The 60,948-nt window shown below is 45.2% G+C and overlaps 1 protein-coding gene and 1 long non-coding RNA gene across 5 annotated transcripts; one reads left to right on the top strand and one right to left on the bottom strand.

The window, feature by feature from the left end:
* Positions 1–15,355: 15,355 nt before the first annotated feature.
* On the bottom strand, positions 15,356–26,261 carry Dusp9 (dual specificity phosphatase 9). Of its 2 annotated transcripts, none has more exons than XM_052741685.1 (4): positions 24,155–26,261; positions 18,070–18,485; positions 17,088–17,543; positions 15,356–16,797 (listed from the first exon to the last, which is right to left on the bottom strand). In XM_052741685.1, the coding sequence occupies exons 2-4, from the start codon at positions 18,440–18,442 to the stop codon at positions 16,472–16,474; spliced, it is 1,155 nt and encodes a 384-aa protein (XP_052597645.1). In that variant the 5' UTR covers positions 18,443–18,485; positions 24,155–26,261; the 3' UTR covers positions 15,356–16,471. The 2 variants fall into 2 exon arrangements, with proteins under 2 accessions (XP_052597645.1, XP_052597654.1); XM_052741694.1 differs by lacking the exon at positions 24,155–26,261 and adding an exon at positions 19,024–19,260.
* LOC128112607 (uncharacterized) lies at positions 18,444–39,726 on the top strand. Of its 3 annotated transcripts, XR_008219046.1 has the most exons (5): positions 18,444–19,098; positions 19,737–19,881; positions 26,275–26,380; positions 31,013–31,159; positions 39,331–39,726. It is a non-coding gene; the product is annotated as an uncharacterized LOC128112607 (long non-coding RNA). The 3 variants fall into 3 exon arrangements; XR_008219045.1 differs by lacking the exon at positions 39,331–39,726 and having other exon boundaries at positions 31,013–38,387; XR_008219047.1 differs by lacking the exons at positions 31,013–31,159; positions 39,331–39,726 and adding an exon at positions 26,475–28,574.
* The last annotated feature ends 21,222 nt before the right edge of the window (positions 39,727–60,948 follow it).

The following is a 60,948-nucleotide window of genomic DNA, read 5'->3' as shown; positions in this document are numbered from 1 at the left end:
GTTGATAATATTGTTTGTTTTTTGTACTCTGAATATATCACTCCAGTGCCTTCTGACCTACACTGTTTCTGACTAGAAGTCAGATGTTAAATTGTCTTTGTGGGTCATTTTTCTCTTGCTACTTTCTCAATTTGTGTATTTTTGTCTTTAAATAGTGACTGTGAAGTATCTATGAGTAGCTTTCTTTGTATTTGCTATGATTTGGATAGAGTTTAATTGTATCTCTATCAAAGGTTTATGTGATGAAAGACTTGGACTCCAGAGTGGCAGGACTGGAAGGTGATGGAACCTTTAAGAGGTAGAGTCTGTGTGAGGTCCTTAGGTCATTTGGGATATGCTCCTGAGAAGTAGTTCTGTGTGACTCCTTGAGTTCCCCACAATCTCTCTGTTCTCGTCTTGGGATGTGATGGTTACTGGTTCCTGGGACTTGTGCGATTGCTACCTATGCTCTGAGCTGATGCAGCTAAGTGGTGGCCCTTGCCTCAGGGTCTTGTCTATGTTCTTTCTACTTTAAATTTCTAAAACTGTGACCTAAATTCACCTCTTTTCCTCATTAGTAGCCTATGTGAGGTATGTCTTTGTATCAAAACATCGATACAAGACCCAGGTTTTCTTAGTAGGGTTCATTGAATTTCTTGCATCTAATTAATTTTTTTTCATAAAACTTTGAAAGTATGTTTTTGAGACAGGGTTCCTCTGTGTAGCCCTGGCCATCCTGGAACTCTCTCTGTAGACCAGGCTGACCTCGAACTCACAGAGAACTGCCTGCCTCTGCCTCCCAAGTGTTAGGATCAAAGATTTATTTTGTTATTTTTATTTTATGTGTATGTTTGTGGGCCTGAGTGTATAAATGGGCACCATGTACATGAAGGTGCCATTGGGTCCCCTGGAACTGAAGTTACAGGTGGTTGTGAGCTGCCTGATGTGGGTGCTGGGAACTTAACCCAGGTTCTCTACAAGAGTTACCCACTGATGTCTCTCTAGCCTCAGCAGCAAACAGTATCTGAGGAGAGACTCTCCAGTAGGCTAAGGAGCCTGCAAGTTGTTCAGGGAGCTCCATCTCCCATGAGTTATTTACCCATGTTGAGATGGGCTTTTTGATGATGCAGCTGCCTTTGAGTCATCATGCTCTTAAGTAACCCCCCCCCAAAAAAAAACCTCATTGGCTCACTGTTGTTCAAATCTTAGATGGTCTTTTAATAAAAATCCCCAGAGTCAGATATCAGGATGAAAGCTGAAAAATCAGAGAAGCAGAACAGCCAGCCACTAGTTCTTACCTCTACAAAATCCTCAGCCTAAAGAGACTTAGTTCCTGTTTCCTCACAACTTATATACCTTTCTCTGCCCAGACACCACTTCCTAGGATTAAAGGCATGTGTGCTTCCCAGTACTGGGATTAAAGGTGTGTGCCACCACTGCCTGACTTCTATGTCTAATCTAGTGGCTGGCTCTGTCCTCTGATCCTCAGGCAAGTTTATTAGGGTATACAATATATCACCACATTACCCCTTTTTTGTCTAAAATAATAAAAGGTTATAACTAATATAAGAAAAACTATATACAATAAGTACAATAAGTATATATAATATATACAGTCAAGAATTACATTAACAATGTCCAGTTCATTAACATTTGACAGATTCAGAGAAAATACTTGGGCTGGAGAGATGGCTCAGTGGTTAAGAGTACTGGTTGCTCTTCCAGAGGTCCTGAGTTCAATTCCCAGCAACCACATGGTGGCTCTCAACCACCTGTAATGAGACCTGGTGCCCTCTTCTGGACTGCAGGGACACATGTAGGCAGAACACTGTATACATAATAAACAAATAAATCTTTAAAAAAAAAGAGAAAATACTCTATTATTTATCCTGTTATGGCGAGTCCAAAATGTTGTACCTAATTCACTTTCTATCCTAACTTGTATTACCAACAAAAACTATCTTTTGATGTCTTTCAAACTTATACACATTACACATTTCTTTTCTGAATTTGTTAACAAGGAAAACTATAACTATCTAATCTTCAACTCTGTGTTCTTAAAACACCTTAAATGCCATATTCTGTAGATCTCTGAAGTGTTTGAAGATGACCTGTCTATCTAAAATATATTTCTGTTTGTCCTCGAAAACATACCTAATCTGACTACAAGTTCTGATTGTAATAACTAACTACTAACTTTCACTTCTTTATATCCTAATTAGTTGGTAATAATAACTTTTAAGGACTAGCAATTTGCATTACATTGTTAAATGAGCTGTATAGGTACAATACCTTGAACAAGATTAGAAATATATGTGTAGTATTTTCTAACAAAATTAATCTCAAATTTGTATCAATATACATAATTTGTATACAATATACAAAAATCTAATCCAATGTAACATATTTAAAACTAGTAGTTACTTTCTAAAAGCACACTCAATAATCTACCTTTTTGTCTTATCATATATATATCCTCCCCTTTTTTCTTTTCAGAGTAGATTCAATCAACTACCCTTTATCCATCATTTCTATATCATTTTTTGAGAATAGATTCAATAATCTATTTTTTATTTTATAATATCTATATTCTCTTTCTTCTTTTTTTAAACAAGAACACCAAATCTAATTTCCTTTGCTTAGCTTTTTTCCTGACCATTAACAATTAACAGCTTGTAATCAACCATCCTAAACAATGACAATTTTCCATAACCCATTGAAGACCAAAAACCACCCACCCTACTTCTTGGGAATGTGGGCATTGTGTTCTTAAAATTACTTCCTGCTGTCTGGGGTGAAGGCATCTTTAGGGGATCCTGAAAAGAAAAATTTTGGGTTAATTTTCAAGTTCTGGGAGAGGTAGCTGTATCATTTGTTGTCCGGTCTCTGCATAATGCAAAAGTGCAGGGCTTATCTCAGGTCCTTTTTCCAGTAGTCTGTGAGGCTGAATCATCTCAGCTAGCCATCTTGAAATTGTCCTGAGCAGTTTGTAGTCCAAAGCCAATCTTTGGGTGGTTTTTGTCAGCTTAGTGGTATTATCCTGATGAAATCGTAGTTGTGGGGCCCCATCATCTTTTTGGAGATTTCAAAGTCACTGTTAGGTGTGGTCATGGTTCACTGCAGATAACTGATAGAGACTCAAACCTGAAATCATGTACAGGAAGCTAAATGAAACTTTTTTCTAGAGTTAGTCAATACTCTATATGACCATTAATATCATGACAAAATGTAATACATATTAATCTTATAAATTTTGATATGAAATTCATACTTTATGAAAAGTTTTAAAGAGTTAAAATAGAACAAAAGAATTATGAGATTAGTGGCAATAGAACAGTCCCTTAATTTTGTTTGTCTTCTATCCCATATCAGGTGGTTCTTCTGGCATGATACAGAGATTTTGCATTTTCCTTTTAACAACATGCTTGGGTTTAGAGAAGGAGAGAGCCATGTTCCAACTTCAAAGCCAGCTTTAATTTTAATTGGACTGGGACTACATAAAGACCATTTGTGTTGTGTGACTGTAGAGAAGAACAGAAACAAACATTTATGAAGACTTATGAAATTTTATATGTGATATACCAATAGGCCAATTTACTCTTTTTCTTGGGACATTTTTTTCTAGATGATTTGCGCATTTTCTTCAGATGTCTCATTTGTCCAGTGTTCTTCAGATTCCTTAGCCTTCATTCTCCTAAAAGACAAAAACAAAAACCTTTCCCCAAGCCTAACTTTGAGGAGGTTCTCGTTTGGCAAGTTATATCTGATTAAATGAAAAGCATTTGTTACTTGTATAAGTTAATTTAAATTGGATGGTCATGCTGGCTGATGAACTATCACCTCTTCTAATTAAGAGTTCTCTCTTGTTCAAATCGAACCTTTATCAATTTTGATGGTATCCACAGCTTATCTTTTCCTGTAGAAACAGAAGCAAAACCTCGTCCCCAACATAACACATACCCTGGTTTCCATTCTGAGGTCAGCACATCCTTAAAGTATATAGGCTGATTTACTTCTGTTGTTTTTTCTATTATCCAATGTCTCTCTGAAGCTGTTGTTCATTTCCCATTAACACTGAGAAAATTCAAAGTTAATAAAGCATTACATAATGTATTTCTGGAGGTTTTTGTTACCCCTTTCTGTTTATTTAGCATATCCTTTAGAATTTTATCTGATCATTCTATGACAGCTTGGCCTGTAGGTTTATGTGGTATACCTGTAATATGCTTTATATTGTAATAAACAAAAAAACTGCTTCATTTTACCAGAGACATATGCTGGAGCATTTTCAGTTTTAATTTGGATAGGTATACCCATGATGGCCATAACTTCTAGCAAATGAGTGATTACAGAATCAGCCTTTTCAGAACTCAGAGCTGTTGCCTATTGAACTTCTGAATAGTTATCAATGGTGTGGTGTACATATTTCAATTTTCCAAATTCTACAAATTGAAACACATCCATCTGCTTGCTAGATTTCATTCCTCTGAGTACCCTTTGGGTTACTTCCTGCTGGTAGTAGAGTCTGATTGTATAAAGAACAAGTAGGACATTTCCTTATAATTTCCTTGGCTTATTGCCAGGTTATGGAAAAATTCTTTTTTAAACCCTTACTATTGACATGATTTTTTTGTGAAATTCTGAGGCCTCCAGCACATTTCCTATTAATAGTTTATCAATCTCATCATTACCTTGTGCTAGAGGGCCTGGCAGACCCATATGGGATCAGATGTGAGTTATATATAAAGGATGACTCCTTTTCCTGATTGTATCTTGTAACTGAATAAATAGTGAAGTTGATTCTGACTCATCAGGAATAAATTCAGCAATTTCAATGTGTAAGACCACTCTCTTAGCATACCGAGAGTCAGTAACTATGTTAAGAGGTTCTTCTGTAAAGTCCATTAATATCATCAAAATGGCATATAATTATGATTTTTTGGACAGAATTATAAGGACTTTGTATCACTTTACTTAAAATTTCTGATTTGTAACCTGCCTTTCCTTTTTTGTTTGCATCTGTATAAACTGTAGGGGCTCTAGATATTGGTGTTTCCAGTACAATTTGATGCAGGATCCAGTTAGCTTTCTTTATAAGTTGAATTCTATCACTTTCAGGATATTTGTTATTAATCTCTCCCAAAAAAATTACTGAAGCTCTTTGCCAAGGTTCACTTTCTGCCCATAATTTGTCAATGTCCTCCTTAGTTAGAGGTACTACAATTTCTGCTGAGTCTATTCCTGCTAATTGAGGAAGCCTCAATTTTTCTTTTAAAATCAACTCAGAGATCTTTTCCACATAAGTTTTTAATTTTTTACTCTGATTATTTGGTAGAAATATCCATTCCAATAGAATATCTTCCCTCTACATTAAAATTCCTGTAGGAGAATGCTTAGAGGGTAAAATAACCAAAATGCAATCAAGCTTTGGATCCACATGATCCACATGTGCATCCTGTATTTTCTTTTCCACCAAGGCCCATTCTCTATCAGCTTCAGCTGATAATTCTCTTGGACTATTTAAGTCCTTGTCACCTTCTAAGGTTTTAAGCAGATTACTCAGTTCATCATTTTTTTTATCCCAATAGTAGTCCGTAGATTGGAAATGTCTCTGTATAATCTTTGAAAGTCATTAGAGTTCATAATCAAGCTCTCCTAATTTGTACCTTTTGGGGTCTGATTTTTTTTGTAGCCCTATCTTATATCCTAAATAATTAATAGAATCTCCTCTTTGTAGCTTTTCAGGAGCAATTTGTAATGCCCAACAAGGCAAACTTTTCTTTACTTCTTCAAACATTCTTTCTATAGTATCTACATTTGAATCAGCTAGTAAAACATCATCCATGTAATGGTAAACTATATATTGAGGAAATTGTTTACATATTACTTCCAATGGCTGTCATATAAAATATTGGCACAGGATTGGGTAATTTAACATCCCCTGTGGGAGAACCTTCCATTGATATCTCTTAGCAGGCTGAGAATTATTTTTTTGTTTTTGTTTTTCGAGACAGGGTTTCTCTGTGTAGCTTTGTGCCTTTCCTGGAACTCACTTGGTAGCCCAGGCTGGCCTCAAACTCACAGAGATCTGCCTGGCTCTGCCTCCCGAGTGCTGGGATTAAAGGCATGCACCACCACCACCTGGAGAATTATTATAAGTAGGCACCGTGAATGCAAATCTTTCTCTGTCCTTTTCTTGTAAGGGTATTGAAAAGAAACAGCCTTTTAAATTGATAACTATAAGAGCCCATCCTTTAGGTAACAGAGTAGGCAAAGGAATTCCAGATTGTAAAGAGCCCATTGGCTGAATTACTTTGTTAATTGCTCTAAGGTCTGTTACCATTCTCCATTTACCAGATTTCTTTTTAATAACAAATACAGGAGAATTCCAAGGGCTGGTTGATTCTTCAATATGCTGAGCATTTAACTGCTCTTGTACCAGCTCTTCTAAAGCCTGCAGTTTCTCTGTTGTTAAAGGCCATTGCTGAACCCATACAGGCTTGTCTGTTAACCATTTTAAAGATAGAGCTGTTGATGTCTTTGGAAGATCATCAGTTGTTGTGCCCTGTTCTTGTACAATCTGGATGGTCGGTGACTGTTCTTTATAAAACCTTCCAATATTTTTCCCAGAAATATATGTTAGTTTATAGTTTGTTTCTGAGATTGAAGGAATGTTAATCTGGGTATTTCATTGTTGTAATAAATCATGGCCCCATAGATTCATTGCTATATTAGCCACATATGGCTCTAATTTTCCTCTCTGTCCTTCTGGCCCTATACATTTGACCCATATTGCATTCTGTTTCACTTGAGATAATGTTCCAATCCCTAACAGCTGAACATTTACCTCCTGAAGAGGCCAATTTGGATGCCAAAATTCTGGTGCAATTATTGTTACATCTGCACCTGTGTCTACAAGAACTTCAATGATAATGTCATTTATTTGTATTTTTAATTTTGGTCTTTGTTCATTTTATAGAAGTTTGCCAAAAATTTGCTTTATGGTTTCTCTGGAATTTTTTGTTCTCTCTTTTCTAGCTGTTCTATCACCCTGAGCAGTATGGTTTTTTATAGTAGGCATTTGGTTATTTAATTGCTCTGAGAAGGAGTTTCTTCTACGATGGCAGGAAAGGCCTGAACTGAATTTGCCATGGTGGCCTGTGAGAGGCCCCTCAGGGAGTTTCCCGATGGCAAAGACAAAGGATTACCTTGTCTCTCTCTTGTTGATCTACATTCATTAGCACAATGTTTGCCTTTACCATACCTTCTGCATAATCCAGAAGAGAGGGGCATTCTGTTGGGATTGTTCCTTGAAGAAACATTGTTTCTAGGAATGTTCTGTTTACAGTCCCTTTTTAGGTGACCTTGTTTACTGCAATTGAAACATCTGGCATTACTATTTTTCTTCAAACCTCTGGAAATCACCTCTCCTATCCAAGTATCATCATGGTCATGAGATTCAATATTCATTGTATCTCAGATTCATTCCTCCAAGGGTGCTGATCTTGCCTTTAATGGCCTAATTATCTTTTTGCATTGTGTATTAGCATTTTCAAAAGCCATAGACTCAATTATTATCTGTCTAGCTTCTGAATTTGGTATCATTCTATTTACTGCTGAAGACAGCCTTTGTAAGAAATCTGTGAAAGTTTCTTTTGGGCTCTGTATAACTTTTGTAAATGACTCCATTTTCTTTCCTTCTTCTTCAATTCTGTCCCAAGCATTCAAGGCTTCCATTGGGCATAAAGCCTGGGTGTGGTCATCACATAGAGATTGCTTTTTTACATTAGCATAATCTCCCTTTCCAAGAAGTTGATCTTGGGAGATTTCCATACCTCCAGCCCTACTTCGTTGTTCAATGGTCTTTGCCTCATCTTTCCACCAGGTCCTCCATTGTAATTGAGGACCAGCTTCTAAGACAGCTGTAACCAAATCTCTCCAGTCTTGAGTGATAATTCTATTACAAGCTGACTATGAGTTTAACATTTGCTTCACAAATGGGGAATGCATACCATATGACACTATAGCTTCTCTGAATCTCCTCAAATCTAACATTTGCATAGAAGTCCAATCAGCTCATACACAGCCTTGAGCATACTGGATAGATTAAAGTTGGCTGTTTGAAATCCTTAGACTGTTTCTCTGTAACCGTATAATGCAATGATGAGATTAGTTCACCTTTAAATCCCTCTGTCTGGGTCTGAATTTCTCTATGATCTGTTTTAACAAGTTTTTCTAAATTTTTTTATCTTGGCACTCATATTAATCAACTTTTTAAATGATAAAACAAAAATGATCAAACAAATAATATTTATAAATGACATTACATAAATCCCATCTACATTAATTCTCCTCTTATTTAATTGTTCTGTTTTCAGATTGTCAATTGTATTATCAAATAGAGACCAAATTTTCTCCATTGTAAAAATGTTTCCCATTTTTTTTCATGCATAGGTGGGTTATCTTTTTTTTTTTTTTTTTTTTTTTTGCAATACAGTTCAGTTCTATATATCAGCCACGGATTCCCTTGTTCTCCCCCCTCCTGCCCCCCTCACCTTCCCCCCAGCCCACCCCCTATTCCCACCTCCTCCAGGGCAAAGCCTCCCCTGCGGACTGAGATCAACCTGGTAGACTCAGTCCAGGCAGGTCCAGTCCCCTCCTCCCAGGCCGAGCCAAGCGATCCTGCATAAGCCCCAGGTTTCAAACAGCCAACTCATGCAATGAGCACAGGAACCGGTCCCACTGCCTGGATGCCTCCCAAACAGATCAAGCCAATCAACTGCCTCACCCATTCAGAGGGCCTGATCCAGTGTGGACCTCTCAGCCATTGGTTCATAGTTATGTGTTTCCATTCATTTGGCTATTTGTCCCTGTGCTTTATCCAACCTTGGTCTCAACAATTCTCGATCATATAAACCCTCCTCTTTCTCACTAATTGGACTCCCAGAGCTCCACCCGGGGCCTAGCCATGGATCTCTGCTGTTTCCCATTTTTTTTTTTGTTTTTTTTTGGTTTTTCGAGACAGGGTTTCTCTGTGTAGCTTTGCGCCTTTCCTGGATCTCGCGCTGTAGACCAGGCTGGCCTTGAACTCACAGAGATCCGCCTGCCTCTGCCTCCCGAGTGCTGGGATTAAAGGCGTGCGCCACCACCGCCCGGCTGTTTCCCATTTTTTAATGTGGGGAAAAATTTTTTTTTAACTAATTTCTCCCTTTAAGAAATCCCAGTTGTCTCACCAAATCTGCCAACAATGACAATTCAGATGTGAGGCTGACTGCTTCTGCATAGAACAGTAGAAGCCTGAGTGGGTTTCAAGACAGCTACCTAGTGTGGTAGCAACCCAAGATGGGGATCCATGGAGAGCCCACAACCCACCAGGAGAGAAGAAGCCACAGAACTGGCCATCTGCAGGATGGAATGTGAGAAAGCAGCTAACTCCTATGGTTTTTGGAGCCCAAGAAACTAATGGAGTTTGCTGCAGAGAGGCTGTAACAAAAACTTAGACAGTGGGTTATGGACTCTGGCCCACATGGGGTGGAGACTCTGGCCTCGTGTAGCTAGGGCCTGAGCCAGGGCCTGCAAGGACATAGGAAAGCAGCTTTGTCATAAATGCGTGCCCCACAAGTTGGATGCCAGATGTTGTTCGAATCTTAGATGGTCTTTTAATAAAAACCCCAGAGCCAGATATCAGGGTGAAAGCTGAAAGAACAGAGAAGCAGAACAGCCAGCAACTAGTTCTTACCTCTATGAAAACCCCAGCCTAAAGAGAGTGAGTTCCTGTTTCCTCATACTTTGTATACCCTTCTCTGCCCTGCCATATTACTTCCTGGGATTAAAGGTATGTGTGCTTCCTAAGCAAAGGCATAAGATCTCAAGTGCTAGGATTAAAGGTGTATGCCTCTACTGCCTGACCTCTGTGTCTAATCTAGTGGCTTGTTCTGTTCTCTGATCCTCAGGCAAGTTTAGTAGGGTACACAATATATCACCACAATTCACTAAGCTAGAGTTGAGTAGAATTGTTTATTTGATATGTTGTCTAGGGGTGAATAGATGCTTATTGCCATCTCCCTCAGGAAAAGTCATACAACAGATTGTTTTTCGTTCTCATTCTTTATATCTCTAATTACACACCTTGGATACTTAATGTTGTCCTAGGGGTCATCTTATGTTCTGTTTTCTACTTATTCCAATGTTTCTGTTTCTTCATTTCTATCATGAATTCTGCATTAATAGGGTTTTTCCCTTCATCATTTCATGTTTCCCTTTTCTAGTCCGGAATAAGTATACTCTGTATTCATTCTAGAAGTTGCCCTAGGAAACTAGTGTGTGGTCCATTACAGAAAGAGCTGAGAAGTCATTGCCATGCTAAACAAATCAAAGCAGCTTAAAATGAAGCACTCCTCCAATTCCATCAGCCATCCTCACCAGGTTGGAGTGGGGCAGGCACACACAGGAACCCAAGGAACCCGTGAGCCACCCAGGATCATTGAAGACCTGCTCCATAGATATTGCTGAATTGCAGAGGCTCAAAGTAGGAAGGCCAGACATTTGTAGCTAGAGTTTTCCTGCCTGGCCCACAGTCAAGACAAATCTCTGACACCCGCCAGTCCCACAGCCATTCAGACCCAACCAAATAAACACAGAGACCTATATTGGTTACAAACTGTATGGCCGTGGCAGGCTTCTTGCTAACTGTTCTTACAGCTTAAATTAATCCATTTCTATTAATCTATACCTTGCCACGTGGCTTGTGGCTTACCGGTACTTTACATCTTCCTTGTCCTGATGGCGGCTGGCAGTGTCTCCCTCACCCAGCTTCCTGTTCTCTCAATTCTCCTCTCTGTTAGTCCCGCCTGGCCACTGACCAATCAGTGATTTATTCATTGACCAATCAGCAACACATTTGACATACAGACCATCCCACAGCACCAGACAATTAAAATTTGCAGATATTCATGCTCTTTGGAACTTTCTCTTCATAAACCTAATAGGGTTCACACAAAGAACAAGCTCATGCTTCTGGCAGGGGAAAAGAACCTAGGCATTTAAAAATGTATCCAGCCGGGCGGTGGTGGCGCACGCCTTTAATCCCAGCACTCGGGAGGCAGAGCCAGGCGGATCTCTGTGAGTTCGAGGCCAGCCTGGACTACCAAGTGAGTTCCAGGAAAGGCGCAAAGCTACACAGAGAAACCCTGTCTCGAAAAACCAAAAAAACCAAAAAAAAACCAAAAAAAAATAAAAAAAAATAAAAATGTATCCAGAGCATTTTATTCTTAACAAGTTCTGTCCCCAAGAGAAGCTACTGAGGTGGGGTATGCCCTGCTGGGCTTTATTGGAGCCTTCATGGCAGGGGTGGGTGGACGGGTGGGTGGGGAAAGGGAGTACCCAGCTCTAGTCCCCTGTGGTCATCCTGCCTCACCTTTGGGGAGTCAGAATCTGAGAAGCACAAGCCAGAGGCACAGGTTCCCCAAGACACAGCACACTATAGAACATGACCTCTCCCTGCTACTTCACTACCACATTACAGGAGACTATTATAGTCATTATTTCCCCCTGGTACATCACATTCAACTCTCAACAAGACAGTTCCAAGGCATACTAAAGGATGAGGCAAAGTGGGTACCAGAACCAGAATCAGATAGGGCATAAACGTTGGCTTTATCAGACTGTGAATTTTAAATAACTGATTAAAATGTTAAAATGTGCCAGGCAATGGTGGCTCATGCCTTTAATCCCTGTACTTGGGAGGCAGAGGCAGGAGGATCTCTGTGAGTTTGAGACCAGCCTGGTCTGCAGACTGAGTTGCGGGACAGCCAAGGATACATAGACAAACCCTGTCTCAAAAAAACTAAAATAAATAAATAAAATGCTAAAATGATGGACTGGGAAGATGGCTCAGTCAGTAAAGTGCTTGCCTTGCAACCAGAAGATCTTGAGTTCAATACCGCCAAATCCACATTAAAAAGCTGGGTGTGATAGCTCATGCTGTAAATCCAGACCTGGGGAGGCAGAGATAGGCCTACTGCTGGGGCTTACTGGGTAGTCAGACTATCCTACTTGGTGAGCTCCAAGTCAGAGAGAAATCCTGTCTCAAAAAGCATGGTGGACAATGCTTCAGGAATTATTGACATCTGAGGTGGTTCTCTGCCCTATATGTGCATCTGCAAAGAAAAGAACACACACACATACACATAATGCTAAGGTGCTACCAGAACAAGACCACAGCTGGCACAAGGGAGGACAGAAAATGAAATCTCTACTTGGGATGTTTATACTCTGTTGACCTTTGGGTATTTTAATTTATAAAAGGGTAAAGGGGAAGACAGAGACTGGGGATATTTAGCAACTCCCCCACAGAGTCTTTCTACAGTGGGAAATTTTCAGCCATTGTCTTTTAAAAATTATTTCTTCTCTTTTTTGAGATTATAATTACATAATTTCCCCTTTCCCTTTCCTTCCTCCAAACCCTTTCATAAGCCACTCCTTGCTCTCTTACAAGTTCATGGCTTCTTTTTGTATTAATTGTTGTTACACACACACACACACACACACACACACACACACACACACACACACATACATACACATACATACATACATACACATATTTCTAAATATAATCTGCTCAGTCTGTATAATGTTACTTGTATATATGTTTTTAGGGCTGACCATTTTGTATTGGTTAGCCAATTGATGTGCTCTTCCCTGGGGAAGACTATTTCTTCTACTCTCTGCATTCCTTAGTGGCCAGTAGTTCTTTGACAAGTCATAAGCTGGCCTTGAACTCCTAATCCTCCTCACCTCATCTCCCAGTGTCAGAATTGCAGGTGTGTGCCTCTACACTCAGCTTAAACTTTGCTTTTTTAAAGATTGATTTTAAAATTTTATTTTATTTTTTTGAGTAGTTTGCCTGCATATGGTGATATTTTATTTATATTAAAATGTTATTTGTATGTTAATAAATAAAGTTGCCCGGGGGTCAGAGCTATTAGCAAGCCATAGGAAAGCAGGGCAGTGGTAGCGTACGCTTGTAATTCCAGCACTTAGTAGGCAGAGCTGGGTAAGTCTCTGTGTGTTCAGGGATACAGCCATTATTGGATACACATGCCTTTAATCTTAATACCAATCATGGAAAACCTGGAGGCCTATACAGACAGGCTGTGAGGAGGCGGTCATATGGTTGGGTTTACAACCAATGAGAAGGCAGGACAGGAACTCTATATAAAGACTTTAACACAGGGGTAGCTCTGGTTCGGAGAGGTAGGACCACTGCAGGAGGAAGGGTAAGGTTTTGGCTCTTAGCTCTGACCTCTTGGCTTTCTTCTTTGCATTGGTTCTGTGTTTATTGTTTGATGGGAAGGTTGGATACATCTACACCTGCATGTATGTCTATGCACCACATATGTGCAGTGCCTGTGGAGGCCAAAAGAGGGCACCAAATTCCTTGGAACTAGATTTACAGATTGTTGTAAGTCACCATTTGGGTTCTAGGAACCCAACCCTGGTCCTTTACAAGAGTAACCACTGAGGCACCTCTCCAGGTCCAACTGTGCTATTTTTGCTGGGCCATCATAATTGAAGTCCAGATGTACTTTCAAGACATGTCCAGAGCTTCCCAGCAGCCCCATCAGTACCTGTGTTCTTCCCAGAGATATGCTAGGGAACATACATGACTTCACATGTAGGCCACTCTGAATGACATTTTCAGCTTGTGGCAAGAAATTCTTAGGAGGTGACATTTTCTTTTCATTCCACTTTGACCCAAATCTAAGTTCAAGATAAGCATGCATCCTCATTTGTTTCTGTAGGGGTATTTTTCAAGGTCATCTATTGCATTTGTTTGCTGCTGTCACAAACTACCATCTTTTCTTATTCAAGACAGGTCTCTCTGTGTAGCCTTGCCTCTCCTGGAACTCGCTTTGTAGACCAGGCTGGCCTGGAATTCAGAGATCCACTTGCCTCTGCCTCCCAAGTGCTGGGATTTAAATTTAATGACTTAGAACAACACTTTGCCTGGGATTCTGGTCTTGGGAGGTGGAAGTGAGAGGATCAGGAATTCAAAGACATTCTCAGCCTTACAATGAATTCAGTGAATATGAAGTCAGCCTGGGCTACATGTGACCCTGCCAGAAAGAAAGAAAGGTGTTATCAGTTTTATACACCAACAGGTATGGGAAGCTACATTCCTGTGGAGGCTCCTGGCTCCTAGTCCAAGGCTATGCCCCAGGCAGTTTTGGGCTGGAAGGTCCTCACTTTTTTTCCCCCTCAGAACCTTTCTCTTATTTTTTCACCAGCTCAGCCATCTGGTCACAGGATTTTAAATTTCACCCATATTTCAGGACTTTTGGACTGGGGGTGCTACCTAAACATCTTGTTCCTAAGTCCATTGCTGCAGTTGGGATCTTGAATGTCTCTCAAAAGGCCGTGTTTAAGGGCTTAGTCCCTCAGGTAGTGCGACTGGAAGTGGAGCTTAGGGGGAAGGGATATGTCTTTAGTTTGAGGTGTGTTCTTGAGGGGTCTTGGGGGACCCCAGTCCCTTCCTTTTCTTCTCTTTTCTCTCTTGATCATGAAGTGTCCAATCATGTTTCATTACACACCCCCACAATTAGGTGCTGCCTAGAGTGAAGGGGCCAACAAGCCATGGCCCGGAACTCTGAAATGTGAGCCAAAAATCAATCTTTTCTCTCTGCAAGCATATTGCCTCAGGTATTCCTGTGCTGACTGGAAACCTGACTAAAACAATTCAGCTTCCATTACTTTCTCCCCTATACATATTCTGTTGCTCTTTCTTCCCTTCTGCTCGAAGCTTTGGAAACAGCTTCCTAGTTCTGCCAGCTGTAGTGTGGAGAATGCACTGGCAGTGTTGAGCGGAAGAGCCCCACCTAAAACTTAAAAGACAATGAATGCAGTGATGTAAGCTCTACGTAACATTTCAGATGGCCCAGTGAACACCTCTCCCAGGGTTCTCCCTGACCTTGCCTAGGCTTTTGCAGCCTAGATTCCACACTGTATGATACATCCAGCTCATGTCCTTTCCCTGTTGAAGTCCTGGTCACCCTCAGCATAATAGACAGCCCACTCTTCCTCAGGGCTTGGAGCTCACTGCAACTTCATTACTGATTTGGGATATTTGATTCCCTTCTCTAATTGTGGGACTGGCCCACACATTGCATCTCATTCCCCTCCAAACATGCAGCTTCTTCATGTTTGGCTTATTGTACCCCACTCCCTGAAGTGTGTGCTGTAATAGGAGTTCAAATGGGTTTGAGTGACCAGGTAGCCAACAGGCAGTGTACACAGATGGGAAATGATGATGGGTGAAGGGCACATTTCCCTTTCCTCTCCCTCCCTTCCCCAAGGAGCCCAAGAAGCAGCACTGTTCAGTATCTTAAATAAACTGTTTATTCAGGAGGAACAATTAAAGAAAGCAATTATGAAGTGGATTACAAAAACAAATAAGCACAACCTTCTCCAGGTCCAAAGACAAGATGGTCCTGCTGCCACAGGTATTGCCAGCCCCAGGCTGAATGTGTGAGTAGGCTAGTGTGCATGTGTGAACACTCACACACATACATACACAGTGTTTACAAAGGCGTGTGGGCTGCAATGAATGACCATGTGTGTATCTGCAGCTTAGCCCTTTCCCTGCCCCCCAAACCAACACTGGCTGTGTGAGACACACAGCAGCAAAATTGAGGCCTTCATCCTTCTCTCCCTCCCCCTCAGCTCTCACTCTGAGACCCCATCTCCTCCGGTGGCAGTTTGACCACCCTCAGTCACAAAGAGTCTCAGTGATCCTGTCAAGACATCTGGGGGAGGAGGAAAGAAACAGTCAGGGCACCAGATGTGTGGCTGGGATTCTGCCTATTGGCTCCCAGGCCCTTGCCCTCCCATGAGACACTGCCCAGCAAAAAGCCACCCAGAGAGGCTGTCCCTGTGGATGCCGAGAGCAGCCATTGCGTCTCCGAGTCCACACCCCGGAGCCCCAAGAGGTCTAAGTCCTAGTCAGAGAGGCAGGAAGGAGACTACACCAGTGAGAGTTGTGAGGTCTTTTACCACAGGTAGCCATTTGGGGACAGGGAAGGAACTATGAGTAGATCCCTGTGGCAAAGTGTGATTCACTCTTCCTGAAGAGGAAACAGCAAGAAGGGACAGAGCCCAGGCAGCAGGCAGCAATCTGGAATGATCTCTTGGATAGGAAGCCCCACTCCCACCCTAAAAGAATAAAGTAACAGTCGCAGAAGAGGCAGGTTCTGGAGCATGGTCCTGCCCTAAAGCGGTGCGGGTCAGGCCTGTAGGCACGGGCCCACCCATAGGCACATGTAATAGAATACGGGGTAGGGCAGGTCTCTGCTCTGTTCCTGCCTTGCTCCATCACCCCCGAGTGAGGTATTGAGCTTCCCCTCCCCCTCCCCCTCCCCACTTATGGCTGTATCCCATCCCTGCTAATACATGGGGTCATGGGTAGGGACCAGCCCAGGAGCCCCACATGGTTTTATGTGGGGTCCAGCTCAAAGACCCCATCGCTGGTAGGCGTAGTAAAGAAAGAAGGTGGGTCTGAGACAGTGGACTCTGGTCCCCCACTGCCCTGCCCCCCAGAGCGCCTCTCCTCCAGGCGCAGGCTGCGCTCAAAGTCTAGCAGCTGCCCCATGAAGTTGAAGTTGGGCGAGATGTTAGACTTCTTCCGCTTGACCAAGTCGTAGGCATCGTTGAGTGAGAGGTGGAGCTTCTGCATGAGGTAGGCCACGGTGACAGTGACAGAGCGGCTGACCCCTGCCAGGCAATGGACGAGCACCCCACAGTTCTGGGACAAGGCCTCATCTAGGTAGAGCAGTACAGAAACATCCCCCCAGTCAAAGGTCAGCGTGAGTGAGGCCAAATCCAAGTGAATTTTGGGGGGTACTATCACAGTCTTCCCACCCCACTTTGCCCATATCTGGGAGGTTTCACTGGCAGCTGACCTGAGCTCTACCCCCACCTCCCCAAGTGTCTTGTGGGCTCTGGGAATGGTAGCTAAGCTGGGCAAGAATTCCCTTACAGGAGAGGGTAAGGAGCAGTCTGGTGGGTGAGTCAGGTGGAGAGAGAAGACAGGGAGGATAGGGAGGACTCACCAATGAATGCAATGGCCTCCGGAAAGAACTGGGACAGATTCTGGCTCCAGTGGTCAGAGATGGGGATCTGCTTGTAGTGGAAGTCACCATTCTTCTCAAAAAGGTTAGGGAGATTGGGGGTGACATTGAGGATATAGCGGATGCCAAGTTTAGCCAGGCTCTCCAAGTTGGCTGAATCTCGGGCACTGCCTAGGTAGAGATTGGGCAGGATCTGAACTGGGAAGGGTGGTAGCAGCCCAGTTGGAGGGGACGTGGTGCTCTCCGAATCTAGGCCATAGCTCATGGAGTCGCGATCAGCCTCAGACTCTGCATCGGAGATATCAGAGCCCAAGCACAGGTTACCTAGCCCCACCACAGGCACTGAGCTAGGCACTGGGGCCAGGCTTGAGCCAGCATGACCACTGAAGCTGGTTTCACAAAGATGAGGACACTCGGCCTGGAATTTGCTGAAACCACCTGTCAGGAAAGAAGCAAAGGGTGGGGTGTGTCTTGCTTTTATAGCCACCTGGGCAGCCAAGAATCCCTGGCTGGGGCTAGGCAGCTGGCCCTACACAACCCAGGTGGGTTGCAGATATTGCCAAAGGGAATACACAAGCCAGCAGTTTCATCTATACTGGAGCGCCACTTGTGGTGTGTGCTGTGGACACCCATCCATCCTCACTCAGCACTTGTGGCTGTTTCTCTGGATGGTAAGTGCCACTGCAGCTGTTGCCCTAGGGAATCCTGTGAACCAATTCTCCCCATTTCCCAGACTTATAAATGGGCTTGGAGGGATGAAGGACTTGCCCAAGGTCATGCTCAGGTCTGCCTTCCCAAAAGCTGTCTGGCAGGAGGGAGTCTTACCTACATTTAGACAAAATAAGATGGAGTTTGCCCAAGGATAAACTAACTATGAAATCCCCTTGCAAGGCAGGACCTTCACCCGACCTGAGGTAACTACAGGCGGCCTGTGCCCTCCCTCAGCCCACTGCCCCTCACCTACCCTGTAGGTAGTAGGCCAGGTAGCCTTCTTCTCGCAGCTTCTGGAGCAGAATGCCCAGCACCGAGTCAGCCTCCCACTCTTGGGCTTCGGCCTCTGCCTCTTCAGGGCGGCATCGGCCACTACCCTGGTCGTACAGAAGCACAGGAGCGGGTGGGGGAGGCTGCAGCGGTGGCCCAGGCAAGAGCGAGCGCACGGACAGGCTCCCTCTACGGAGGCGGCGCAGCATTAGGGCGGGCAGGGCCACGCTCAAAGCCCCGCAGATGCGCGCTGACTCGTACAGCTCCTGGCTGCGGCAGTCCAGCAGTAGAAGCTGTGGCTGCGGGGGCGACAGCTCCTGGCGCAGCCACAGGCATGAACGACCCAGACTCTCCATGGGTGCGCAGTGTTCTGCACTTCTGCACGTCTGGCAGCGGGTGCTGTTGAGAGACGTAGGGCGCAGAGTGAGGGCAGGTTTATCTCTACTTAGGTAGTGTGGACCAGGCTACTGAGACGGGAAGTCAGCCCCTGTCCTGAGGGCAGGCGCCGAGTGTCCCTGCAGGAACATTCCTCCACCGCCTGATTCTCTCTTTGCGCTCCACCCACAGAGAGGAGACCAAGGAAGGCGCCCGAGGAAAAACACCGGAGGCTGCCGCCAATGGGGTGCTGCTCCCTGCCTCTCTTAGAAAGCTGGGTGTCTAGCGGCCTCTTGAAAGAAGGCTTTTTCTGGGGTTCTAGGAGGACTAAAGACAGTTCCTTCACACCCCTTTTATGACTTTCTCACTTGCCCTGATCTCCATCACTCCCCAAGTTCGACTTTGGATGTGTGGAGAAATTGGGTTCAAGGCCTGGATCGCCTCTATGTCCAGAAAGACCCAGAGAACAAGAGGGTCACCGAGGTGATGGGCCTAGGCGAGTCTTGTAAGAGCTGACTCGGTCCCACTCCTCCCCACCCTAGGAGAGAACAAAAGGAGAGACCTGGAGCGAGATCCAGAGGCAGGCGGCCGCGCGCGTGGACGTCCTGGCCACAGCTAGTGCCACGGCAGGGCGCAGGTATCGTCCCTGGAGAGGGAGTCCCCAGGCTCGGGAGTTCGGAGAGGGCGGGGTGGCGGAGCAGGCTCGCACGTGGAAGCCAAGCCTCGCGCCACTCGTGCGCTGGCCGCTTCCTGGCAGCCGGATCCAGCTTCCACCTTGGAAGCCTCTGCCTTCGGACCAACTTAGTAGCAGCTCAGAGGGGCGGGGTGGGGCGGGGTGGGGCGGGGCGGTGGGGCAGCAGGGCGGGCTCAGGGGCCGGCCAGCCAACCAGTGCAAGCGAACAGCCGGGTAGGAGTTGCCAGCAGCAGGCTGAGCTAGGGCTCCCACCCAGGCGGGAAGGGGTCGGGGCAGAGGCCAAGGGCAGGTCGGGGGCCCAGCAGGGGACCAGTTGCTGTTGCCCCTGCTCGGCGCCAGTCTGGTCCCTGGAGGCAGGAAGAGGGGTGGGGACAAAAGCCCAGGGCCCCAGAACCAGAAACTGCCTCAAATAACTCAATAACCCTGAACTATCAGCCCTTGTTTGGAACTAGATGGCCCCCATCTGTATAATGGGCTAATCAGAGCCATCCAATTTGGGCTACTGTGAAATGCCACTGAAATACTGAAGGCACAAGGCAGCTCCTGGGTTCCCTATTCCCATCTGGGCTTCATTTGTACAGGCCTGGCTAAAGGTACCCAGGAATTCTGAGCATCCAACTCTAAACTGGTGCACTGTGCTCTTACCACATGATGAATTCTAAAAGCCATCCCTGGCTCCTCCTCGTGGCCTTCTTCCCATAAACCCCTGGATGGATCCACATGGAGGTAAGTCATTTTACTGCAATATGTCACCATTCCCATGCTCCTTCTGTCTTTTGCACAGGCCACGGCTACAAAAGTCACTGTCCCAGTTTCTAAAACTTCAGCTTGTTCTCTACCCTGCCCCATGCCAGAGCACCATTCAGTTCACAAAAGCTGGTGGCTTCCAACCAGCCCACCAGATAGGTGATGAACAGTAAAGACACACAGAGGCTCTCCTTTCCTGGGTCTTCCAGTCCAGCAGGACACACCAACAATAAGATACTGAATGAAATATAGAGATATCTGGGTGATAAGTGCTGACAATGAAAGGAGAGGTAGGGGGAGGATTCTAAAAAAGCCCCATCTGGCCATGTGTTCTTTCTCTGCTAAAAGCCCAAGAAAAGCAAATAACAGTGTTAAAGGAAAACACACAACAGATAAGATAAAGCTCGCACAAAATAATCAAAGGGTTAAGACCCCGTAGATAAATGGGTAAGGAACTCAAGGACTGCATACTCTGCCTGAAGGAAGGAATGTGATGGGGTAAGAATATTTGGGGAAAGGTTGAAGCTCAGGCATGGGAGGAAAGCCAATTCAAAAAAAAAAAAAATAAGGAAACGCATCCCAGTTACTACATTAGTAGAATGTTCTCAAAATGAGAACACTCAGTGTTAGCAAGGTTGCTGTGAAACAAGTGTGCTGTTCTCATCCTAGGGGGGATTTTGTTTTGGTAGCACCCTTTTGGAAATGAGTGTAACAAATATACAACAAGAACCAGACAAGAGCAGGGTGGTGGTGGCGCACACCTTTAGTTCCAGCACTCAGGAGACAGAGGCAAGTGGATTTCTGTGAGTTCAAGGCCAGCCTGGTCTACAGAGCAAGTTCCAGGACAGCCAGAACTGTTACAGAGAAACCCTGTATGGAAAAACAAGAAGAAGAAGAAGAAGAAGGAGAAGAAGGAGAAGAAGGAGAAGAAGAAGGAGAAGAAGAAGGAGAAGAAGAAGGAGAAGAAGAAGGAGAAGAAGAAGGAGAAGAAGAAGGAGAAGAAGAAGAAGAAGGAGGAGAAGGAGGAGAAGAAGGAGAAGGAGGAGGAGGAGGAGGAGGAGGAGGAGGAGGAGGAGGAGAAGAAGAAGAAGAAGAAGAAGAAGAAGAAGAAGAAGAAGAAGAAGAAGAAGAAGAAGAAGAAGAAGAAAAGAACCAGACAAGAAAGCTGGACAGGGGTGGTGTTGCACACCTCTATCTCACCACTCAGGAGACAGAGATGCTTGAATCTCTGTGAGTTTGAGGACAGCCTGGTCTACAGAGCTAGTTCCAGGCTCTACTCAGAGAAACCCTATCTCAAACTGCCTCTCAGAAAACAAAACAATAACAACAAAAAACAATGAAAACCCCAAACAACAACAACAACAAAAGAATCAGACAGGAAAAACCCACACTTATGAGTTACTTCTGGGGCTCCAGCTTAAGGAACCAGACAATAAAGCAGACTGGTGCACACAGAATGGGTACTGCAAAGCATTTTTCTCAGGAGTGAAAAACGCAAAGTCTCCTGAAAGAGCAACATTTAGCACCACTGCAGACCATCTATGCCTATTGAAAAGACTCTTTTCATGAGCCAGAGTCAAGAAGAGATGCTTCCTTCTCTATCTCCCAGCGGCTTCAAAGAGGCAGCACTGTGGAATGGCTCATTTATTTTTTTCTCAATGTTCTACCTTCTCCTCCCTTATGTACTACTTCCACAGTGTCAGAAGTGAGCATCTGGTGCTGCCTGGTCATGGGTATTCAGACTAGCTCTTTCCTCCATATCCCTAATGTACTTGCAGGTAAGACCTTGGGGGTAGGGCAGAGGTTGAAGGCAACACAGAAGTTCTGCAACGTATCACACTTGTAAGTAGGGCTGGCTGGGGCTTGATTATGTTGTGGATGGGGTAGTGGTGTCATGGGGCCATGGATGCAGACTGCTGGAGAGACATATCCCACCCTCCCAGTCCTGGAGGCTCAGTGTGCTTGGAGGGAGGATCTTTAACCAGAGGAAAATATTGGTACTCTCAGAAGTCTAGGTGTACTCTCTGGAGTAGGCTTTCTGGAAGAAGTGATAGGAACTGTCCTGAGGATGAGCATGGGAGGAAGGCACCCTGCAATGGTGAAGGAAAGGGAATCCTAGGCATCTACAATCAGTCCTACTCGGGTGCACACCTGGAGAGTACTTCCCCTACACCTTGTTCCAGGACCCTGCTGGCAAGGCCCCAACCTTATCCTGAGATAGAGATGAAGGACACTCAGTCCCCAAAGTCAGTGCTCAGTGCACGACGCCTGCTGCACCCTCAGTGCTAGCAAACAGGACAAATGGGAACCTGTTGCCACCCCCGCACTGCAGGGTTCGGTGCAGTCATCCCCCCACCCCCAGCCCCCACTCAGGTCCCGGCAGTGTCTGCTTGCACGCTGGCCCCACCCCTCGCCTGCTTCTCGAAGCCTCCAGGGTTGGGGGAGGCCGCCGCACTGGGGGCCTCATCTGGCCCCCTTAGGCGGGTAGAGTCAGGAGACACTCGCACGACTCGCTGCAGGGTAAGCACTGAGCCCACAGCCGCCCTCGCTAGGCGCCCCAGAGCCCTCTGACTGGCCGGGCCAACGCCCCTCAACAGGCCCAGCGCCTGCCACGGGCTCTCTCAGGTCCCCTAAGACGCCGAGATCGGCACTGCCCCCAGCAAAATGCAGGATTCCCGCCTGGCCTAGTGGTAGGATTTCAGCTGTCAGGGCTGGGTCACATGGCCAGGAGCGAAACTCCCAGAGACAGTGATTCTACCAAATCCAGTGTCTTTTCCAGAAAACCCACTTTCTACTGTGAATGGCTTTATGCTTTTCCTGGTCAGGCTCCTCGCCGGACTGGGAGTTCCTCCAAGGCAGGAACTGGTGTGTGCCTCGTCCCAAGCTGGCCCCAGCCCCCCAGTGAGGGCCTGGGACACAAGCTGGTCGCTCGCAGAAGAAATGCTTGTTAACAAAGAAGGCATGAATGAATGAAACCAATTGTTGCCTGGGGGAGCCCAGTAGGGTGCTGCTCATGCTTTTTCCTTCTACGGAGCACACTCCTCCCAGACACGCACAAACACACGTGCACACACAGCACTCCTCACAGTATACACGCAGTCTGGGACACAAACAGTGCATGCAGACTTCAATCCTTAAGGAAGCAACCCACTATGCGCAGGACCCTTTTGGTCCCAGGGCCTCCTCCATTTCAGTGCCTGCCTCTCCTGTCCTTCCACCCCCACTCCTGCCCCCCCTCCCCCCCCCCCCGAAGTCCCTTGCCTCCACATCTAAGTACCATACCTTGGGCCTCAATTGCCGTCTTTATCTCTTAGAGAAGAAGTCAAGTCAGTCCCTGGGGAATCTCAAGGTCTTTTAAGGAGGCATCTGGAGGGGTGTCCCAAGCTAGTGAGCCACTGCCTGGCAGGGATGTCACCAAATGCTGCAGCCTTTAGAGCCTGTGTGCCAGGTGTTGGGGGTAGTGGTGGGAGGGACTCAGAGACATGTAGGGGGGTGTTCAGGGCTATTTGCGATGGGGGCAGGGCAGGATGCTGAAGATCTAGCAATCTAGCAGGTGTTCCTGTATGTTAGGGTGGTGGGGATGCTGTAGGTGTCTGCCTGGGGAATAGGGAGTATCGGCTGCTGGGGTGTGCATTTGTGTTATAGTGGGTGGATAACAGTGTCTCTGGACTGTGGTGACATGGGTAGGTGTCTGTAATGGGCATATGGGAAGTTTGTGATGGTAGGGGCATAGGGTTTTTTTTTTTTTTTTGTGTGTGTGTGTGTGTGTAAGAGAGAGAGAGAGAGAGAGAGAGAGAGAGAGAGAGAGAGAGAGAGAGAGAGAGAGAGAGAGAGAGAGAGAGAGAGAGAGAGAGAGCGCTATGTTAGTGCAGACATCGCAGGATGTGTTGGCACTGTGTCAGCACCTGGGTGTACTGGGGCGTGGCAGGGTCTGGGATGGTGTTGGTATGAGTTGGGGATAGTGGTGAGTAGTGAGGCAGGGGGCTGCTGGTATGTGCAGTACAGGAACCTGTGCTCTCACGACTGTGCAGCCGGTGGAAATGACAGGGTACATGGAAGGTGTGCGGGCAGGGTGGCAGGGGTGTGTAGTGATAGGACCTAATGGGTCTTGTAGATTCTTGTTCCCCGGCATGCCTCGGGGCCTTTGGGATGTGTTTGGTAGGACTTTGGGGGTCCAAGGTGGAGGAACACACTTGGGGGTAGGCAGCCAGGAGGTGTGGGGGTGGGGTGGGGCTCCGCGTGTTCTGCTCACCTCTGCTAGTCTCAGATTGATCCCTGGCTCTGTGCGTCGCGGCCAGGAAGTTTCCGTAGCTCGGCAGTGAGAAGCGCTACTGCCACCAGCAAATGCCACCAGACCTCCGGGCTGCGGCCTCTCCTAGAGCTTAGGGGCCGCCGCCGCTACCACCGCTGCGGAGGGAAACTCCAAATCCCTCCTCCACTACCGCCTCCGCGCGGCCGCCTCCTCCCCTCCTGTGGCGGTCTTCTCCGCCCCCTGCCCAGGAGGGGCAATGTCGCCAGCGGCGCGCTGGGAAGGATTGGGGAGGGGCCGAGGCCTGCCCAGCTTCTCTCTGTCTCCCACAACCCACCCGCCTTCCACCCACCTGCAAGCCCCTGCCCTCCTGGATTTCTGCTTGATTGGTGCGCCCTGTAGTCCCATGTACCCCCAAAGCACTGTTGCTTATTCCGTTATCCCGAGCTTGAGCCCCAGAGTATGTGGGAGGTTTGACTTCATTTGTGTTTGGGCTGGGTAGCAGTTGCATAGCAGTCTACATTGGTGTACCTGCTTCCCGCTGAAGTGAAGGGGCCCATCAGGGACAGGGCATATGGCTTGGCCTCCAGGGCCACCTCCAGTCTTCACAACAGAGGGTGTAAGGTCTGACTGACAGTGCTGCAAGTCCCCCATCACTGTCTTCTCTCATTCTCATGAGTTATATTTTGTTTAATAGGAATAAGATATGAACCTCAGTGCCTGGTAAGGGTGGAGCTAGGACACTGAAGGAGGGGCTGGGAGCCTGCGGGTCCCATTTACTTTCCTTTGCATCACAGGTCCCAAGCATTCCCATCCAGTATTTTATATTATCCTCACATCAGTTCTGTGGAAGTCAAGGGAGACTGTTCCCATGCTACAGCTAGGTCAACTGAGGCAATGGTTGGAAGGGGGTCAAGTTACTGAGTCAGAAGTCCAGAGTCTCAGGTGAACAGTTATACAGGATACCAGCTGGTTCTAGGTCTCAATTCTAGCTTTGAGGGAGAAAGACTCAGAGGAAGGGCCTGTTCTTTCCAGGGCTCCCAAGTGAGTCATGGGTGATCTGGGGCTCAGGAAATTTTACACTGGGGAGATGCTGAGAACCAGTCTTTGGTCAGGCACTGCTAAGGGCTGGCTTCTTTGCTTGTGAGGAGCAGAATCCAGTGAGGCCAGGCAGACTGGTATGCCAGCAGCTCCATGGATGGGGGGCAGCCAAGGGAGGCCTGGCTGCTGGGCTGTCAGCTTGTGTCTGCAGCAGTGCAGATTCCCCTGAGTCATTTACCCCTGCAGAAGGAAGGTGACAGCTTGGCCTCCAGTAACCAAGTCTCTGTCCTGTCTCTGGGATTTTGTTTCTTGGTCTGTACATTTGGGAAGGGAAGCAATATCCTGTGATCTCCAGGTGAGTTTTACAGCAATATCAGACACTGATGTGTGAGCCAGGGGGGAGTGTGGATTCTGCAGCCTGGCACGACTACCATGCTCTTGGGCCCTGGATGTCCCTCTTCACCTCAGCTTCAGCAAAAGGTCATCCTCTTCTAGGCAGAGGCCAGCATTATCAACCTCTCCTTGCCAGGAAGGGGCACCAGAGGGGCTGTCAGCTTGCTCTGTAGACTCACTCCACTCTGGGCTCTTGCCTTTCAGCACTAGCCAATGGGCTCAGGACTGGATCTTGCAACTGCCAAAATGGTGGCACACAGGCCAGCCTTTGGCTCCTCCCTTCTTCTGGACCCAGTCTCTTTGGCAGTTCCAATTGTGCCTTATTCTAAGGTTATGGGCCCTTTTTTGGGGATGGGGGGTGGGGTTTGAGACAGGGTTTCTCTGTGAAACAGTCCTGGCTGTCCTGGAACTCACTATGTAGACCAGGTGGGACCTTTCTTTAGAAACTAAAAGAACATACCTTTAATACCAGCACTTGGGACGCACAGGCAGGCAGATCTCTGTGAGTTCGAGGCCAGCCTAGTCTACAGAGTGAGTTCCAGGACAGTCAGGGCTACACAGACAAACCCTGTCTCAACATAAAACAAAACAAAAACAAAAAGCAACCCCCCAACGCAAAACAAAACAGTAAGAAGCTGAAAGCTGTGCTCTCACCATAAGGGACTCTTCTCTTTTGTCTGTCAACACAGAAAAATACACAGGGGCAAGAAAGATGAGGAGAGCCCCTGTCGGCAGAGGACATGGAGCAGCTTTGCATGTGATCTGATGAACTGACTCAGATGTGTTTCTAGACAGGTTTGTAAAACCCCCATGCATCTGCACTTCAGACTCAGAGCTGAGAGTCTGGGGGAGGTATGTCTGCATTGATTTTGCTGCCCTATCCTTGCAGAGCACCCACCCAGGCCTCCTACAGTGGTCACTGCTCTCCAGGCAACAAGAGCCACTCTTTGCTGCAAGAAAGCCAAGGGCCAGGCTGATCTGAAGATGCCTGGGAAACTGAAAGGCTCAGGCCTGCTTGGCTTCTGGAAATAGTGTCTCTTCCTTATCTCTAGGGACTTTACTTGACTAGAAGGGCCCAGCCTGTGCTCTGTTGAGGTTGGGGAATAAAATATAAAACTTTTTCGACAAAGACTTGAGTACAGGTTTCCATTGCTGAAATGGGGACACAGCTGGCCTCCGTCTCTGCAGCAGCTAGGATTACATGCTTAGGTCTTGGTGGTTCCTGACAAACCTCAGGATAAGATGATTTTTCAGCTCTATCCCTTGCCCTCTCTATGCCACCTCCTCTGAGCTCATTCTAGCCAGTCCCTTTGCTTCCCAAAAGACCAAGGCACTCAGCACTAGCACAGGGCCACAAGCATGTCACACCTTTCCTTTCTTTTCCATTCCTTGTGGACAGCCTTTGAGAGGAGGTCATCTCATTGCATTTCCAGACCCCATGCTGTCTTGAATCTCTCAGCTGCTTCCCCAAGACTGAAAATAGCCCCAGAAACTTCCAGACTCAGGCAAAGTGGAGGAGTTAGGATGACAGGCTTTCTTTCTTGGGGTGGAGACATCTTCAGCCTGGCAGTGTCACCCATATCTGGGTCAGCTCTGCTACTCCATGATGTAGTAGTCTTTTGAGTAAGATCACCTGTAACTGTTAAGGTACACTTTTTTTTGGTTCCAATTCTGGCAACTGTCCAAGTAAGTGGAACTGTAGGAGAGACATGGGAAAATAATGCCTGCTGAAGCCTCAGCCCTGGTGCCGGGAAGAGAGGAAGGCTCTTGTCTGCCTTGGAGCTCTGCCCCTTCCCAGCTCTCCACAGCACCTTCTGTGCCCCATGGCATTGTGCTCTGAGTGTGTGCCCAGGCTGAAAGCTTCTTACATGGAAACCTTGTTCACATTTGGGGGCATTGTTTGTATGCACATGAGCATGCACATACACACTTACACATCTGCAACTTTATTTTTGGGCAACCATTGAATCATACAGAGAAGAATGCCTGTGGCTGAAGCCATCTGCTATCACAGGTACCTCAGACTGCCATGGTACCATCTATGAGTAAGCAGGCTTAGCTCTGTGCTTAGCCCAACCCTGTCCTTGGCCCCCATCCTTGATCAACAGTGCTTCAGCTAGTGTCTTCTAGATGTATCTTGCTACCATGTACCATGCTTTCAGAAGCAAATTATAGACCCATTTAGAAGAAGCTCCTGAGCCTGGTGGCTTCCTTCAGGGCCATACCCAGATGTGTTAAACAAAATGGCCCATGGTGGCAGTGCCCTAAGCTGCTCTTGCAGATGAGGTCAAAAGCAGGCCAATCAGGCAGTGGAGCCCTAGGGCCCCAGGGGTACAAGTTCCAAGCATGGACAGGAGGAAGGTGAGAGAAGAGGAGGGAGAGGGTGGGATTGTAGCAGGAATCTTAAGATTCATGCTACATGAGATAGAGTCAGTCTGCAGGATGATTGATTTCTGGGGGCAGGACTTCCAAAGCCAGGTCCAATAACGTGGTTATAAACCCTCCTCTGACAGTTGCTGGGCTCCCACCCCTTGTGTTGTCCTCAAGAGAAGCATCGTGTACGTCTGTATCTACATTACAGATAATATAATCCTTTTACCAGGAGAGAGCCAGCTGTTCACACCTACTAGCTGGACAGGCATAGGGAGGTGAGGGTGGATAGAGCAGTGATTTTTATGCAGAAGGAAAGATCAGGCAAGTCAATGATTTTCAGGCTTATCCAAGGGGTGTCGAAGACTGAAGAAGACCAGGAACGTGGTGAGCTACTAAGGGTGGAAGGACTGGGCTGCACAGACAGATGCCAGCTTGCCTGCTTTTGACATCTCCTACCATTGCTTTCTTCCTGGGCCAGGAGAAAGGCCTCTGTGAGTGTCCTTTCTGGCTGCATCTCTAGATGGCTCTCCCACCCCTGGCCAGGAATGTGCCATGCCAGGCCAGCCTGGTCTACAGAGTGAGTTCCAGGACAGCCAGGGCTCCCCAGAGAAACCCTGTCTCGAAAAACCAAAAAAAAAAAAAAAAAAAAACCAAAAAAAAAAAAAAAAAAAAAAAAACCAAAAAAAAAAAAAAAAAAAAAACCACCACCACCACCACCACCAAAAAAACAAAAAGAAAGAAAGAAAGAAACAAACAAACAAAATAATATGTGAAGCAGGCAGCCGTGGACAACCCAGATCAGGGCTCCTTGCAACCTTTCCTGGCTAAGATGTCAGTGGGAGGGGGAGGAGCACTTCTGGAGAGGCTGTGGGGGCCCTATGCAGCATTGAGACCACCAACTGTCTTGTCTGTTGGTTCCTCTGGTGACCTTCTTCTCCAGCTATCCCTCTTCCCCAGAACTGCAGAGTCCAGGGCTCCATTGGCTTTTTGTCCCTAGATTCCCAGGCTGACTGAGCCTTAGATGCGCCTGTCCTGCTCAGTCTGAGACTTTCTCAAGTCCTTGGGATGAGCTGTGGCATATCTTGGGGCAGAGTCTGGTTTTCAGGTACCAGAAATGACCTTCTAAGCAAAGATTCAATGCTGGCTAAGCTAAGTGGCTTCCAGGAGGAAGACATGGTAAGGCCTGCCACTTTGTCCTGATTCTCTAGCCTGATTGCCTTTTTAAGTGTTACTGCTTTCTATCTTGAAGCTCAGAAATGTTAGGAGGAGTCTCCTTATATGTAGGAAGTCATCCTCCACAGGCCTTTTGGGTAATAAGCAGCTCGGGGGACTGTGTGAAGGTCTTATTCAAGTCATGCTGACCATGAGGGCAAGCAGTGACATTGGCTGGTAGTGACAGGGTGCTCATGCTTTCATTTAGTGCTCCTAGATGCTCCTGGAGCACAGAAAGAAGTGATGGAGTTAGTTCTATTACTTTCAATCAAGGAGCCAAAGCCAAATTGACAGGCTCCATCAGTTGAGTCTCAGCCTGTAAAGTGGGAAGTGACCTCTGAACTTGGGGACTAGGGTCACTCTTTCCCACAGACTTGGACCTGAGTGGCCTGAGGTCCCAGTACATCCAGCAAGGACCCATACAGCTACCAGGGCAGAGAAGAAGTCATTTCCCTCTGCTCCTGGCTACAAAGAACTGGGACTGCAATTTAGATGGACAAAATGCTGGACAGGAAAGAGAGTGGGGTCATCCCACCAGGCAGAGGCCCAGGCTGAGGCTGTAGGTGAACCTATCCTGGCACCCTCACTACCCCTCCTTACTTTCCTGTTGAGGACTGCCTGCTACAAGGAAGGCTCAGGATATTTCTGCCAACTCTGTGAGGATTTTTCCATCTAAATTTAGTGAGCAGCTATTCCCCCTCAGTACCTACTTCCCACATTGGTAACTGATTGGCATCCTGAGAGAGCCCTACAAGGAGGATGCTGATGCCATACCACGTGTACTTGTCCTGGAGCTAGGCCCTGAGCAGTGGGCTGAGGCAGGGGACAGTGAAGTCTCAGAAAGGCAAGTGTTGACTAGCCCCTGCCTGAAAAATGCTGAGTGTGGAGAGCTGCCAACCAAAGCTCTTTGCTCTGGGCCAGGCCTTCTCAGGTGAGGAGCCACGATGTCACTAAGTTCCTTCTGGGGCAGGGTGGGGGGGGGGTCCTTACTGTCCTGCCTGCAGATGTTGAACTGTCAGCAGCACTGTTTCCTTAAAGCAGCTGCCCAAGTTGTGTCCAGTGCCATTACATTAACAGAGAAGAGGGAGAATATGGTGACTCTGGGATCTGCTCAGCTGGCCACGAGTGCTCGGCTGTTACCACCTGGAGGAGAGACCTGAGACTTGGTTTTCAAGTAGTAGAAGCCTCTTCTGTGAGTAATATAGGATGTGATTGTGAGGGTGACCCAGTCTTTCAACTTGCAAAACTCAGCTCTGGGGGTCATATAGTTGGAGAGCTAGCCAGAGCTATGAGGGCTGTGTCTCATGGCATGTGTGGCCTGAAGGTAGTTGTTCTCTCTAGCTTCAGTGGAGGAAGAAATGGATCAAGGACAGAAGCTCTAAGGCTACAAGCCTGGGAAAACTTGCTGCCAGTTTGGGATTGACTGGCCAGAAGAGTGACACAGGCTAGCCGGAGGAAGGCTTAGTACCAACGCTTGCTTCCTGGTGTCTAGGTGCTGGGCAGCCTGCAGGCCATGGATAGGGACCTGGGTTATTGATCTGAAAAGATGTTTCTTCAGGATCTTGGTTTGCACTTCCCCCACTCATCTCCCCAAGCCACACCTTTGAAGTCTGATGTAGAAAATTCTCAGGTCTAATGGGGCTGGTGGCAGGAAACACCAACACTGATTTTCTTTTCTTAAGACAGGATCTCATGTAGGCAAGGTTGGCCCCAAACTCTATACATAGCTAAGGAGGACTTCTGATACTCCTGCCTCCGTCTCCCCAGTGCTGGGATTAAGGGTATATGCTACTATACCAGGGTATTTATAATCACATTCTGAATGTCTTTTTCATGTTTCAGCCCTGGCCAGAACCTCAAGGAGCCCACTAAAGCCAATCAAAGGCTCAGGTTCTAGTGAGCGGCTGGCCACCTTCTGGAAACTCCTTGCTTGGCCTCTGGAGGTTTTGACTTCATAGTTTGGATTGTCATTACCTGTCTTGTCTGTTGGTAAGTGGTTGTTGACTTATATTTGTAAGAGGAGGAGCATTGGGAAATCCTGTCTTCCATATTTGTGACATCACCCTTGTCCACCAGTGTCATGGAGTAGGGCCTATTGTCTCTGCTCACACTCTCAAGGACACTTCTTTGCCCATACCATTGACCAATGTCCTCATACTGACAAACGTTCTAAGGCCTCTGTCTTAGAGATCCTGGGCCCAGTTGTATTCTGAGTGGCTTTCTTTGGATCACTCAAAAGATATCTCAAATTTACATGTCCCAGAGGCAAGCTTCATGTGCTGTTGCCCAGTGACAGATCCATCTACTCCCAGGCTGTCTGATAAAGGCTCTGAAGGCTACAAGTTAAGAGTAGTGCTCAGAGCTTGGCTTCAGAGCAGGGAGGCTTGTGCTTAGAATATCCTCTTCCTCTTAGCGAAGCTTGCCTCCCTGCCCTAGCCCTTGTCGCTGTGTGCTTCATCTTTTATTCTCTGCACAGCTAGTTTCCACCCCCTAACTGATCACCAGCCTTGACTTCACCTAAATTCTGTTCATTTTTTTTGACTGGCTGTCAAAAGCTTCCCTGCCCAGCATCCCAGGATCCATCCTGCCACCTAATCTGTGCTTACCAAGTAGCACCACTTCAACTTCTGTTTTCCAAGCACCTCCTGTGGGTGCTATACCTTCTCCTGCACACATCTCCCCAGAGTCCAGGCCAGGTAGCATTACCTACATTTCTGTCTGTTACTTGTCCCCTGTGGTCAGACTGCTGGGTGGTGGGGGTACTCCTCCCCTCTCCTTTGTTGCTGGGTTTGGCCCTGGTGACATGGTTTTGGCTTATTTCTCCCTCTCTCCATGCTACACTCTATCCCTGAGGTAGATAGCTCTGATAAGGGGTGGACAGGAGGGACAGGGAGTGGGGAGGGCTGGATTTCACAAAGCATTGCAACACTTTGCCTTCTGGACATCTGGTGTTCAGACTCAGAGGCATAGGGCCCTTTGCTTGTCTTAGGTCAGCCTCTTTATTTATGCCCTCCAACCCATCAGCACAGGCCTCCTCCTTTTCATGACACCCTGCTATCTTCCTGTCAATGTGCCCACATACCATCTTTCCTCCCTCACCAAGTCCTCTGAATGCTGCCTCACTCTGGTTCCCAGCAGTCCTGGGGTTTGGATGTAATTGCTCCCCAGCCACTGTGTCCAGGGCCACACATCATCCTACCTGCTGAGATGCCCACAACCTAGCTCTTTGGGCAGGGCCATGTCAGCTGCACTTGCATTGATACTCAGCTGCAGTGATGCTCCCTCCTAGCTTCCTACCTTTCCCTTCCTTCCCCAGCTGGCCAGGTTTCTGGCTTGCTTTGCCTCCTCCTGGCCAATTGCCCCAGGTCTGTTTCTCAGGCATTCCATACCTTCTCATGTCCTCACTGGATGACCTCAGCTTCTTTCCTTGGTCACAACTGTGACATCAGTGTCTCTGAGTATCTTGTCCATACCTCTTACTGCCAGCTGGCTATTACCACCTGGAAGCCCATAGCACTTCAGATGTTAGTTAAAAATTGAGTTCATGGTTATTCCTTCCCACCTCTAGCCTGATGTCTCTTTCCATGGCCTTCACATACTCTTACAGACGTTAAAGTTCTATACACATATCCCTTTGGCTCTGTCAACTCCTGCCCCTCCTGGTCTGCACTGTTCTGTTTTCAGCATTGCTTCTTCCCAGCCCCCATTCCCATCTCAAAGCCAGAGGGATTGTCTTAAGACAGATACTTAGCTACTCCTCCCTTTAGGGCCCCTTAATGGTCCCTTGTGGCCTTGAGAACAAAGTCCAGCTTGCAGGTCCTACGTGACCTGGCTCTTGTGCCCCTCTGGCCTCCCCTCTCCCACTTCCTCCCTGCTCACATTCCAGTCCCAGCTCTTTATTTGCAGTTTCCAGAATACACTAGGATACTTAGTGTCCCTCTGCTTTATTCTAAATAAGGTCACATTCTGAAGCTCCAGGTGGACTCATGTTTTGTGAGGCCACTATTTAGCTTAGTAATTCCTCTCCCTGACCCTCAAATTCACATCAACAGCATGTAGAAAACATTATTCCACTCCATCCCTCCTGTCATTCCTCTGTCTGCCCTCATGCAGTCTGCCTTTCTGCCAGGAAAGGGTACACTTTTTTTAAAAAACCCTAGCCTCATCAACCTGGGAAAGGGCCATCACTGTCTCTAGTACCTTGTCCCAGCCTGGATCATGGAAGGGCTCTAGCAAGGTGAGTAGAGCCAGGAATGAAGAGAGTTGCAAGCCTGGGACCCTGCTCTATACTTAGGCTGTGTGCAGCTGGACAGGGCAGTGAACAGCTGGTTTCAGGCAGGCTCTGGGATCTGGGACCATAAGCTGTTGCTTTGCATCCCACCACCATTCCTGGAAAAGGTAGTTACACACTGTACCCTAGGCTTAGTCCTAAACTAGGCTGCCAGGGTATGGAGAGGCCCAAGAATGGGGCCTACCTCCAGGGGACCTCTGCCTCCTAGGACAGCTGGCTTCAATAGCTGTTGTCATTTGCCTAAGGCTACCAACTCTGCCCATGCAGTCAATAGGCACCTTGTTGCTTGCCTTATTCACTCTTGTGGCCTCATTCTGCCTCCAGGCAAGGATTCCTACCCTGCAAGTTCCGTCCTGTCCTATTCCATCCTGTCCTGTGTCCCATCAGCCCCCTCTTCCAGGCCCTGATAGTTGCCTTCAAATCCCTGTCTCCTGTTCCAGAGCCTGAAGGCACTGCCTTGCATCCTGGAGGCTCCAGCTTCTTTGGTTCTTCTGGTCCAGGCTCCCCTCAGGCTCCTTTCCCACTGTCCACCATCTGCCATAACCCTTGCTGGTCTCAACAGTACAATTCCAGTTTTTGTTTCTGGCATTTTCCTTCCCAGAAAGTATCTAATACTTTCAGACATGCTTCAATCATCTCAGGCCAGCCCCAGCTTCTTTCTCCCTAGTGTTCTCACCTTCCACCCCCTTCAGCTGGTGCCGGTATCTCTTCAAGGCCTCAGGCCACTTCAGGTGGCTGGGACTAGCTTAAAGAGAGGCAAGTGTGTGCTTGTCAAGGCTTTGCTGGCCACAGGCCTCCCCTTCCTTCTTCAGCTGGCCAACTCCCAGGTACTGTAGGAAGAGGACAAGCTGCCATGTTATCACACTGGTGGTCCCTGGGACACTTCTGCCACATGTTCCATGACCAGTTAGCTGCAGACCTCTCTACTGAGGAAACCATAATGAGTGGTTGTCTGGGAAGAGGGAAAGCATCTCTGTGAGGTATAGGTCATCTTGGTGGCTGCACAGAATCCCACCAGACAGAGGCACAAGCATGCACCAAGAGCTGTGGTCCCTAGGAAATATGGGGTAGGATACTGTGACAAGGCTGGCCTGTCTAGTGTTCTGGGCTTGCTGTATTTTACTGAAGAACAGGGGACAACACCAAGTGATGGTGGCACACGCCTTTAATCCCAGCACTTGGGAGGCAGAGCCAGTAGATCTCTGTGAGTTCGAGGCCAGCCTGGGCTACCAAGTGAGATCCAGGACAGCCAGGGCTACACAGTGAAACTCTTGTCTAGAAAAAAAAAAACAGAAAAAAAAGAACAGGGCACAAGACTGACACACAGACCTACAGCCAGAGAGTGACAGCATGACCACACATGTCTGTGCACAGGCCTTCTCAGGGACAACAATGTACCTCTTGTCCCACTGAGGCAAACTGGCAAGGAGGCTGCCAGATTGAGAACACTGAGGCTGTGGGAGAGGGAAGTTGGGGTTAGGTGAAGAAACTTGAGGGGATCTGACAGAACTGTTGGGGTGCATTTTGGGAAAGAATAAGTCAGAAACAAGAAGACTGGGACAGAGTGGCAGGAAGCTGGGAGTGAACAGTGACAAGTAGGTAAGGGGGAGTGGGCAAGGAGGTTAAACTGACAATAGGTGGTAACAATAGCAGCGAGAGACACAAATTCTATAGTATAACAGTCATAGAGAGCTTATCACGGGTTGTATTTCATATGCTGAAGTCCTGGCTCCCAGTACCTGGGAATGTGACTTTATTTGGAAATCAGCTCTTTGCAGATAAAGCAGGATGAGGTCAGACTGGAGGGAGGTGGGCCCCTAATCCATGAAGATCAGTGTCGTTACAAAAGAGGGGAATTTGGACACAAACACACAGGAAGATGTGAAGATGGAAGCAAAGATCTACAAGACAAAGCAGACCAAAGGTCACAGGCCAACCAGCAGAATCCAGGCCAAGGCCAGGAACACATCACCCCCTGAGCCTTCAGGGGCAGAAGGTCCTGTCAATACCCACATCTCGGACTTCTGTCCTCTGGACTGGGGGGAAAATAAATAAATGTCTGTTGTTTTAAGGCTCCTTGTGGGTGGTATTTTGCTATCACAGCTCTAGCAAATCATTTCCAAAATGTTTTCTCATATGTAATATCACTTAATTCTAAAGTATCTGTATGAAGTAAATACTCTCATTTTTTCCTAGATGAAAACACTGGGATTCAGGACATTTGAGTGACTTTACCAGGGTTATTTAATCAGTCTGAGGTACATTCAGAACTGAGTTCAACTCTTGGTACTTTATTGTAGATCTAGTGAAACTTTAGAACTCTAAACACCTGAAGATTCCTGATATGTTCTGATTTTATTCCTCAATTCAAAATTTATTGTGAATGTATGTATGTGGGAGTGTACATTCCATAATATGTGTGCAAGTCAGAGGATAGTTTTTGGAATTCAGTTTTCTCTTTCCATCCATGTAGGTCCCAGAGATCAAACTAAGGTCATTAGGCTTGGCAACACTTTTACCTGCTGAGACATTTCCCTGGCCCCAATTAAAAAAATAATGCTTTTATTAATTCCTTGAAAATTTCATACAATGTATTTTAATCATATTCACCCAACTCCCCAACTCTTCTCAGACCCACTCTCTCCTCTCTACTTCATGTTCTCTCTCTTTTCTAAAAAAAAAAAAAAAGCAAACAAACAAAAAATGAATCCAATTTGTGTTATTCAAATACTCTTGGGTGTGGGCCCCTAAATTTTAAAATTAATTTTTAGCATAAAGATAATGACATTTTTGTATACATATATCTGAGCAATTTGCTTTTATATACTAAAATAATTATTCTTTTTTAAAATGTATATGCTGTGTGCCTATTTGAATTTTTGTATACCATGTTCATGCAGGTGCCCTTGGAGACCATAGGTCATTAGATTCCCTGGTACTAGAGTTTTTGTTTTGTTTTGTTTTTCTTTTTCTTTTTTGTTTTTTCGAGACAGGGATTCTCAGTGAAACAGTCCTGGCTGTCCTGGAACTCACTCTTACTCTGTAGACCAGGCTGGCCTTGGACTCACAGAGGTCCACCTGCCTCTGCCTCCCGAGTGCTGAGATTAAAGGTGTGTGCCACCACCACTGGCTCCTGGAACTAGAGTTTACAGAACATTGTGACCCACCTGATGTGGGTGCTGGGAACCCAACCAGATTCCTTATAGTGCGCTTGATTGTTGAGCTATCTCTCCAGCCCTGCAATATACACACTTTCAATTTTCTTTTAAAGTGTTTATTTCTCAAGTTTTAGGTATGATAGATATTGTTAATTGAGTCAAGCACTACTTTCATTACATTCAACTAGTTTTTTCCATGCTATAGCTTTAGTTTCATTCATTTCAGTGTATTAAAATTTTTCTTCCAAAAAGTTTTTTTTCTTATTACTTCCTCTTTGTATTAGTCAGGGTTCTCTAGAGGAACAGAATGACTCTGTATACACACACACACACACACACACACACACACACACACACACACACACACGCACACACATTAGAACGGCTTACAGGCGGTGGTCCAGCTAGTCCAACAATGGCTGTCTACCAATGGAAGGTCCAAGAATCCAGCAGTTGCTCAGTCCATGAGGCGAGATGAGATGATCTTCAGTATATGCTGGAATCCTGAAGAAATAGGCTCTAATGCCAGTGAAGGAATGGACTTGCCATCGAAAGCGAAGGCAAGCAGGAAAAGAGAGAGAGCGAGCATCCTTCTTCCATGTCTTTATATAGGCTGCCAGCAGAAGGTATGGCCCAGATTAAAGGTAAATCTTCCCATCTCAAAAGATTCAGATTAAAGGTGGGTATTTCCACTTCAAATGATTTAATTAAGAGAAATCCTTCACAGGTGTACCCAGCTGCTTGGGTTTTAATTTATTCCAGCTGTAGTCAAGTTGACAGCCAAAGAATAGCCATCATGCTCTTTGATGCATGGGTTGTTTATTTATGATGCTGGGGATCAAACCCAAGGTTTTGTGCAAGCTAGGCAAGCACTTTATTTTTGAGCCACATCCCCTGTCTGAATAGTAAATTGTTTAGAAGTGTGTTTAGATTCATTTCTTTTATCAAGTACTAGGTTGTATTGTGATTGGAGAACACACTCTGTATGATTTCAGTTTTTAAAAAGTTTGTTGAAATTTTCCTAGGACATGGTCTATATTGATATGTATTCCATAGGCACTTGGAAAGAATGGACATTCTGCTATTGGGTACTGTGCTCTATAAATATCTTTTTTGATTCTGCTTGTTGATGGTATTGTTGAGTTATTTTATATTTCAGCTGATTTTCTGTCTAGTTATTGTTGTAAAATTTAACCGAGGTTGGGTCTGAGGAGATATCTCAGCTAGTAAAGTGCTTGCTTCACAATTCTGAGGACCTGAGTTTAATTCTCAGAATCTATTTAAAAAGCTGGACATAGTGGAATGAATTTCTAATTCTAGCACTGGGGAGGCAGAGGCAGGAGGATTCCTGGGCCTCACTGGCCAGCTAGCCTTGCCTACTTGTTGAGTTCCAGGCTAGTGATATACCCTGTCTTAAAAACCAGGCACACACACACCCAGAACTCGAGAGGCAGAGGCAGGCAGTTCTCTATGAGTTCAAGGCCAGCCTGGTCTATAAAGCAAGTTCCAGGACAGTCAGGGCTGTTATACAGAGAAACCCTGTCTTGAAAAACCAAAAACAACAATAACAACAACAAACAACACAACAAAAAATCAATCAAACAAACAACAACAACAAAACAAAGCACACAATTCCTGAGGTACAACTTTGAAAATTGTCCCCTGGCCTCCACTTTTGTGAGTGCATGCACATATGTGATGAATACATGTTCACATGTGCATGGACACACACACACACACACACACACACACACACACACACACACACACACACACATACACATACACATACACACAGAGAGACAGAATTTGCCAGAGGCTTTGAAATCTTCATCCACAGTTCTGGATGGATCTGTCCTTTTTGAAAAATATTTTATTTGTGGTGGCATATGCCTCTTTTTTTTTGAGACAGGGTCTCACTATGTAGTTCTGGCTGTCCTGGAATTCACTATGTAGACCAGACTGGCTTGAACTCACAGAGATCCGCCTGTCTCAGCTTCCCAAGTGCAGTAATTAAACTAAACATGTGTGCCACTAAGCCTGGCTGGCACATGTCTTTAATCCCATTACTCAAGAGGCATAGGCTGGTGGATTTCTATGAACTCAAAGCCAGCCTCGTCTACAGAACAAGTTCCAGATCAGCCAAGGCTACTTAGTGAGAGCCCATGTCCAAACAAAAGAAAATACCCTCTCAAATATTTTATTTTTTTTACTTTTATTTTTTATTTTTTGGTTTTTCGAGACAGGGTTTCTCTGTGTAGTTTTGGTGCCTGTCGTGGATCTCGCTCTGTAGACCAGGCTGGCCTCAAACTCACAGAGATCCCCCTGCCTCTGCCTCCCAAGTGCTGGGATTAAAGGTGTGCACCACCACTGCCCGGGCTATTTTATTTATTTTTAAGTGTGTGTGTGTGTGTGTGTGTGTGTGTGTGTGTGTGTGTGTGTGTGTGTGTGTGTGTGTGTAGTATATGCATGTGAGTGTAAGTTCCCACAGAGGCCAGAAAAATACAGTAGATTTCTTAAAGTTAGAGTTACAGGTAATTGTAAGCAGCCCAAAGTGGGTGCTGGGAAGCAAACTTAGGTCCTTTGTAGGAGTAGCAAGTATTCTTAACTGCTGAGCCATCTCTTCATCCCCTGGATTTTTTTTTTAACCTTCTATCAGTTTTTGTTTCAGACATTTTGCAGTTTTATTGTTTGGTGAATATGAATTTAAGATTTCAGGCTGAGCTCCGGGAATCCAATTGATGAGAGAGAGGAGGGATTCTGCAGGCAAGGGACGTCGAGATCATGATGGGAGGAAGTGCTGAGATGACCGGCCACACTAGTGGAAGCCCATGAACTGTGGACTGGTGGCTGTGGAGCCCCCATGGGACTGGACTAGGCCCTCTGGATACGGAAGACGGTTGTTTGGCTCGAACTGTTTGGGGGGCACCCAGGCAGGGGGATCAGGATCTATCCCTGGTGCATGGACAGGCTTCTGGAATCTGGTGCCTGTGGTGTGACACCTTGCACAGCCTTGGTGCAGTGGGGAGGGGCTTGGACCTGCCTAGGCTCAGTGTGCCAGGCTCTGCTGACTCCCCATGGGAGACCTTGATTTGAGGGATGTGGGGATGTGGGGTGGCTTGGGAGAGAGGGCTGGGGGATGGGAGGAGGGAGGAGGGGGGATCTGTGGGTGGTCTGTGAAGTGAGTAGAAAATTTCTTAATAAAGAAAAATGAAAAAAAAAGATTACTATGTCCTGTTGGTGGAATGACCCTTTATTATACATTGTTATGTTGAAATGAAAATTTTAAGATATTTGTACAGATTATTATTATTTTACCAAATATAGTTGTCATGCCCAGCAACAGGGAAAGATCTCAGGTAGGTTCAGAGGAAGAAGTTTTGTTTCTTTGGCTGTTCTAGACCCAGACTCAGGAAAAAGAAGGATACAAAGTCTATAACTTCATGAAGATATGGCCACTGAATTGTTTATTCTGCCTGTAAGACAGATCTAGATTTAACAACAGCAGAAATTCATATCAACATCAGAATAAGACCCTATTTATTTTTAGTTAATGGAATTTTTTTTTCAGTGCTGGGGATGGAACCCATGGCCTTGTACATGGTAGGCCAATGCTCTACCACTGAGCTACACCCAAACCTTCCTATTTCTTTAAATTCTGTCCCAATTACAACTTTCTGAAATATACATCTAGTGTAATAATTGATTACTTGTTGTGTTCCTCAGGGAGGAAGTACAGTCTAGCAACAAATGTCTGAAGAAAGAATGAGTGCACCAGGTTCATTAGCTTTCAGAGTCCATCTAGGTCTGGATGTAGTTCCTGGATAATAAGCAGGAAGAAGCTGACCAATTTCAACAAGCAGCTTGCAACATCCCCCTATGAGGCAGGACCAAGGAAAGTGCTCCAGAAGGTGGTCCACCCGGTTTCTTGTTGAAGCAGGAGTTCACTAAGTGCCTCAGGGAAGAAAGTCATATCAGGCAGGAAGACCATGCCTGGTAAGAGTGTGGAGGTATCAGAATGTTTCTGCTCAGATAGCAGATATCCGGCATATGTCTATGGCTGAAGTGTACTGTGCCACAGGTCTTTTGTGTATTGTTCAAGTGTGTGGGGAGGAGGCAGCAGAGGGGCTCCTTATGTTCAAGGTCTGAAGATGCTTCCCAAATGCTCAGCTAAGCTCCTGGAGTCCCTGGGACACAATATGCTTGCTCCCTGGCTTGTGCACTTTTGTACATGTGTGCACAGGCAGACAGACAGACACAGATCTTGTTCTTTCCAGGCTTGTGATGACTTTCTGTGTTCTCCTGCCTACTACAATGCAGCCACAACCTCCTTTGCATTCAGATTGTGTACTTACATTGTGTGCTACCTTGCCTGCTTGCTGCTGCCACTTATGCATGTGTGCATATGGACACACACACTCACACACCCCATCCACACACTCACACCTACAGAGCTCTGGGTCTGGGCTAAGTGAAAGGCAGGTATGACAGTCCTTGGTGGCATCCCCCTTTCTTTCTTTTCTTTGTTTTTTTTTGTGTTTTTTTTTTTTTTCAAGACAGGATTTCTCTGTGTAGCTCTACCTGTCCTGGAACTCACACTATAGAGCAGGCTGGCCTTGAACTCACAGAGATCTGCCTGCCTTTGCCTCCCGAGTGCTGGGACTAAAGGTGTGTGCCACTTGTCTGGCTGGTGGCATCTCTTTCATTGCCTCTCCCTTCATACCCACATTCCCCTTTGATGGATGGCTTTCAAGTGGTGATTGTGGGGAGGTGGTTGAGGTAGGGCAGGGCCCAGAAGGCCTGACTCTGGTAGGATAAAGAAAAGAGACCTGTACCACTCATAGCGGAGCCACAAGTGTCTTGTGCTTATTGTTGACCATGATGGCCCTGGGACTAGTCACTTCCCTGAGCAACAACAGGGGGACAGTCTGACTAGGCCACACTCCTTGGAGTTGTCCCCTTACAAGACCTGGTTATGCAGAAAGCTCAGAGCTCAGCTGCCCTTCCCATGTACATTGGAATTAATGATTTTTACATATTGTGAAAAGTAGGAACCAATGTGTGCATACATGTTTTTGTGACATGGATTGGAATGTATACATGTATGCATATATGTGTGTGGTGTGCAGAGGTGTGCGTGCCTGTGTGAGTGTATATAAGCATGTATGTGTGTATATGTGCATGTATGTTTATGGTGTATGTACATATGTGAGCATGTTTCTCTGTGTGTTAGTCCTCACTGAGCCTCTTTTGAAGCTGCACGAAGAGAAAGGGCCAGAGCCTGTTATCCTTCATAGCAGCCTAGAAGCATGCTGAAAGGAACGAGAAGCCTGCATGTACTATAGAGAACTATGCAGGTAAGAAGCAACCAGACTACACAAAGTTTATACCTGGAGCCACATGTGGCATGGGCAGGGGAGTAAGGCATCAGGGACTGAGTGTGTTTTTGGGTGATGGAGGTGCATAATGCTCCAGGGATCCCTAAAGGGAGGCAAGATTGAGCTGGATGGTACAAGAGGATATACCTCCTTGAGCCAACTGGGAGCATCCTCATCCTTGTGACATTGGGCTTTTGAACCTGGGCCTAGCTGGGAGCCAGGCTGGGTAGGGAGTAGGCAGGCAGAGAGAACAGCATCTCAGGCTCAGGGGGCAGGACTTCCATCCTGGCATGAACCTCTCTGCTGCCCTTCCAAGCTCCTCCATCTGCAGAGCCTGACCTTCATACTGTGTTCACACATTCCATTTCTTTCAGCTACCACCTGACCTTGCTTCCTCTTGACTCTGCCCTAATCCTTAATGTAAGGGCAACTGCCTGGGGCAAGCACTGTCTGGGACCCTGTATAGCCATTACAGGTACCTCCTGTCAACACTGGCTCAGAGCTGACCCTAGAGTGTGGACACCAGAGTCCAATTTAGGGAGCTTGGGGCACCCTTGCTGAGTGGGCCTGTGTCCAGCTGTGGAGGAAAGAGGTACAGAGACCAGAAGGTCTGAATCTGGATTTGTTGATGGGATAGCCTGTCTCTGGCTATAGAGGTGAAGGTTGCCTGTGTCAAGAATGTCCTGCCCTTGTAGCCACAGTGAGGAAAGACACAGGGGAAGTGATCAGGCTCAGCTGTGGATGGGTGGTTCCGGGGGTGCTCTTCTTTTTTTTTTCCAGACAGATGTGACTCTGAAACTCTTCCTACTGCATCACAGAACAAAGTCTAGGACAGTACTTCATCTGTATAATGGGACTTATCAGTACCTATTTGGCTTTGTTTCCAGAGTGTGTGTGCTTTGACAAATGGCCACAGTGACACTCTTACACCGAGAGTCACCCCGAGTGGCTGAAGGCAATCATGCACATAGGGTCCCTGCTGTCCTCTTGTCTAGGTTTCTAGACAAGTGGGCATCTAGGATAGTATCAGTTGGGCAACCTCAGTGCACCAAGTCATTCCTCTCACAGTGTATGCAGATGCACACCTAGAATCTCCAGCTTCTGTGAAAGTTACTTTCCAGGCTTTTTGGAATGGCCAAGGCCAAAGGGAAGGAACCTTGACAAGGTGGTTTAGTGACCTGATAATGTGGGCACAAAGAGCCTCCCCCAGCAAGATGGCTCAGCAAGTTAAGGTGCTTTCTGACAAGCCCGTTGACCTGAGTTTGATCCCTGGAATGTACCTGGTAAAAGAGAACCAACTCACACAAGCTTCAAGAGCTGTAGCTTATTTCTGCTTTCTGGAATGGGGGCTGGACTCCATGACTCACTTACAACAGAATAGACCAGAATGGCTGCCCAGGCTCCTTGGAATGGTCAAGGCCAAAGAGAGGGGCATTGCCAAGGTGGTTTCCACACCAGTTTAGTGACCCTGATAGTGTGGGCACAAAGAGCCCCCCACCTCATTCTAACTGTCCCTAAAACACTTTTGGGGGAGGGATATCGAGACAGGGTTTCTTTCTGTAGCCTTGGCTGTCCTGGAACTTGCTCTGTAGACCAGGCTGGCCTTGGACTCACAGAGAACTGCCTGCCTCTGTCTCCTGTGTGCTGAGATTAAAGGTATGTGCCACCATACCAGGCTTCTAAAACACTTTAAGTTCCTCTGATTGCCTCAGGGATGAGTGTCCTGGGGTGGCCACAGCAAATGTGCGGAGCCTGGGAAAGTCCTGACTTCCACACTCTAGAGACCCGAGTGTGAAGTCAGTGTGCACCCCTTCAGAGGGAGTGGGGGAGGACCCTTCCCAGATCTCCTAGCAGCTCCAGGTGTTCCTCAGCTGTGGCCACACACCCGTACCTCTGTGCCCTTCACCTTGCATTTTCCTTCTGTGAGTCTCTGCTCTGCCTCTTACCAGGACTTCTGTCATTGGACTTGGGGCCACCTGGATGACCAGGGTGATCTCATCTCTCCAACTTCAATGGGGCAACATCCACAAAATGTCTCTTGTGTGCAGCCACGGGCACAGGAGTCAGGAGGTGTACACATTACTCTGGGAGGTCTGCCTGTCCAGCAACCCTGGTGAGCTGCCATCTCTTCAATGAAACCCACAGCTGAGGGTCCCTGGGGGCCTCCCAGCCTGTCCCACGAAAGGAGCTCCAAAGCTGTGCTTGCTTTTGCCCCTCATTCCATACTCTCCACTCTTCACTGCCAGAAGCATCTTCGCTGGGGGATCCTAGCCTTCCCCCTCAGCCTGGGACATATGACAGTAGGATCACAGGCTTGTAGAGGGTTCCTTGCCCTGGGCTTGTCCTTGTCCAGGGCCACATAAAGAAAAGAGACCCTGGTCAGCTTTATAAGGGAAGATATAGCTCAGTTTCCAGCAGCCAGGGTTGGGAGGCAATGCTGGGACATGAACACTCTGAGTTCTTGGAGGTGGGGATACCAGCACCTGGTGAATGTCATGCCCAATGACTCTGCCCTTAACACTGGAACTTCTCCTCCCAAGATTTCCTTTTCAAGTATATGCATGTGTGAAAATACCTGTGTTTCCAGAGCTCCATGGCTAGCCTAGCCTATGGAACAAGATGAGACACAGGACTGTGCTGTGGGATGGTCTGTATGTCAAGTGTGTTGCTGATTGGTCAATAAATAAATCACTGATTGGCCCGTGGCCAGGCAGGAAGTATAGGTGGGACAAGGAGGAGAATAAAGCTGGGAAGTGGAAGGCTGAGTTAGAGACACTGCCAGCTGCCACAATGACAAACAGCATGTGAAGATGCCGGTAAGCCACGAGCCATGTGGCAAGGTATAGATTTATAGAAATGGATTAATTTAAGCTGTAAGAAAAGTTAGCAAGAAGCCTGCCACGGCCATACAGTTTGTAACCAATATAAGTCTCTGTGTTTACTTGGTCAGGTCTGAGTGGCTGTGGGACTGGCAGGTGAGAGAGATTTGTCCTGACTGTGGGCCAGGCAGGAAAACTCTAGCTACAGGACTGTTTACCCTCCTATGTGCCCCAGCCCATGTGGCTTCTATAGCTGGCCCAGGACAGCATCAGTTAGCTTCCCACACTGGAGTGTTTTCCACTTTGTCTGAGGCCAGCCTTGAAAACTGAGGAACTGATTTGGGCAGCAATCAGAAGCAAGAGCCAGCAAAAGGCAGCAAGGAGCAGACTGTTACCTCACTCCTGTCCTTCCAGTCCTCCTTTCCCAGCCATCCAGGGGCAACTTCAGTTTTTGCATGCAAACTCCATGCACAGGGAGGTTTAGAGCAGGATCCTGTGCCCTATGGGGCCTGTGGAGTCTGACCCCAGGGCAACTCAGGTTTCAGGATGACTGGCTTTGAATGGGTGGACCCTTGTTCTCATAGTGCCATGAGCCATGCCCCTGGCCCTTAGACTACCCTTCAAAGGGAGTGAGGCACAACATACTCCAATTGCAGTGCTGCATTTCTGAGGCTGACTGCCTGCTCTTACATTTGGTGGAGTGCCTTCTCTTACAATGAGCACATGCTTACTCTTCTTCAGCTAGCAAATGCAGAGGCCCCTGATGTGCTCCGTGCTACACTAGGTGTTGTAATAGAAACCAAAGCAAAATCAAGGGCCTGTCGCCACACCATTGACACTCAAGAGCAGGAGCCAGACACTGCTGCAAAAGACAAGCTATGTAGAATCCATGTAAAGTTGGGCCCAGGCAGCCTTTAAATCTCTCTGAAACAGCATAGGAGTAGCAGGCTTCTGATTTGCCAACCTCCCATCACTTGGCATCCAACAGGCCCTAGATGGCAGTGCTGGCACACCTGGAGGTCATCCCAGGACTAGAAGTTCTGGCTTCTCTGTATACTGTACTACCTTTTCAGGTACTATAAGGGAAACTTTACTGTCTCTGTCAGCTCCTGGGGACTCTAGACAGCCTTTGCCTTGTGACCCCATCACCCTAATCTCTGTCTTCCTCTTCCTGTGACCTTTTTCTTCTGTCTTCCTACTGTTTCTTATGAGGATACCTGTCATTGTATTTAAGCTTACCTGGAGGAGATCACCTCAACTCCCTTTGTTTAATCACAGTTGCAAAGACTCCCCTACTTTTTTGAGGCAGAGTCTCACTATATAGCCCTGGCTGTCCTGGAGCTTCCTTTGTAGACCAGGTTAGTCCTGGACCCACAGAGATTCACCTGTCTCTGCCTCCTTAAAGGCATGTGCCATTGTGCCCTGTTACCACCTCCCTTTCCAAAAAACCTGCATAGGTGTTTTGCCTACATATGTCTGTGTACCACATGTTTGCCTAGTGCCTGAGGATGCCAGAAGAGGATGTTGGATCCCCTATAAGTGGAGTTTTAGCTGGTTATGAGCTATCATGTGGGTGCTAAGAATGGAACTGGGTCCTCCAGAAAAGGAGCCAGTACTCTTAACTCCTGAGACATTTTGCCATCTCCTTCAACGACCTTTTGCCTTTATTGGGCCACACTCATAGACCCCAGGACATGGACAGATCTTTTGGGAGCTAGTGCTTCTACCACTGTGTGTCACACTGTCAGGGATTGCATTTCTTAGAACAACAGTTTTGTGGGCTGTTGATCAATGGCCGGTTGTGGCTGAATTGTGAAGAGACTGGCCCCTACAGTGAGGACCCTCCCTTTTTCTTGTTGGGCCCCTCATAGCTACAAAACTTGCAGCTTTGTCCATAGTATCTAAGAAGCCTAATCCGTTCTCTATGCCACTTAGCCTCTGACAGCAAGGCTGAGCAAGAGTCCCCAGCTCAGAGTGGATGGGGTATGTTTGTGGCTAGGCACATATGCAGGTTGGTGTCTGAGGTCTGAGATGTTCCTCAGGGTGACAGAAGGGCCTGGTACTGGAAGAGCCAATCTAAAATGCGAGTGGGCCAGAGGCAGGGGTGCTGGTGCTTTTTTGAGGGAGGAAACAGGTTAATCTGGGGTAAAAGGGGCAGGTAGAAGGGCATGCAGAGTGATGGGCCCAGCCATGTGATGTAGGTCTCCTGGTTCCTCTTCAATTCCACCAGGGTCTCCTTGTAGTTACCCCTCAGTCTGGACCCCAACTTTTGCTCACAGTGGCCCCACCTGGGAGGTGGGCTGCATCAACACACCCCCAAGCTTCTTTGTCGTGAAAAAAGTTTTGCTCTCCCTTCCTTGAAAATTACGCAGTCCCATAAACGCCATTCACAGGTGAGCTATGTAGACCAGGCGCTTTTCCTCCCTGAACAGCATTCTGTTTTCCCAGGAGTTAATCATTGGCCTTTGGGCTGCTGTTTGCTTAGCTTCCCACGCACTTATCGCTAATTCAACCCTATACTCTCCTCCGGGTGTGTAAATGTTCTTAAGACGTTCAAACACACCAGGCATTCTAGCGATTTCACCCTGGAGTAAATCTCTAACAGTGCAGACTCTGACCTGCCACAAGTGGCCCTTCTGCCCCTACCCAGAGTGCAGTTCACATCCTGGGTCTCTCCCTTCTCCTGGGGAGGCCCACTCCTCTCCTATTTTAGAACACTTCAGTTAATGGTCAATTTTTATTTTTTCAAAAAAGTACACTATATGTATAATGTTTAAGATCTATATTTTAGAAGATCCACAGTGGCTATCAGGAGCCTTGAGTATTCCGTGTGACCTTGAGCAGTCCCTCCCCTCTAGGTCCTTCCATTATCTATAGAAGGACAGGTTTGGACTGCGGTTATTCATTAATCCTTCACTTATTCATTCAACAGACATTTGTTTAGCAGTGACTCTTAAGAAAACAGTTTATCATGGAAAAGGTCAAACATAAACAAAAGTAAAGAATAGTTAATGAAGGCCCATGGATCAATCAGCTAGAGTCAACACTTCTCAATGATTTTCTCATATATTTCACATATATGTTCTTCCTTGAATATAGTCTCAAAAATTTTTTTTTGAAGCAGAGTCTTGATAGGTAGCTCTGGTTGGCCTGTAACTCACTATGCTGGCCTGGAACTTTCAGTGATCTTCCTGCCTCTGCCTCCTGAGTTCTAGGATTCCAGATTTGAATTCATTAGAGAAACTTTCAGAACACTGATATATTGGTGAAATTATTAAGGCCACTCCACGTAGTTAAAAGGGAGGTTTATTTAGTGGCATAACTTACAAATGAAGGGATAGGTAGGTTGCAGGGCCTGGGAAAAGGTATGGCACAGTCCGGCGGTGTTCTCTGGAGAACTCTGCTCGGTCTACCTCCAGCGTCCAGGGTCCAGGAACCAAGAGAGCCAGCGCATCAACTTTCAGATCAAAGCTGAAATGGCTACCCACTACACTGATACTCCACCCTGAAGTTTACCAGCCTGGGCATCTGGCCTGACAGCAGCACAGTATTAGAACCCTTGGTGACCACTTCATGAGTCTCTTGTCATTCAGGAACTCCCTTGGGTATGCTCTGTGCAATTTTATCATTTGCATAGATTCATAAAACCAACACAGCAATCAAAGTGTTTAACTGTTCATCACCCCAAGGGGTTTGGACTACTTTTTCATAGCTATCTGTTTTCTTTATGCATGTAGTGCTGGGGAAAGAACCCAGGGCTTTGTGCATACTACCTGAACTCTCTGACACTGAGCCAAATCCCAGCTAGTGATGTCATGTCTGTTAGTTATTATTATGCAGCACTGTGTTATTCATTAAATGGCGCGCACTGTGTTATTCATTAAATGGCACTGTTTACCATGTGAGAAAAGCCACGAGGCACAACAAAACCCACTATAAGAGTTTATTAAGGAAAGATGTGCTTAGGCCTATGGAAGTGATCATTCAAGAAGAGAGAAGAAGAAAGGGGGGAGGAGTCTATGACCCGCTTTTTATGGATTCCCCTGCACATGTGCATATGGGCTTACATAGCTATGCCACGCATGCGCATAGATTATGTGATCATGCTGTGCATGGATTATGTAGGACATAAGGCCCCAGGATTACTACTTGCTTGGCTACTAGACAGCACATGTGTGGTCATGTAGCTGGGGGAGTGGCCAGGAATTCCAACAATGTCTGTTTCTATAAGAAACTTTTTGCTAATCTTTCCAAGAATGGCTGCCCCATTTTCCATGCCTATTAGCAGTAGACAGAAGACCCAGTGTCTCCACATCTCTTCCCACATTTGGTACTGTCACTGTTTTTTTTTGTGTGTGTGTTAGCCATTCTGACAGGTGTGTCTTGAGTCTGCATTGTGGTTTTCATTTGCATTTCCCAAATGGCTAATGATATTGAGTGTCATTTTATGGATGGCATACATATTTGTTACTTACAGAGCTATTTGGTGAAATGTCTTATGTCTTTTTGTTGTTGTCGTTTTTTTGAGACAGGGTTCCTCTGTGTAGCCCTGGCTGTCCTGGAACTCACTCTATAGACCAGGCTGGCCTTGAACTCACAGAGATCTGCCTGCTTCTGTCTCCCAAGTGCTGGGATTAAAGGCATGTGCCACCACTGCCTGGCTTAGTACCCATATGATTTTATAGACAAATTGAAAAGGACTATTATCCTGCTTACTTTAATAGGTCAACAGATCCTTGATATGAACTAAACAAACACAGACCAAGAAAGGAAAATTGTACATCTATTTAGTCTTAAACAGAGACAAAAGTTCTAAACAATAATTACAATAAATGGAATCCAAATATATATTAAAAATTAAACAAAAATGATGAAGTTTTGCAACTGTCAGCAATTCCAGGGTGACAATACTGGAATATCTATTGGTAAATGGCTTTTTCTTCCTTTTCTTTCTTTCTTTCTTTCTTTCTTTCTTTCTTTCTTTCTTTCTTTCTTTCTTTCTTTCTTTCTCTCATTTGTCCTTTCTTTCTCTTTTTTTTTTTTTTGGTTTTTTGAGATAGGGTTTCTTTGTGGTGTAACAGGCCTGGCTGTCCTGGAACTCTCTCTGTAGACCAGGCTGGCCTTGAACTCACAGAGATCTGCCTACCTCTGTCTCCCAAGTGCTGGGATTTAAAGGCGTGTACCACCACCAGGTCTTGTCTTTTTTAACTGTCCTGATTTGCCTGCGCTTCTTATTTATCCTCTCCCCAATCCTTGGAATATTTTAAAATAATGAATGTTTGATGTGGAATAATTTTAGTTTGATAAAGAAGACACAAAGACAGCACAGTGAGCTTCCATAGGCCCCCACCCTCTCTCCTTCATTGTTAATCTCTGACATCACCATGTTGCATTTGTCACAACCATGAAAAGAAGATTGAGACAAGGTCAGTGTTATGGCTGGAATCTAAAGTGGCCCTTGGGAGGCTCGTATGTTGAAAGTTTGGTCCCCAGGTAGGTGTATCCAATCATTAAGAAGTGATCAGATGAGCTGGGTGGTGGTGGCGCATGCCTTATAATCCCAGCACTCGGGAGGCAGAGGCAGGTGGATCTCTGTGAATTCGAGGCCAACCTGGTCTATACAGTGACAGCCAGAGCTACACAGAGTAACCCTGTTTTGAAAAGCCAAAACCCAAAACAAACCCAAAACAACAGCAAAACCATGCACCGCTATTATTGTGTGCAATATTCAAAGTAATTCTTTAATGTCACCCAATGCACAATTTTGCTAATTGTCTCAGAGAAACTTTATTGTACCTGGTTCATTCAGACAAGACATAATGACACATTTTTCTCACTTTTATTTTATTGACTGATTTAGTGTATGCTGTGTGCATATGTGTTTTTATGTGCACAAGTGTGCATACATGAATGAGTGCATGTGTGTATTTATGAAGGCCAGAGGTCAATGGTGGGTGCCTTCCTCTGTTGCTCTTCATCCTATTTTGAGGAGTGTTTCTCACTGAACTGGAGCTCCAATATTTGGCTAGGCTAGTTGGCCAAGGGTCCTCTTATCTCTACCTTCCCAAGCATTGGGATTACAGGTATGGTACCACACCTGGCTTTAAAATTTTAGATTAAATGTTCTTTGTTTATCTTTTGGGGAGCACATGTCATGACATACATGTAGAGGTTGTAGGACAACTTGTAGGAGTTGGTTTTCTCTGTCTACCATATGAAACTTAGGTATTGAACTCAGGTTATCAGTGTGGAAACAAGTACCTTTACCTACAGGGCTGCTGTGGGATGTCTTTCTGTATGCTGTGAATATGTGTTGCTCTGATTGGTTGATAAATAAAGCCATTTGGCCTATGGCAAGTCAGGTTATAGCTAGGCAGGAAATTTAAGAGAGAGAAACAGGAAGAATAAAGGCAGAGAGGGGAGACACCATCCCACTGTCCAGGGAGCAGCATGTAATGGTACACAGGTAAAGCCATGGAACATGTAGCGACATATAGATTAACAGAAATAGGCTGAGTTTAGTTATAAGAGCTAGCTAGCAAGAAAATTGAGCCATAGGCCATGGCCATGCAATTTGTAATTGATACAAGCTTCTGTGTGTTTACTTGGGTCTGAGTGGTGCAGGACCAGGCAGGTCACAGGAAAACTTCCAGCTACACAGGGCTATCTTTCTGTTCTCCATTTTATTCATTTATTTATTTAATTATTTTATTTGTACAAGTGTTTTCCTTTCATGTATGTCTGTGTACCATATACATGCAATGCCTATGAAGCCAGAAGAGGGCGTCGAATCTCTTGGAACTGAAGTCACAGACAATTGTTAGTTGCCATGTGGGTAATGGGAACTGAACCCAGGTCCTCTGGAAGAACAGCCAGTGCTCCCCATTTTAAACAGTTATTTTATCCATGCCTGGCTATGAGTGCTGAGGATTCAAACTCAGATCTTCGTTCTTGCATGGCAAGCAATTTACCAACAGAGCCATTTTCCCCAATCTCCTCTCTTTTTTCAATTCTAGAACAAGCTAAGGGTATAGCTCAGTAGGTAGAAGATATTCTCAGTATACGTGAAGCTCTGGATTCCATATCTAGTACCACAAAAAAGAACATTTTTTTTTTTAAAGATTTATTTATTTATTAGGTATGCAGTGTTCTGCCTGCATGTATGACTGCAGGCCAGAAGAGGGCACCAGATCTCACCACAGATGGCTGTGAGCCACCAAGTGGTTGCTGGGAATTGAAGTCAGGACCTCTCGAAGAGCAGCCAGTCCTCTTAACCTCTGAGCCATCTCTCCAGCACCCCCCTCCAAAAAAAAAACATTTTAAAGATTTGTGCACTGTAGCATATAGAGAGGCACTTGCTGCCAAGTCTGATAACCTGAGTTTGATCCCTAGGACCCACATGGTAGAAGGAGAAAAATGGCTCCCATAAGTTGCCCTCTGATTTTCACATATACACCATGATATGTCTCCCCTTCCACAGTTGAGGGCTATGTTCATTATTCATGTCTTGTGCTCATTAGAACTCTTTTATTCCCATTTTGTTGGTGGGCACTTTTCTAGCATATAGTAACAATTAGAACTCAATCCCTATGTGAAAAAAATGATAAAGAAATATCTTTTTTGTTTGTTTCTTTCAGACAGGGTTTCTCTATGTAGCCTTGGCTGTTCTGGAAGTCAGGCTGGCCTCAAACTCAGAGATACACCTCTTGAGTGCTGGGATTAAAGATCTGTGCCACCACCACCCAGCTGATAAAAGAATAACTTAAGTTGCTTTCTTTGCCCATTTAGCAATTCAAAAGTTAATTTTTTGAGACAAAGACTAATGTATTACAGATTAGCCTAGAACTTGCTATGTTGCCATAGCAACCTTGAACTCCCAATCTTCCTAAAAGCCTTGATCTTGTTTGAGATGCCTTTTCTGCTGAATGTGGCCATGTGGCTGATTTAACTAGAATGTTGGTTAACATCTTTTGGGAAACACCTTCAAAAAATACTGGTACTGTTCTTAACCCTTTACATTTCTCCTCCCTCTGTCCCTTTTCTCAGCTCTATTCTGATGTAATATCTGGAGTTCCAGTTATCATTTTGAACCAAGAGAATGAAGGGCACAGCCCAGGGATTATGGTGCAGTGAAATACACTGAATCTTGATCTCTCATGATTTGTGGAGCCTCTAAACTAGGCTTAATGGTTCTTCCTCTGGACTTCATTAATGCACAACACATATAAATGTCTATCTTGGTCAAAACCACCATTCTGTCAATCTATGTGTCTAAATCTAATCCTAACTGACACAGGAGAAGAAAAAGTCACTGTCTCTGTTATTATCCACAGAGGACAGCCATTTAATGACACATCTAATTAGTAAATGCCTAGTTAGTTTTTTTTGGAGACAGAATCTCACTTTGTATCCCTGACTGACCTGGAACTCAGTATGTAGATCATCAGGCTGGCCTTGAATTCACAGAGCTCCACCTACCTCTGCCTTCAAAGTGCTGGGATTAAAGGTGTATACTACCACACCTGGCAGAATGTCTAGTTACTTTTGCAAAAGTATCTGTGAGGGCTGGAGAGATGGCTCAGAGGTTAATAGCACTGGCTGCTCTTCCAGAGGTCCTGAGTTCAATTCCCAGAAACCACATGGTGGCTCACAACCATCTGTAATGAGATCTGGTGCCCTCTTCTCACATAAAGTTGTATATGCAGATAGAGTACTCATATACGTAATTTCAAGAAATAAATGTTTAAAAAAATCTGTGAAGGAAAAATACAAGGCCATTGTCTGAACAAAAAATAAGATTTGTCTTGGCTTAATGTAATGAGAAAACCAAGAATGAAGCTGGTTTTTATGTATGTAAAATGTAAAATAAAATATTTTAAAATCAACTTTCCCAACACAACAAGATGGCAAAAATGAAGGAATTCCTAGTTCTCAAATGAAATGAAAGCAGGAACCCAGAGAGACATTTGCAGACACTGGTGACCTTGGCCTTTATTTTTGTGGCCTCATGGCTATGGGGACATATGACAAAGCCCAAGGCTCACAGAACCAGAGAGGCTGTATTTGTTGCTTTCCTTGTTGCTGTGACAAAATATCTGACAAACACAACTTAAGGAAGGATTTGTTTTGGCTCATGCTTTAAAAAGAGATACAAGCCAGTATGGAAAAAAGGCATGGTTCTAGGTGCTGTGACAAGCTGTTCACACAGTGAACAGAGAAAATGAATGTTGCTGCTTAGCTTTCTTTCCTCATTTTATTCAGCCTGGACCTTGGCCCATGAGACTGGCTACCTACATTCAGAGTGGGTCTTCCCTCCACAGTTAAACCTCTTTAAAAACCTGCTCAAAGACATGCTCTCAGATGTGTGTCCTAGGTGATTCTCAGTCCAGTCAAATTGATAACCAAGACCAACCATACAAAAGCCTATCAGAAAATATCCTTTCAACTTTCTTTCAACCAGATCTCAAGCACTTCCACTATTTATAGTTCCCAGAAAGAAAGAGATCTAGTCAAAGAATCCAAACATTCAATCAAAAAGGAGAAAGAGCCCCATAAGAGAGCACAAACAAAATCAGACACCTACTAATTTGAGTGACCGCTTGATCAAATTGAGAGCAGAAACTCAACATGTTAACTGGCTAAAGGAAATCAGAGAGGATTGAAAACATCATTCTGTGAAATCAAGCAAGTCTAGTTTTTAAATGCACCAAATACTTCTCAAAGTGAAAAAAATTGATTTAAAAAATTCAATGAAGAACTTACATCTGGTAATGATATATCAGTTCATTCTTGCTTATCTCCTAATGAGGACAATTAGAAAAGCTGATGAAAAATAAATCATCTGCTTGAAGGTATCAGAAAAAAAGAGGATGAGTTTTCAGACCGGAATCCAGAAAAAGGCAAGAGCCTGGGGAGACAAAGTTATTGGTGGCAGCAGCGGCAGCAGCAGCTAGATTCTGGCAGTAGTGTCTTGCAGTACTTTAGTTAGCTTTTTATCTTTTTGATACCTGGAACTGGATTAGGATGACCCTAGATTGCAAGTATCCTCAGAAGCTGGTAATACCAAATGAAATCACCTCTAGAGAATGTTATCATCTTCTTTGCCCTAAAGTGATTATTATAATTTTTTGTAATTACAATGTTCAGCAAAGAATATAAGTAATTAGATGTCTGAAGAGATTAGGGGATATGAATGAAAATCATCAGTAGACAGAGCAGGCACCGGAGCAGAACCATCAGTGCCTCTAAATATCAAAATTATTGAAAAGATTTGAAATAACCAAGCAAAAAATGTGCAAAGATAAAAATGACAACATTGATACCACTGATGGAGAATTGAACCCATGGAAAAAAATTGGAAATCCTAGAACTGTAAAATGACAGTGACCATAATTCAGAAACCATTGAATAGTTATAGAAACTGAAGAGTACGCCAAGGAACCAGCTGGAAGATAAATCAGAAGAAACTATTCAAATTGAAGCATGGAGAGACAAAGGGTTGAAAAATTTAAATGGGGAAGGGTGGTGAGATGGATCAACAGGTAAAGATTTGCCATCAGACTGATGGCCTGAGTTTGAATCCCAAGAACCATGTAAAAATCTGGGTGTAGTTATATGATGCACCTGTAATTCCAGTACTGGAGTTTACAGCCTAGCCAAAGGGGGAAAAAAGAAAGAAAAGGCAAATGAGTGAGCCTGTCTGAAGGGAATAAAGCAGGGAGTGATGGAGCAGGGTATTAGACATTGTCCTCTGGTCTCTACACATACACCTATAGGTGTGGACACCCATATATGTACACACGCATGCATGCACCAAACACATATGCGCACGTGTGTGCATGAGCGCGCGCACGCACACGCACACACACACACACACACACACACACACACACAGAGAGAGAGAGAGAGAGAGAGAGAGAGAGAGAGAGAGAGAGAGAGAGAGAGAGAAGACAGAAGAGAGAGCATGATACAGTGGCACATGCTTATAAAAACCAGAACTTGGGAGAGTGAGGTAGAAGGATCATGAGTTTCAGGCCAGTGTGGGCCACAAAGCAAGACCCTGTCTCAAACACTAAAACAACGAATACAAACACAAGAAAAAAAATGGACAAGCCTTTCCAAAGTTGAGAGAAAATATCAAACTGCAAAGTAAAGAAGGTTTTAGAACTCCGCATAGAATAAACAAAGAGAAATGCTCACTGACACCACAGTGAAGTCACCAGAAAACAAAGCAGTTAATGGAGGGCCATTTCACGCTTTCCTTTTGAGACCAGGTACAAGATCAAGTTACTGGTCAGTGTCAATACTATATGTACTTGAGCTCATAAACAGTGCAGTAAGGCGAGGCAAATAACATTATTTACAGAAGATAGACTGCTTATAAGAAAACCAGAAGAATCTACATATAAATTACTCAAAATAACAAAATTTAGCAGGATTTGTAGATACAGAATTGGTATAAAAAGTCAAAAGAAGCTGAGTTTGTAAAAAAAAAAAAAGGTAAAGAAAACAGCATTTACAATACTCAAAATATATGATAACCTAGGAATGAATCTAATAAAGATATACAAGAGTATTTTATAAAAACTGTGGCTGGGTGGTCAATCCCAGCACTCGGGAGGCAGAGGCAAGCACATCTCTGTGAGTTCAAGGCCACCATGGTCTACAGAGGGAGTTCTAGGACAGCAGAGCTGTTACACAGAGAAACCCTATTTCCAAAAACAAACAAACAAAAAAAGTAACAGTGTAAAAGAAATTAAAGTACAGACTTAAAAAAAAATGTAGGGGCTGGAGAGATGGCTCAGCAGTTAATAGTACTTGCTGCTCTTGCAGAGGACCAGGATCAGTTCCTAGCACCCACATGGCAGCTTATGACCATCTGTAACACCAGTTCCAGGGGATCTGTTGCCCTCTTCTGACTTCCAAAGTCTTCTACATGCACATGGTGCACAGAAATACACTAAGGCACACATATACACATAAAATAACATAAATAATAGCGGAAACCACACCAATATAAACTATATTATACTCAAGAAATAGGAGACAATATCTTAAAAAACTTTTCTCTATAGCATGATTTTATTTTATTTTTGTATTTTTCGAGACAGAGTTTCTCTGTATAGCTGTGGATATGCTGGAACTTGCTTTGTAGACCAGGCTGACCTCGAACTCACAGAGATCCACCTGTCTCTGCCTCCTGAGTGCTGGGATTAAAAGTGTGCACCACTACAACCAGCTCTGAAGAAAATTTTAACCTTGTTTTTTTAACTTTTATTTGAAATTGTACCTCACCCTAGTCAAAATGGCTATCTTCAAGAAAACAGAGCCAGGTGGTAGTGGCATATGCCTTTAATCCCAGCACTCAGGAGGCAGAGGCAGGCAGATCTCTGTGAGTTTGAGGCCAACCTGGAATACACAGAGAAACCCTGTCTTGAAAAAAAGAAAGGAAGAAAGAAAGAAAGGAAGGAAGGAAGGAAGGAAGGAAGAAGAAAAAGAAAGAAAGAAAGAAAGAAAGAAAGAAAGAAAGAAAGAAAGAAAGAAAGAAAAGAAAATGGCCAGTCGGGTGTGGTGATACACATTTTAATCCCACATAATGGCTAAACTAAACTGAAAAGAGAAAAAAGTTCAAGAACACACTCTTCCTTTTTTAAAAACTTGCTATAAAACTATAGTAATCAAAATTGTAAACCAGGTGTCGTGGCACAGCACCTGGAATGCAGAGCCAGGCAGACCTCTATGAGTTGAGTCCATCTTGGTCTACATAGTGAGTTCCAGGACAGCCAAGGCAACATAGTGAGACCCTGCCTCAAAAAATTTTTTTTTGCACTAACATTAGGATAGACCAGTTGGAATACAGTTGAGAGACTAGAAATAAAGAAGTACCAGCCACGGCCAATTCATTTTGACAAGGACATTAAGGCCATTCAAAGAGAGAAACAATGACTTTTTGACAAACAGGGCAGGAACAATGGGCTATCGACTTGTCAAAGGATTCTGAAATTGAGCCTCACATCCTATAAAAACTGACTCAAAATGGAACAAAGTTTCAAATATAAGCTTTAAAATTATAAAACTCTTAGAATAAAACGTAGGTGTAAATCTCTCTGGCTTTTGTTTAGGCAATAGTTTCTTGGATAATGCACCAAGATCACATGACCAAAGAGAAACCACATATTTGGATTCCATCAAATTTGTGTGGTTCAGTGCTGCAAATGTTACTATCAAGAAAATGGAAAGAAAACCCACAGAAAGACATAAATTATTTGTAAATCACATATCAAAAAGGACTGTGTCTAGAATGTAAGGAGCCCTCACGACCTCACAACAACAACAATAACAAAAAGATCACTTTTTTAAATTGGAAAAAGTTTTACACAGAAAATTTTCTAGATAAGACAACCAAGTGGTTGAGCATACACAAAGAGGTTCAACATTATTACTTGTTAGGGGAAGGCAAATTGAAACCACAGAAGGTACCACTTCATACCAACTAAGATGGCTGTAATTTAAACTGACAATAATGAGGGTTGATGAGGATATAGCAAAACTGAAGCTCTCATATGTTGTTGGTGTCAATGTGATGTGGTACAGTTGCTAGGGTTTTTCTCTTCTGGCACCCAACATGGGACCTGAATTTCCACATAGGACACGAAAAAGTTGAAAAGAAAGAGAGAAAAAACCCAACCATACACACAAACACACAGATACAGCTCCTTTAAGAAGCACTGCTGTGCAGCAGAACACTTGAGCAGCCAGCACAATAAGTAGAAAGAGCAAGCTAAGTAAAAATGTCTGCCATAGTGCAGGCACCAACTTCCTAGAGCAGTGGAGGTTAAATGCAGTTCTTGGTTAAACATAGCTCCCAGTTAAATGAAGTTCTTAACCTGGTCTATGGGCTTAAGGCTTGGCTCTTATGGTCTGAGAAGGGGCAGAGCCAACCACTAGAGCCTTATGGTATAAGGCCTAGCTTTTACTTATCAGTTTAAGGTTTTGGTCAAGTAGTCAGAGAATGCTACAGGTACACATTAAAACAGGTTCAGACCAAAGAAAACCTGCAAAAAGGTTACAGTGTGTGTAGGTACTTAAGAAAGAAAAGAAAATGGGTATAGACAGTCATAGGAAAAAGTAGTTTAAAAATAATTAGTAAAGTCTTTGAAGAAAGTAAAATAATATAAAAATAATAAACCATGTAAAGATGGGAAATACACAGGGAGTTTGGATCCTGTATGGTGCTTTGTTGACTTGGAATTTTTTAAATGCTGATGAGTGAACAACAGCTGCTGACAGACATGAGATTATAAGAGGGACTGCTGAATTAAACCAGCCTAGATAATTTAGGGATGTCTTAACTTTAAAATGGAATTCAGGGGCTGTAGAGAGGGCTCAGCAGTTAAGAGCACTGGCTGCTCTTCTGGAGGACCTGAGTTCAATTCCCAGCAACCACATAGTGGCTCACCACTGTCTGTAACTCAAGCCCCAGGAGTTCTGACACCTTCATACAGATACACATGCAGGCAAAACATCTATGCACATAAAATAAAAAATGGAATTCAGAAAGTGTATTGCATTAGGGGAGAGGTTATGCTTTTTTTCCCATAGGAAATGAAAGGCTGTAGATTCCTTCAAAATTGATAGAGACCAGATTTGATTGGGGGATATTCCCTGAAAATCTTGGCTACAGACATAAAGAAATAAATATAGAAAAACTACAAGACAGGTGACATGTATTCTGATTCCTTGACATGGGAACAGCTTTGAGAATGGATGAGACAAGGTAATTCTTGTTGGCTACAGTGTCCTCGTGATTTATTATTACATGCCATCCTTTCATATGGCATAGATAAAGGTTTGGTTATACAGTCCAAAGAAACTTATAAAGTTGACATATGTCTTTTGCCTGTTAAAAAAAATCATCTTTGGCTGACTTGTGTACAACACACAGTCCATACTTGTATTAATGCAGATATGTATGTTACCTTTGAAATTTTGTGTGTTTTCAGAGCAAGGAGACCAGACACCAATGAAAATGGGTGGCCCATGTGATCTAGCCTTGCAGAGTGCCTTTGTTGCCATTTCCTCAGAGTTCTGCATTCAGAACAACTTCAAGGCTGCTAATTGAAATGGTCTAGCCTCACAGACTATTCTAGCCAGGACTTCAGATAAGCCTTACACTTTCCCATTACACAGAGACTGGACAATAAATGTTATAACTGGTTTTCTTAGGACTTGATCATTACCTCAATTTTCTCAGGGGTCCCTGGAGATACCATGGCTCCCAGATAACAGGAAGCAGTCTAGAGAACACAATGCCCACATTCCTAAGAGGTGGGGTGGATGGTTTTTAGTCATTCAGTGGGTTATAGATGTTTGCCATCATTTAGTGAGGATATAGGAATATAGGATAAAAAGACAACTGTTCATCTCAAATATTTTACATTGGTATGGAATTTTTTATATTGATACAAATTTAAGGTTATTTTTGTTATACCGCATATATGTTTCTACTCTTGTTTAAGGTATTGTACCTATGCAGCTCATTTAAAAATGTAATATAGCCGGGCGGTGGTGGCACACGCCTTTAACCCCAGCACTCGGGAGGCAGAGGCAGGCGGATCTCTGTGAGTTCGAGGCCAGCCTGGGCTACCAAGCGAGTTCCAGGAAAGGTGCAAAGCTACACAGAGAAACCCTGTCTCGAAAAAAAAATAATAAAAAATAAAAATGTAATATATAATTAAGAAATACAGGTTAGTAGTTAGTCATCTATAATAGCCAAGTTTATAGTTATGTTAGGTATGTTTTCAAGGTTAAATAGAGACATATTTAGATAGATAGATGGTCTTCAAACACTTCAGAGACCTACAGAATATGGTATTTAAAATATTTTAATAATCCAAGGCATTTTAATAACCCAAGGATTTTCATGACAGTGAGACACATCTGCTCCTGGCAACACTAATTAACTTCAAAAAAGGATGATGGGCATTGAAGAACCTCCATATGGAGTTTGCTTTCAATGTGGCAAAGTTAGTCACTGGACAAGAAACTGCCCTTGTCTTGACTGCTGACAGTATGCTGTTCAAATTTGACAAGCAGGACACAAAACAAGGCAACTGCTGCCAGATGGTGGTGA

Source organism: Peromyscus californicus, unplaced genomic scaffold (genome assembly GCF_007827085.1).
Source record: "Peromyscus californicus insignis strain IS unplaced genomic scaffold, ASM782708v3 Scaffold_10__1_contigs__length_136768540, whole genome shotgun sequence".
NCBI lineage: Eukaryota > Metazoa > Chordata > Mammalia > Rodentia > Cricetidae > Peromyscus > Peromyscus californicus.
The sequence above is the reverse complement of the archived record's forward strand: the minus strand, read 5'-3'. Positions and strand labels throughout refer to the sequence as shown.

Bases quoted from the DNA above. Each gene is read 5' to 3' on its own strand.
- Dusp9 (XM_052741685.1), bottom strand. From the start codon at position 18,442: ATGGAGAGTCTGGGTCGTTCATGCCTGTGGCTGCGCCAGGAGCTGTCG. The intron at 17,544-18,069 runs GTAGGTGAGGGG...CTTTCCTGACAG, and splicing joins CCTGGCCTACTACCTACAGG to GTGGTTTCAGCAAATTCCAG. The intron at 16,798-17,087 runs GTGAGTCCTCCC...TGCTCTACCTAG, and splicing joins GGAGGCCATTGCATTCATTG to ATGAGGCCTTGTCCCAGAAC.